At 37.0% G+C, this 72089-nt stretch overlaps 2 protein-coding genes across 7 annotated transcripts; both read right to left on the bottom strand.

Moving 5' to 3' along the window:
• Nucleotides 1-3520: 3520 nt before the first annotated feature.
• On the bottom strand, nucleotides 3521-6086 carry LOC145954926 (putative disease resistance protein At4g19050). Its single transcript, XM_083069619.1, has 2 exons — nucleotides 4954-6086; nucleotides 3521-4241 (listed from the first exon to the last, which is right to left on the bottom strand). The coding sequence occupies exons 1-2, from the start codon at nucleotides 6084-6086 to the stop codon at nucleotides 3521-3523; spliced, it is 1854 nt and encodes a 617-aa protein (XP_082925745.1).
• Nucleotides 6087-27843: 21757 nt separating this feature from the next.
• On the bottom strand, nucleotides 27844-35528 carry LOC114915205 (putative disease resistance protein At4g19050). 6 transcript variants are annotated; one of them, XM_083068237.1, is made up of 7 exons: nucleotides 34781-34900; nucleotides 34560-34637; nucleotides 32382-34126; nucleotides 31445-31733; nucleotides 29655-30932; nucleotides 28408-29158; nucleotides 27844-28184 (listed from the first exon to the last, which is right to left on the bottom strand). In XM_083068237.1, the coding sequence occupies exons 4-7, from the start codon at nucleotides 31547-31549 to the stop codon at nucleotides 28165-28167; spliced, it is 2154 nt and encodes a 717-aa protein (XP_082924363.1). In that variant the 5' UTR covers nucleotides 31550-31733; nucleotides 32382-34126; nucleotides 34560-34637; nucleotides 34781-34900; the 3' UTR covers nucleotides 27844-28164. The 6 variants fall into 6 exon arrangements, with proteins under 6 accessions (XP_082924363.1, XP_082924364.1, XP_082924366.1 ...); XM_083068238.1 differs by lacking the exon at nucleotides 32382-34126; XM_083068240.1 differs by lacking the exons at nucleotides 32382-34126; nucleotides 34560-34637 and having other exon boundaries at nucleotides 28691-29158; nucleotides 34781-34914.
• Nucleotides 35529-72089: the final 36561 nt, after the last annotated feature.

Raw genomic sequence — 72089 nt, forward strand, 5'->3', positions numbered from 1 at the left:
AACCTTAATAACCTTATCCGAGGTCGAGTTCGAACCTCCATGAAAAATTCACTCAACAAAAAACTAAAGTCGAGTTCGAACCTGTCCATAAATACAATAGACACCAAGCGTATCTCTCAAAACAAGAAAAAATCAAGCGTAGACGCAACGGCAATAAAAAGTGCAGCAACAAGCAGACAACAAAAATACAAACATACATAACCATGTTTTACTGAGTTCAATACATAAATTCAAACAAAGAAAAATAAAAGAAAAACAGGCCTAGGCGGAAGCATTGTCACTAGAGCTATCGTCGACGTCATCCTCCTTGACCAGCTTCCCGAAGCGGATGACCTTCTCCACATGCATGGCAAAAAGGTCAGAACCTGGTGCGAGGAGCCTGGCCTGGCGGGCAGCCTTGAGGAAACCCTTATGCTCAATCAACACCGAGCGCTCGGTCTCCTCAAGCTTCTTCTCCAGCGCCACCTTCTCCACCTCCAGCTTTGAAAGATCTGTTCTCAAGGCGGCAATCTCCTCTTCTCGGCCACCGAGAATGACCTCATCACGGAGACGCTCCTCAGCCGCCACTACGAGATCGTCCCTCAGAAAAGACACTTTGTCCTCCAAAGAGCGAACTCGGTCTCGGGAAGATGCCACCTCATCTTCCAAGCTCCGCACCCGGCCTCGGGACGACGCAACGAGCCCCTACAACTCTCCCACCTGGGAAGCATAATTCTCGTTAGAGTGCAAGGAAATCTCCAGCGACTTCTGAACCCTGGCGAGGTCTGCCTTTGCCGCTTGAAGCTCGGTGCCCTGCATCTTCGCCTCGCCAAGGGCGGTGCTCAGCACCTTATTCTCCTCCTTGAGGACCTTGTTCTCGTCCTTTAAGGGCCTAACTCGTCCCCTTAGCCTATCCAGATCCTCCTGCTGTTTGGACCCCTTACGTTTCCAATGGTCCACAATCGCCATGGTCCTCTACAGGGAGACCTGGGCGGCATCAAAACTCTCCAGGCCCCTCTCCTTATATGCTGAGTTCGCAAGCGATAGAACGAGCTTGCAATCCAGCGAACGAGGAAGCGTTGTGAGATTCTCGACGGCGGCCGCCTCCGAAGCCGTCAGCTTCAATTGGCCCACCCCATGAAACCTAGACGCTTTGGGGCACCAATAGAAGGGGAACTTCGGCAACGCGTCGAAGTAAAATGCCCCATCCTCCAAGGGGTCGACGTCCATAAGGGCGACCCGGAAGAACTCTTGTTTGTAATTTTTATATGACTGAGAGTAGAGAGTAAACAAACCCCCATCCCTACTCCCACTCAAAGATAGCCCGCCATACGGCGGAACGCCTATCTTCAGTTGATAAAAATGAAGAAAGACGGGAAGAGACACCTCTATCCCTAAAACTATACACAGGACTTGGAAAGCCCTCAAAAAACCCCAACTGTTGGGGTGCAACTGGCAAGGAGCCAAGTTGACAAAATTCATAAAATCAAACTCAAATTGTGTGAAAGGAAGGCAAACGCCCAAATCCCGGAAGAAACACTGGTAAACGTAGAAATGGGGAGGGTCAGTAGATTTCCCCATATACACGCCCTCACCGGCCTCGCAAGGCTCAAGCCAGATCATCCAGGAAATAGAAGGGTCACAAACCCTATACGATCTCAAGATCGCATTAACCTCGAGGAAGGACCGAAAAACACTTTGGGCCTCCGCCATCTCGGGCCGAACCCAGTCGTACCCAGGAACACTTGGGACGAGGTCCACCGGTGGTGCCACTTCCTTCTTTTTTCCAGCGACGGCCGTTTCGGCAGCCGCCGCCTTGCCCCGCACCTTGCCTTTACCCTAGGCAGGCGTGGAGGAACCGACACCACTACCTCCATCCATTAAAGAAACAGGAGGACTCGAAGAAGGTTTGGAAAGAAAAAGAAGGAGATTTAGGAAGAAGAAGAAAGAAAACTGTAGAAAGGAAGTATCTGGTATTCCTCCTCAAAAAACAACCCTAGTAATGATGGGGTTACCGGAAACAGAGACGGAGGACAAATGGAAATGAGAAGGCAAGGAACGAGAAGGCAAAGAGGACTATGGTACTCGAGAAGCCAAAGAGTGGAAGAAAGCAAAGTGAATGGGAAGAGACGCGGGAGAGAAAAAGAAAAGGGGTTTTTCCCCAAATTTCAAAACAGTCGAGACACGTGTCAGCCAGGGGGTGCGTCTGACAACACATTAATTGCAAAACCATCATTGCATAACCGTCATTTCCCTTAACGCGCCCCTTGCACGTTTCCAGAAAATGAACAGTTGTGACACATGACACCTCAACAAGCAAACGTACGCGAAAGGTCACTTCCCCCAACGAACTCGGTCTTAACTCCTCGACCTACGGTCTTCGGAGCTCGGGGGGCTAGTGTACTATCCGTACCGCAAAACCGAGCTTCGAACTCGGCATCATAGTGCAAGATGACCTCGGGCATGCGCCACGCGACGTCAGCTTGGCATTTAACTAGATCATAACTGATCTCAGGGGATCTTGCTCCAGACAAGATCCGTTATCTAATCATATCCTATCTTATATCAGGCCCAAGGCCTAAGACAACCCTAATTCACACTAAGGTACGTGCATTACTTATACGAGACTCATATTCATACAAACCCTAACTTTAGCATCGGAGTCTCTTTGGCAGGTACCACCCCCATCTTGGAGCACCAGCGTACCAGTGAAGGAGGCTCACCGATCTTACCTGGCAGATCAGCTCTACAGCAGATTTCCGGTAAGAACACAAATCATTAGATCTATAAAAGAAGAGAAGAAGATAAAAAATTTGTATAGAAAAATTAAATCAAAATTAAAATCAAAATTTTATCAAAAACCTTAAAGCCTTAAATTGATTAAGTAGATTAGATAAGTATTTCCATCAAAGTATTGTAGCAAAATCAAAAAATAAAAATATAAGAGAAATTTGCAAAAGAGATAGGGAGAGAGAAAGAAAGAAAATTAAGAGAAACTTGCAAGAGAAATAAGTGTAAAATCTAAAAAATGAGAATTATGTCTACAACTCAAGCTACTAACACTTATTTATAGGCATTGAAGTTATTGGGCCTAAATCCAATTAATTACAAGCCCAACCCACTAATTACATGTTTAAACTTCTAAGTTTTACTCTTAATGAGAATTCCCACTCAAGTGTAGAGGCAGAAACTTGAAATGCATTTTGGGGCCTTAAACCTTTAGAACTAGCTTTGGCTTGTGAGTGACACTTTTGTAGATCTCTATCTTATCCTTCCAAGGACAGTAAGAGCATCAAATTTCAAATTTAGAGGCTCAAGATATGATCTGTGAAAGACAATTTGTCAAGGTGGGGAAAATTATGAAAATTAACTAGAAATTAGAATTTAAAACATTCAAGGCCACTAAAGTTAATCACAAACAAATTACCAATTTAAGACACTCATAAGAGCCAAATGAGAACAAAATAATGCAAAAAATGATGTACAAATATGACCCCATCAATGTGTTTTATAGGAGATATTTTTTAAATATTGTTAGAATTTACATACCTGGATTGTTGTGCATATATGATATGGTATTATACAAACTTCCAAGCCAAATTTTCTTAGCAAATGTTACATGAATTGATCTCAACAATGGCGTGTTGAGATTACCACTTGAAAATTTTTCCATACTTGGAATATTTATTATCCTCACTATTTGTAATTTAGGCCAATTCAGAGTTTCATTTTGCTGACAAAAGTTGACTAACTTTGGAAGATCTTTGAGCATAAGACATTCCATTAAAGGGAAAATGATAGACACATTTTCATTGTTTTCATTGGATATTACCTCTTCAATTTTCTCACAGCTGTGCAATTTGAGTAATTTGAGTTTTCCAAGATTTTTGACAGAAGAAAGTGAGAATAAACTTTTGAGAATACCACAGACTAAATTGGAGAAAAATGGAACTTGAGGTTCCTTGTTCCATAAACATTTCAATCTGCTTAAGTTACTCAATGTTAATGCCTTAAGTTGAGGAAGCACTTTTTGGATATTATAATTTGGTTTGTCATCTTCGAGGCTAAATACCTCAATCAATAACTCACATTTGTCTAAAGTCAGTTTTTTCAGGTTGATGAATTGCTTGATCATGCTGGAAGAGATGGAACTCAACACTTTGTTGTTGCTCAATGTCAAATTTTCCAATTCACAAAATGACTTGGAAGGGCAATTATAGTGCAAGAGCTTCTCAACATCCTTATTTATTATATAAAGTTCCCTTAATTTATCCAATGACAACGGCAAGAAACAAATAATAATTTCAATACTTAAGAACAAATATGAATACAATACTTAAAAATATGGATTGCGTGTATAATCATGGCAAAAGTAGACAATACTAAACATAATCATGGCATGCGAATATATTAATCTAACTCCATAATTCTAATCCATCATTTGTACAAATAATAAATAAAACTAATATAAATATTATATATATATATAGATAGATATAGATACAAATGTGTGTTAAGGAGATTTATCAAGTGAGAAAGTCATTTTTATAAGTGAATGACAAAGTATATTTAAGTTATATAATCATGTGTGAAAGATCAAGCAGGTCACTTAAAAACATCATGTGACTTTTAAAAAACTCATATGACTTATTTAGTTGTTTAAATCTTGACTATTCATAATAAGATTTAATGACTAATGTTCATTTTTTTATGTAAAATGTTATTTTCACTATATACCTATATATTTAACGTATACACACATGCTTATAAGTATAAAAGAATTTAAAACTTACAGAATTTGGAAAGAAATAGTTTGAAGCACGAGATTCTTGAAGATCTTTCAGTTCATTGGACATTTCAACAAAAGTCATTAGAGTGGGGCAATTTTTTATTTTTAATTTTTTTAAGGATGGAAATTCATATGCAAAAGGAAAGACAATCGAGAGATTTATTAGGTTTTCAAGGAAAACAAACTTCAATTGAGAAAATGTAGCTTTTCCTTCTTCTTTATCAAACATCAAGATTCTTTCCAAGGCCCCACAGTTAGAAATTTCCATATGTCTTAGCATTAGAGACATTGGTAACCAATCAATGGACTCACATTGGCTCACTCGTAGGATTTGCATCTTTTGACAGAACCTAACAACTTTCTTGTTGATGATGTGAGTTAATTTGGGTAGATTAGTCAAAATCAATTCATCAAGATGTTGCAAAAGCACTGTATTGGAATAAGATATTTCTCCATGAATGTTGAATACCATTTTCAATGCATTACAATGACTAACAATGAGTTTCTTCAAATTCCCTAACTCTTGTAATGTCCTAGAAGAGACAACACAAATCAACTTGCCACAACTATCTATCTTGACTTCATTCAACTCAGAGAAAGAATCCCCTTCAATTGTGAATGATTCATTTGTTGTTGCAAAACCATATGTGAATTCTTCCAACATAGGACATTTTTCTATCATTAGAGTTTTCAACCTTGGGAATTCTACATGGTGGTAAAACCTGATCAAGCTTGAGAGGGACTTGAACTCCACCTTGCTCAATGTTGGGAACTTAATTGTTTTAGTGATACCATTATCAACAACGGTCTCTAACATTTCACACCCCTCTAACTTTAATTCATTTAATTGGGAAAGTTTCTCAGCTGCAGAAGGAGTGAATAGGTATTTCAGAGAGGAGCAACTTTTGATGTGTATAATTTGAAGATTTTCAAGGACAAAAATTCCTGTTGGATCTTTGTTCCATATGTGTGCTAGCTGATGTAGTTCTATTAATACCATCGTCTTCATTTGTGTGAAATATTTACCAAATCCATTCTCATCGGGCATAAGTTCCTCGAGGTCAAACAAATGTTCCAATGTTTTGCATTGCTCAATGATGATAACTTGAAGCTTTTTTGATCTCTTAATCAAAAGTGAGAGAAATTTATTTATCCTTTCATCGCAACTTTTTGCTGAGAATGATATCAAGTTGGTGAAATGTGAAGGTTGAATATTATCTGTTACCTTGCTTAATTCCTCAGAATCATCAATATTGTACTCGATAATTGTTGAGAAGAAATCCTGTAAGATTGTGCATGCTCTTGTTATAATCTTCATTCAACTTTTATATTTTTTTTAATTCATATATAGTTTCACCAAAATATAGATATTAATAATATTTATTATTTTGACTTAATTACACCTTTTTTTTTGCCTTTTACTCTAAAATATTTGTGATTATAATCATTTAAGTTTTTTTTAAGTTATGTCTCTAATTTTAAGATCAAGTAAATTCAATCTTTATGTCAATTTTCATATTTTTTTTTATAAATACTTAAAATTTTATTAGATTTAGGATATAAAATAATGTTAAAAGTTTAGAAAGAAAACATTAGTGTAAAATGAACTAATTTCGACTGATTTTTTAGATTGTAAAAACATATTCCAATAGAAGAATCACTTCGAACTAATTTTTTTTTAGTTTGGGTTAAATTTGATGTTCTAAGGTTGGTAAATTTTAAGTAAAAGGATTTCAATATTTTGAAAGAAAAGCGGAATTTGAGTATTTTAATTAAGTAGAAGAAAATTAATCAAAATCAAAATTTCTTAATGTTAAATACAAAGGAGCATATATTTAATTCACTGAAAAAAGTTATTTAATCAAAATTATACATAATTCAGACTAAAAGCAACGAAATTTATAATTAAGTGTGAATTCTTTTTTGTGTACTTATAACTAAATTTGTATTTTTCATTACTTAACAAGTAGTGTTTTAGGAGAGGAAAACTAACTAAGAATTCAAAAATATGGGCAACCTTTGTATCAATGTCGTCTTCAACTTGAACTTAACCGTCTAAGATGAGTGACTTTAACTGTGAGTGTTTTATTGTTCCCATACCAAACTTCTTTAAGATGGGGCAACGGTTCACAATCACATGCTCCAAAGATGGCAATTCCACAGTGTCACCAGAAGATATACTCCTTAAGTTTGGCAAGTCCTCAAAATGAAGGTTATTTATTTCAGAAAATTTGATTGGAATTGTGGCTTCTTTCACTTCTTTAAGTGGCGACAATCGCACCCTGGGCAATGTCTAATAAGTTTTAGGACTAAGACATATTTTTTTAAAATATTTTATAATATGGTATGAATATAATAAAATAAATTAATTTAATATTTATACAAAGTAATTAAAACTATATACTTTTTTAGAGGAACCAAATTAACAAGATGTTCTTACGATTTTATCTCAATTATTTTTATTAATTTTTTGGTATATAAATTATACTATTTTTATAGAAACCAATCCTTATATTTATTTCGGTACCATTTTTTAATTGAAATTCAAAAAAATGTAAAATAACTTTTAAATAATAATAATAAAGTTACAAATTAATATGTTGGGCCAACATGAAAGAAACATACCTTTGTTGGAAGTTAAGAGATAAAAGTCTCCAGTGGTGTTGGTCACGAAGATACTGATGTAGCAGTGATGGATCTAGAAATTTTAAGTAGTGGGAGCAATATTTAAATATATAAATTTATCAAAGTATAAAATAAAATTTTTATAAAGATAAATACATATCATAATTGTTCTCTACAAATTTTTATAGTTTGAAAACATTGAATGATTTGCTCATTTTCAATACTATCAAAAACCTCTCTATATAAGTAACTAAAAAATCATTTAACCATTCATCTCCCATACAATTTTGCATCCGATCCTTGATGATATTCATAGCAGAAAAAAGTTCTTTTAACTGATGCAATTGTCACTGGTAGTATCAAAGCTAGTTCTAAAAGCAAATACATCAATGAATATACAACATATTTTCTTGTCTGCACAAGCTTCATAGAAAGATACCAATGCCTTCGAATTTTGAAAAAGCACTGTCAAAATATACATCTATGAAATAATTTTTAAGTTGGTTATCTAATATAATATTCATAACATACAGTATTTCTTCTAAACATAAAAATATAATGAGTAAAAATTAAAATACTAAATTTCTCATTAAAAATAAATAAAAAATTCAAATAAAGTAATATAAAAATAATAACTTTAAATACACTAACCTCAAAGATCACTTTAAATATATAGTTTAGCTATTCAAACAGGAAGGAGTAGAGATGGAAGAATTTTGTCTTTTTTTTTTTTCAATTTCACTCTTCTACACTTTAAAATATGTTAAATATAGAGGGGAACCTCAAAATTTGAAAAGAATTGGAAAAGGTAAAATAAAATAGAAAAAAAGATATAAAATATTCAAAAAAGAGGTTAATAACAACTTATGATTTTTTTTACTTGAAATACATACATTATTAATTTATAAATTTTTTTTATCTTGATTTACAATTTAAATGCATAACAACTTTTTTTCTTCTTCTAAAACATGTAATTTTTTGTTAATTTTTATAATATATTAATTTTTTTTAAATCTTTCTTCTCGATAACTGCAACAAGACTTAAATTCAGATTTAATTTTGAAACTTTTTTTTTCTATTTTTAGATTTTAAATAAAGACAATATAATATTATATATATTATTAATAAAAAAAACTTGAAAATTTAGTGGGGGCAACTCTCAACTACCCCACAAGTCAATACGTGCATCCATGTTGCCTTTTAGAATAGAAGCCAACCATCTAAGACTAGTCAAATTTATTTGTGAATATAGGGATGCTAAAATGAATATTAACTCATGTTCTTATTATAAGAGACTTATAATTAAATTATAAATAATAAAATAAAATAAATAAAATAAAATACAAGAAAGAAAAGAAAAAAAGCATCACCGTCAAGTGTATATATTTGTGTTGAAAAATATTATTACTCATATAAAAATCCTTTTTATGACTAATGCACTTTTATTCTAAACTTTTGTTTGCCGTGTTGTCTTATTTGCTCTATATTGTGTGTCTTGGTACGTGTTTGTGGATGCTGAGATCGCACTAGGGTCGTGGTTATGACAAGGCTAATGAGACTATTGCCTTAGGTCCTGCTCCAAGTTCTTTATATAATTTTAACACATATTATATAAATAATTTCTATATATATAATTTTAACAAAATTATAAAGTAATATATTTTCATATTTTATTATAATTGATTTGTTAACACGTAAATTATACAATTATATAAAATTTATACATACACACATAATATTATCATAAAATTATTAATTTGAAATTTTTTATTAATTTTAAATTTATTTTACATTTATTTTGAATTTCAATAAAAAAAATGGTATCAAAATGAATATAAAGATTAATTACTATAAAAATAATTTGATTTATATATAAAAAAAATGATAATGATAAGATTGTAAAAACATCATATTAATTTTGTTTTTCTAAAAATATATTTTATAATTTTAAGTATTTAAATTTTCATAAATAAGATTTTGAAAAAAAAAACAATATTGTCTTAATTTTATATTAGTGATCATAAATTTCTTTCTCTATTTTAAAAATTACTAATAAAATAAATTAATGTTACATTAGATATATTAAATATATTTAAAAAAATTCATTTGTTAAATGTGTGCAATGTATGTTTTAGAATACGTCACAAAATAGTCAATGAATGAATAAATGAATAAATAAATATATATATATATATATAAATAAATGTGTGTTTATGTGTATGTGATTTTTCAGTTAAACTGAAAAAATATTTATCAAAACTTACTTGTAATTAGTTTGGCTCATTTTTGAGCAGTAGAATGCATATTAATAGATTTAGTCAATAAATATTCTAAAAGAACATAGTGATTGAAGAATTCTGACCTCTTTCTAGAATTGACAACACATGGGCTGTGTCTTCAGAATTTAGACTTCTTACTAGAATTGACAACACATGGGCTCTGCTTTCAGAATCTTGACTTCTTTCTAGAATTGACAAGAGAGTGACTATGTCTGCAAAATTACCTCTTACTCTTTGTATTCTCCGAGGTATAAAGACAGGTTCCATAAGTTTTGAATGTAACTGCAAAACAATGTATCAATGTCGTTGCTATATATATTTCTGAATCTTTGCTTCAAATCCAAGAAACTTCTCTCCTCTAAAACAAACTTCTACTTACTTTATTTTATGTGATTTTATAAAATATATAGAATTAATTTTTTATTTTTGAATTTGGGATTCTTCATTTTTAATCATTGTTATTCATTTTTCATATTTTATGACTAACTTTATATAAACTAAAATTAGGTGAATTATAACTAATGATTTATTATTATTATTTTAATCTTATTGCGATGTGTAATGTTATTTTTATAAATTATTTAACACCTTTATATTATTTTTACTAAAAAACGTTGTTAATCTTTGTAGAATTAGGAGTTTTAATTTTCATAATTGTAAAAATAAATTTATTTTTATCTTTCTAAAATTTGTAAATATATTTTTGCCCTCATAAAATAAATAAATTTTTATTTTATCACTATAAAATATTTTTCTTTAATTTTTATTGCTATAAAATTTAAAGTTGGTTTCTTTGGTCCATAATAGTTAGTTTAAGACAAGTGATTAACAGTTATTTTAAGGATCTAAATGAAATTTTAGATGTGTCAAACACTAACATGATATCATTAATAGTCATATGTAACACATAATAAGATGTTCAGTTAATCTTTAATAGAAAAAAGTAGTTAAAAATGATCACACAAAAATAGAGATAAAAACAATAATTTCAATTTTAGAGGGATAAAAAAAATCAAAGTAAGGTAATATTGTAGTGATAACATTTAAAGCCTTTTTATTTAATTTTTAGTCAAAATTTTGATTTATAATTTTTAAATTTTTAAAATAAAATAACATCTTATAAATGCTTAAATAATAATATATCTAAACATTTTAAAATTGTATAAGTATTTGTTAATATATGTATCTAAATATAACAACTTATTAAATTTTAAGTACTTATAACATAATAAAATTTTTATTATATACAAGAAATTATTAAATAAAATCTTAAATAAATGATTTGTCCAAATGAATCCTTAATAAGGATCTTATCAATAAGTAACATAAAAGCATTTATTAATCTATTAGTATCATGTTTATTAAAATTATATTTAAAATCACAATAAAATTAAAATATTGGAAACTCTGTTTATATTTTTTTTTATTCTTTAGTTAATGTCCTTCAATTACTTAAAAAAAAAAAAACAATTCAATGCCTTTAGAATTGTACTTTTTCCATTTATCATTAATCAGTAATAAAGTGACTTTTATGACAATAATCCTATCCTAAGTTCTAGGTTTAGGCTTTGTATTACATTTTTTAGTTTCGTTACATTTTTTTTTATATTACTACTTTAAAGTTCTATTTTATTTGATCCCTTTAGTTTTTTCTTTCACGAAATTCATCCCTACTATCTTTCAAATTCAAATCAATTTGATGTTTTTCTTGGCTGTTTTATAATGCCCAGAAATTATCTCAAGGCAAGCACATGATATCTTTCTTCATCGGGACTTGAACGTTTAATTAAAAAAAATTAAATGGATCCGGTTACTTGCTTCTTAACATAAACCTGATGTCAAAAACAAAACATAAGAAAAACCTTGGCGTAAAAAAACATAAGAAAACCCCACTGTCAAAAAAATATTTGAAAAATCTTGCTGTTAATAAAGAAGAAGAAAATCTCTACTTTTAAGATATTGTAGTTCCAATTAATACGTACCCGTTTTCATTAAAATAAAAAAAAAAAGCTGAAATTTTAATTTCTATAGATTAAAAAAAAGGGTTTAGTCTTGTTTTATATTTTGTAGCTTAATTACTATTTTTGTCATTGTTTCTTGGTTCAAGACTTAGATTTGTGTTTTAATTTTATTGAGTTTTATTGGGAATATATAAATGACAAAGAAATTCTTTTATTTATATATATATATATATATATATATATATATATATATATATATATATATATATATATCGATTGGATTGATCTAAGCCAAAAAATACTACTAATGCCAAGCAGATTTAGAAGATAGGAGTCTGCAGATAGTAAATACATTTAAAACCAGTTATTTCTAATTTGATTTATTTTAAAGAAGTTAATTGTTAAATGCATGGTTTGCTTACTTTGCAATTTGCAAAAGAATATGATGATACATTATGGCACCCTTGCGTCAAAGACATGAATTTGCAAAAATTGATTCCTTAAGTAATTTAATCAGCCTTACTTTAATTAAAAAAATTAATGGATCCGATTACTTTAATTCTTTTATCTTTGTTGTTTTATAATATCAAGAAATCATGTCGAGGCAAGCACATGATGTCTTTCTTGATCGGGACTCGGACGTTTTAAATAAAAAATTAAATGGATCCAATTACTTTAATTAAAAAAATTAATGGATCCGATTACTTACTTTTTAACTTAAAAAATAACTTTTGCTAAAAGAAAACGTAAAACGCCCTGCTGTAAAGAAAATAACAAAAGCTCTACTTTATTGTAGGTTCAATTAATAAACCCACTTGGTTGAAAGACTTCATTCAAAATCCTACCAATGCTAAGCTGATTTAGATGATTGTACGTAGTCATGATATATCTATCGTTGGCAAATAAAATACTTTTAAAACCATTTTATTTCTGAAATTCTTATATTAAATATCTAGTTGTTGGCTTTCAAGTCTAAATGTCTTATGGCGATGTTTCATCAGTATCCCGTATACTCCAACCTTCCCTGAGAACAAAATGACAATGACTAGAGTTTTTATAGCAATATTATTAATTGAAGATAGATTTTGTTAAATAAAAAATATATATATGGTTTTGTGGTGAAAATTGGAATAAAATAAATAAGAAATTCAATCAAATTATTAAAGTTAATCCGAAAAAAGATTTATTAATTTTCTTAGGTAGGTAGTTTAAGAATCCATATTGGTTCCACAAATGATATATACGATAAACATTATAGTACTTACCACATTTCAATGCATAGTCAGGTAGCAAAATGCATGGTTTGTTGGTTTGTTACTTTGCATAGTGTCCCGTGCGAGAATACTTATTTGTTCTCTGCCGATGCCTTTAGTTTTTTTTTTTTCTCTTCAAACTGATCATCTTGATGCGTCATAAATTAGGATTACAGGTAATATGTCTATAATTGATTTTACACACATGATATTAAGTCCTAATAATCTTGGTTAAAATAACTGATTGTCTATGTTCATTAACCCTTCGGCCTTATCGGCTTTCGAAAGGTCGGTTCATTCTTAATCTTTTTGATTGTTGAGGGTGCTAAGAGGCACTCTGATCCTTACGACGACCAAAAGTTTCGATAGGTGATGTGATCTTTTTGATTACCGAGGTGCTAAAGGATCCTAATCTAGTTGGTTTCTGATGGCCAAATGGTCTATTCGATATTCATGCCTCCTAGCCTTAGAGAGAGAAATCGAACCAAGAACAAAATTGAGAAGTAAGGGATCTCAAGAGGCGCATCATTAGTAACCATTGCACTAGTTTACACTTATCGAGGCAGTTGAATTGAAGAGTTACGTAATAATACACAGTTAGATCTCCAACATGTAATGGTTACACCTATGGGATCTCACCTTCCACTTTTGTCAAAGTGCCATATATACGTGCATGGTGGAGTCCACCTTGTCATTTTATCTGAATTTGAGCAAGTGCGTTGTGATAGCCAAGTGAGTGCGTTGTGGTATCCAACCAACTGTATTGGATAGTCAAGTAACGTTAGCTTATAACCGGTACTTACATTCTCTTTTCATGGCTGTAGACCCCTAAAATTGTCCGGGTCGGAAATAAAGCTTGAAGACTCTCGAAGACTGAAGGAAGATCAGCCAGAAGGACTCCTGGAAGGCCCTAGGAGGGTTCTCTGTAGGTCTAGAGGTCTTAGAATAGCTTAAAATAAGGAAGTGGAGGGAATGAAGCCCAATACGGCCGTACTAAACTTAATACGGCCGTATTGAAGCTTCAATATGGCCGCAGTGAACTCAATACGGCGTATTGAAGTTTCTGAACTTCAATACGGCCGTACTGAAATCAATACGGCCGTATTGAAGCTTCAATACAGCCGCAGTGAACTCAATACGGCCGTATTGAAATTTTTGAGCTTCAATACGGCCGTATTGAACTCAATACGGCCGTATTGAAGTTCAAAAATTTCAATACGGCCGTATTGATTCTGTAGCCCGTATTGGGCCTGTTCCCTATAAATATGACGTCAATTGGACGTCATTCCACACTTTCAAACATAGTTTTAACCCTCTCCTTGAGTATTCTGGGGTTTTTGAGCAGTGTTCTGCCCTAGAAATCACTCGGAGAGTTGATCCGACAAAGTTCTTGAGCCCCGAGCCATTTTGCTTGAGGATCGAACCTAGTCGAAGGGAAATCCTCCGGATTTCCATAGTTAAAAGTTTTTAGGAAGGAGCGAGCGAGCTTGTAGAGCGAGGGAATGCCAAAAAGCTTCCCAGTTTTACGAAATATATAAAAGCACGCTTCAAAGGTTTCTTCTTAAATCCTTCCTTTTACTGCTTTCTGTGTGCATATTTAAACTGTCATCATGTAGATAGTTAATTTATAATTGCTTAGAATAAATAGGGGTAATTTAGTAATTTTGTACTATTATTTTTAGAAATAATCTGTCATAGGGAACCCGAAAGGGGCGCTGTGGGGTGCTAACACCTTCCCCACGCGTAACCGGCTCCCTTACCCGACTCTGGTTGTAATGGCCGAAGTCGATTTTTGAATCGATTGCCTTATCCCTTTTTCCAATGTTTTGAGTAAAACATTGGTGGCGACTCCAAAGAACCCTCCTTTTGCGAAAACCACTAATCCATGGAGGGTCCCGCTTGGGATTAATATGGATTGGTGAACCATTTTAATAAAATTGCTCGTTTGACGAGGTCTCAGTTTGAGAATAAGTCATTCTAGCAATCCATATTTTAAACAAATAAAAGAGTCCAACCATCCTTCGCGAATCCCGAAAGCCCGTTTCGGGCCGGTGGCGACAGATGGCGACTCCACTGGGGATGCCTCGAGAGTCAGTCCCATTTAGTGACAGATTATTTTTAACAAATAATAGTTAAAATTACTTTATTACCCCTCACTTGTATGATAACATGTTTATCTATTTGGCTTTAATAACTGTTGTATTTTTAAATTTACGCAATTGTTTGAAATAAAAACTGCACACAAACCTTTGCACACAACAGTTCCCTCTATACCCGGGGGCATGAGTGATTAACCATAGGGAGTGGATGTTAGTACGGCCGGTTGTCGAATGGGTCGATAGGTGCCCGTAGACCGTTGTCGGAAAACATCACTCAAGGTGATAACCATGAACTTGAGTCCGACGGTGCGTTGGAGCTTTCCATCGACCTACGATGAGAGGAATTGGGTCCCTATAATGGGGGCACCTTGGGGGCCTTGGACTGGTGAGAACAGTTAGAACCTACCTTGAATATGCACCTTTCTGCAGGATACCCCTACCTCGTGATTCGCTCGTGACTGTTCGTGGATGAGTGAATTGTTTGTGCATTGTTTATGTGAAATTGTTTGAGCATACATTGCATTTCTTTAAACATACAACATTCCTTTTTTTAAAAAAAAATAATAATAAGAATAAATAGGAATAAGAATCTTCCATTGCATGGTGTTAACATCTACCTTCATCACATTCATATAGGTAGTTTCCCTTTTCACCCAAAAAAATACAAAAAGATACAAAATACCCAAAGAAATAAAGAAAAAGGGTTATTTATCCAAACCAAGCAATATCATGCATCATCTTAGGGACATCCCGAAAACATGATAATGCTTAGTTGAATAAACACTATGCATGCATATTCACCACCATCATCTCATATCATGCATATAGATCATGGAGGAATCTAGGAGTCATTCATACATCTCTCCTAGTAATCCATTAATAAACATTAATAAAAAGAAAGGATTAGTCGATGCGTATGTTCAAAGAATGGATCGCACGCCGTTCGTTATCAAGTGTAAGCCAACAACCGTGCCAATCGAGCGCACATCAACTCCGTTGTTGGTAATCAAGACGAATAAAGGGGAAGGTCCGACACCATTAAGGATCACTGTTCCAAGGTCTTTCCCTTATGAATCAAATAAGGTTGTGCCGTGGATATACGACATCCATTCTTCTGCCGACAGCGATATCTCCAACATCGCTGGACTTGGGGGCATGACTAGGAGTGGCAGGATCTACACTCCCAATGATCTTCATGACAAAACTCCCAAGAATAAAGGGAAAGAAAAAGAAGAAAAAACCGAGGAAAATAAAGAATCCGAGGAGGAGACAGACGAACTGTTAAAGTATATTCGACAGAGCGAGTACTCCATCGTGGATCAACTTCATAAGACGCCAGCAAAGATTACGCTGTTGTCGTTGATCCTATGCTCCGAACCGCATCGGCAAGCTCTGTTGAAAGTCTTGAACGAGGCATACGTGTCGCACACTATCTCCCAAGACGAGTTTGAGGGGATTGTTAGTCACATCAAGGCTAATGATCACCTCACCTTCATCGATGAAGAAATCCCCGCCGAGGGATCAAACCACAACAAGCCCTTGCACATCTCTATAAAGTGCAAGGAGTATCACATCGCTAAAGTCTTGGTAGATAATGGATCTTCCTTGAACGTAATGCCAAAAAGAGCGCTCGAGCAAGTGACAATCAAGGGAATCCAAATGCGCCCGAGCAACATGATCGTTCGAGCCTTCGATGGATCTAAAAGAGAAGTGGTGGGAGAGATCAATCTTCCGATCCAAATTGGACCCACTATCTTCAACGTCGAATTTCAAGTGATGGACATCACTCCCGCATACAGCTGTCTCCTCGGCCGACCTTGGATTCATGATGCGAAAGCTGTTCCTTCTACGCTCCACCAGAAAGTCAAGTTCATAATGGGTGACAAGCTGGTGACCGTGCAAGCTGAAGATGACATACTCATCAGCAAGCCATCCACCATACCTTATGTGGATGCAGCAGAGGAAGCTTTGGAAACCGCCTTCCAAGCATTGGAAATTGCCAATGTTGAAACGTTTCCCCGAGAAATGAAAAAGGTAGCCCATATGCTCATCAAGAACGGATACCTGCCAGGACAAGGATTAGGCAAGTACTCCCAAGGAATCCCGGAGCTACCCATTATCAAGGACAATCCGGGGAAACAAGGGTTAGGATACAACCCTAATAAAGATCAAAGGACGAAGAGGAACCAAGATCCTTCTCGACGTTCTTTAAGCCAGATCTTTAGGAAGGCCGGTTCACAAGCGTCAAGACCGGTTGTCGTCATCAAGTGCTCTTCTCCTTCTGATAGGGATGTATAGACCCGATGACTATTAGAGATTACTCCTCGGGGACAGCCCGACCCCCGAGCCTCGATAGGGCACATGTTTCCATTATGATTATAATAAAATCATTCTTCATTATTTCTTTATTGCTTCTTTTCTTGCTTGCAATAAAATTCTAGACCACATTATTTTAACCCTGTTTGAATAAGCATAAATGAGGTTAAAATCATCTTGATAACAATAAACCCGCATCATTTTTATGTGGAAATGTGCATGACAGCTTGGAGCACCTTTTCTTGGCATCAATAAGTGCCATCATGGATAAAAGAAATCCTAAAGATAATAAGCTCGGCAGGAAACCCAAAAAGGGGACTGCGCAAAAATAAGAGCAAAAGACCCGCTAGGAATCCCACAAAAGGGTGACCTAGGCAAAAGTTAGGGTTACAAAATGAAGACAAAAACCCGCTAGGAATCCCACGAAAAGGGTGACCTAGGCAAAAGTTAGGGTTACAAAATCAATACAAAAGCCCGCTAAGACATCACAAATGGGTGTTTTAGGCAAAAGTTAGGGCCGTCAAAAAAGAAAAACAAAATAAATCCATGATGGTACCATCAATTGAATTCAACAAGGGGCTCAAGAAAAGCTATCCAAGTTGTCAAAGCACAATCATTAATAACAAAGATGTGCTTAACCTCATAAGTGTTTAATCGAACAAACCTAAACATTTAAAGCCTACCATTGGCCAGCCATTCTTACAAAATCCATTTTTCAAAAAATAAAATAATCCCCTCTAAAACACAAACTTTTGAAAAATATACCCTTTCCTTCTTTTCTCTCTTGTCCCAACGATTTTTGAATAATCTAGTGGAAACATGGAGATATAGTGGTCAATAGGAGGGTTGACACGTCTTCTAAAGGAAAGGAGGATCACTGGGTTGATGACGCCCATCTCAATATAACACGCATCATTCCTCGGTTACAGAAATCGGCAGCGCACAGCCCGTCTAAGAGGAATGGCAAAATCCAAAAACGCATCGGTTAATTCTTTTGAAAAATGAATCAAATAGAATTAGGTGCATCATACCGCATACATGCATACAGATGATAGGTGTACTGGAAGATCACTTATTCTCTGTTTATTGAAAAAACAAACAAAAAAAACAAAAAATATATAAACTTCAGAAAAAACAATGCGCCCGTACCATGTTCAGTACACCCGTACTAAAATTGGGGTTATGAACAAATTTTTAACTCAAACATGGGCGTACTGAAATGGATGCGGCCGTATTGGCCATAAAGAAATTTTCAAAGACCTCGTCATGAGGCAATTGCATAAAATAGAAAAAATAGAAAAAATTGCTTGTGTATGACAGCAGCAAACAAAATGCAAAGATTCAGAAAATCAACAGCGTCATACAGAATAACTGAGCCTGGAGAGGCTTGCCGAAAGAATACTCTCAGAATAACTGAGCCTGGAGAGGCTTGCCGAAACAATACTCCCACAGAATAACTGAGCCTGGAGAGGCTTGTCGAAATAATACTCTCTCAAAATAACTGAGCCTGGAGAGGCTTGCCGAAATAATACTCTTTCAGAATAATTGAGCCTGGAGAGGCTTGCTGAAATAATACTCTTTCAGAATAATTGAGCCTGGAGAGGCTTGCAGAAATAATACATCCTCAGAATAACTAAAGCCTGGAGAGGCTTGCAGAAATAATACTCCCCCAACTGTACAGAATAATTGAGCCTGGAGAGGCTTGCTGAAATAATACTCTCATCAGAATAACTGAGCCTGGAGAGGCTTACTGAAATAATACTCTCAGAATAATTGAGCCTGGAGAGGCTTGCTGAAATAATACTCTTTCAGAATAATTGAGCCTGGAGAGGCTCGCAGAAATAATACTCCCCAGAGAAACCTCAACTCAAGCTCACGGAACAAATCCCCAGCAAGAGCTATCAAAGCAAAATCGTCAAAATCCCCAATGGAAGTACGATCTCCCAAGCAGAATATCCAAGTCAAAGGACTTAAACTTCCTCAGTGAAGATAGCTCTCCAACTCAAGTGTTGAGTGAGGCTAAGCCTGTAGAGGCTTCCTAAATAATACTCTGGGATACATAAGATCCCTCATTCCCCAATCGCCTACTCAGAGGCATCCCTGCAAAAAAAAGAAAAATCAAAAATATCAATAAGTATTCCCCAAGCGGAATCTGGCACTCAGCCGAACACTGAACTTCAAATCCCCACTCGCCTACTCAGAGGCACCCCCTCAAGAAAAAATCACAAAAGACAAATAATCATTCCCCAAGCGGAATCCGGCACTCAGCCGAACACCAAACATCAAGATAATTCGCCTACTCAAGAGGCACTCCTTCAAAAAGAGGAAAAATAAAAAAATCATCAATAACAATTCCCCAAGCGGAATTTGGCTTTTCAGCCAATCATTGAACGTCAAGCTGATACGCCTAACAGAAGAGGCTAATCAAAATCAACGACAGAATCCCCAGCGGATAACAGCCTACACAGAGGCGACAAAAATCAGAAAACCCAAAAGAGATACCCGAATAAAGATAACCGGGATACTCCACCAACGTCAAAGGACGTCAGCCAAACATAAGGCATCGCTCAATTCAAGAAGAGCATCTGTGTCTACACCCCAAGGAAACAGAAATTCCTCAATGGGTACCAACACTGTGGAGACAAAATCATCTCAAAGCCTAAAAGGCAATACTCAGCTACCCAGTTGTCGAGAGCACCGAGGTATGCACCAGCCTGGAGAGGCAATACTCAGCTGCCCAGTTGTCGAGAGCACCGAGGTATGCACCAGCCTGGAGAGGCAATACTCAGCTACCCAGTTGTCGAGAGCACCGAGGTATGCACCAGCCTGGAGAGGCAATACTCAGCTGCCCAGTTGTCGAGAGCACCGAGGTATGCACCAGCCTGGAGAGGCAATACTCAGCTGCCCAGTTGTCGAGAGCACCGAGGTATGCACAAGCCTGGAGAGGCAATACTCAGCTACCCAGTTGTCGAGAGCACCGAGGTATGCACCAGCCTGGAGAGGCAATACTCAGCTGCCCAGTTGTCGAGAGCACCGAGGTATGCACAAGCCTGAGAGGCAATACCCAGCTACCCAGTTGTCGAGAGCACCGAGGTATGCACAAGCCTGAGAGGCAATACTCAGATACCCAGTTGTCGAGAGCACCGAGGTATACACAAGCCTGAGAGGCAATACTCTGCTACCCAGTTGTCGAGAGCACCGAGGTATGCATAAGCCTGGAGAGGCAATACTCAGCTGCCCAGTTGTCGAGAGCACCGAGGTATGCACAAGCCTGGAGAGGCAATACTCAGCTGCCTAGTTGTCGAGAGCACCGAGGTATGCACAGGCCTGGAGAGGTAGTACTCAGCTACCCAGTTGTCGAGAGCACCGAGGTATGCATGAGCCTGGAGAGGTGACGACTAATACTCAACCTGGAGAGGCTACTCAACAATTTTCCACCGGAAGACACTACAAGTCAGAAGGTCGGCACATCACCCGGACAATTGGGTCAACTCCTTTACTTGTCAGCCGGTACACCAAAAGGCCGTCCGACTAAGTAAAGGGGGGGCAGCTGTAGACCCCTAAAATTGTCCGGGTCGGAAATAAAGCTTGAAGACTCTCGAAGACTGAAGGAAGATCAGCCAGAAGGACTCCTGGAAGGCCCTAGGAGGGTTCTCTGTAGGTCTAGAGGTCTTAGAATAGCTTAAAATAAGGAAGTGGAGGGAATGAAGCCCAATACGGCCGTACTAAACTTAATACGGCCGTATTGAAGCTTCAATATGGCCGCAGTGAACTCAATACGGCGTATTGAAGTTTCTGAACTTCAATACGGCCGTACTGAAATCAATACGGCCGTATTGAAGCTTCAATACAGCCGCAGTGAACTCAATACGGCCGTATTGAAATTTTTGAGCTTCAATACGGCCGTATTGAACTCAATACGGCCGTATTGAAGTTCAAAAATTTCAATACGGCCGTATTGATTCTGTAGCCCGTATTGGGCCTGTTCCCTATAAATATGACGTCAATTGGACGTCATTCCACACTTTCAAACATAGTTTTAACCCTCTCCTTGAGTATTCTGGGGTTTTTGAGCAGTGTTCTGCCCTAGAAATCACTCGGAGAGTTGATCCGACAAAGTTCTTGAGCCCCGAGCCATTTTGCTTGAGGATCGAACCTAGTCGAAGGGAAATCCTCCGGATTTCCATAGTTAAAAGTTTTTAGGAAGGAGCGAGCGAGCTTGTAGAGCGAGGGAATGCCAAAAAGCTTCCCAGTTTTACGAAATATATAAAAGCACGCTTCAAAGGTTTCTTCTTAAATCCTTCCTTTTACTGCTTTCTGTGTGCATATTTAAACTGTCATCATGTAGATAGTTAATTTATAATTGCTTAGAATAAATAGGGGTAATTTAGTAATTTTGTACTATTATTTTTAGAAATAATCTGTCATAGGGAACCCGAAAGGGGCGCTGTGGGGTGCTAACACCTTCCCCACGCGTAACCGGCTCCCTTACCCGACTCTGGTTGTAATGGCCGAAGTCGATTTTTGAATCGATTGCCTTATCCCTTTTTCCAATGTTTTGAGTAAAACATTGGTGGCGACTCCAAAGAACCCTCCTTTTGCGAAAACCACTAATCCATGGAGGGTCCCGCTTGGGATTAATATGGATTGGTGAACCATTTTAATAAAATTGCTCGTTTGACGAGGTCTCAGTTTGAGAATAAGTCATTCTAGCAATCCATATTTTAAACAAATAAAAGAGTCCAACCATCCTTCGCGAATCCCGAAAGCCCGTTTCGGGCCGGTGGCGACAATGGCTATACGGTCCAATTGCACTTCGGTCGAAGAATCTTCAGTAGGGTCATCTATCTTGGGGTCGTTGTCTGATTCCTCTTCATCATTGTCATTATCATCATCTGCATTGTCGAGTGGCCCCATGAGTGTGGATGTGAAGTTCGTTGGGGGTGATCCTAAGGTGGTGCCAATTGACGACGAGGTTAAAGGACAACAAGAGAATGAGGAAAGGAGCCATGAAGAAGTCTCTATTAGCGCTAGTTTGGTAGCTCGGGTTGCACTCAAGCCAGTGTTTAGCTGAAAAAGGTATGGTCCATCCGAAGTGTCGGGGTTTACTTGGGTGAATGGAGAGGTGGCAACTTACTTTTCTCGATATTAGAATGTTCGAATGATTGCCAAATTCCCTAGAGTACACAAGTGCTTAACGTTCAACGTTGTAGAGGATATGTATCCAATAGATACCATTGCATACCGTAATGGTGTGTCCCCTAATCCCAATTACGTCTTCTTAGGCAAGCTTGCGTTGAACATGGATTCATTCTATCTGTATGATTTCTTGTTTTAAGATTTGAAAGTGAAGTTTTTGTTTGACGAATTCACCATGGGGTTCTTAATTAGGACTCTAAATGTGGCGCCAAACTAGTTACTTCCTAATAGTTGGGCACAAATGCAAGTGTTCAACCATCTTTGCCGATGCTTAAACATAGTACTATCGCCTTCATTATTCCTTCATTTCTGTTACACCCAATCGACCAACTTGACTAAGTGGTTGTCGCTAATTAGGGTGTCAAAGCGGAAACTACTTGATAGTTTTACTTCATAAAATAATTTTAAAGTCAAATTCTTTAGAATAACCATTAGGCTAACTAGAAGACAGTTCTTTTGTGATGAGAGCGATAATGAATTGTTTCCATTTTATTAGACATGTGTCCCTTGGCGTTACGACACCCTACCAATGGAATATCTATCGGCCAAAGAACAAGTTGACCTAAACTTGTTGTTGAAGCTTGCAGGCACTTTCCTATGAGGTGGTTGATAGGTTGACAAAGTGTGTGCACTTTCTTCCTGTCAAGAGGTGGTCCTTGGAGAGGCTTGCACAGTTGTATATTAGAGAGATAGTACGGTTGCATGGAGTGCCTTCCAGTATTATTTTTGACAGAGATCCAAGGTTTACTTCCAGGTTGGCAAGCTCTGCATCAGGCTTTGGGGACGAGGTTGAGGTTGAGCTCCGCTGATGGTCAGTCGGAGAGGACAATTCAGTCATTGGAGAATCTCTTGAGAGCTTGTGTGTTGGATCATCTGGGTAGTTGGGAGGAGGTGTTACCATTGGTAGAGTTCACTTATAATAACAGTTATCACTCGAGTATTGGCATGGCATCTTTTGAGGCTTTGTATGGCAGGAGGTGTAAGACTCCATTATGTTGGTACTAGGAGGGTGAGTCAGTAGTGGTTGGTCCAGAGTTAGTTCTTTAGACTACTGAGATGGTGAGATAGATTAAGGAAAGGTTGAGGGCTACCCAGAGTTGATAAAAGTCCTATGCTGATAGGAGGAGGAGACCTCTAGAATTTGAAGAGGGAGAGCTTGTGTTTCACTTTTCACAGTTGAGGAACCACATCAGAAACCCGAGTTAAGTGGTAGAGATGGATGGGTGCAAGTTAGAGAGAACTTGACCTATGAAAAGAGACTAGTAGTTGTGATTAATCACAAGTTGAAGAAGCTTCGTGGCAAGTCCATTAGCTTGGTAAGGATCATTTGGGATGCAGCTACTGGTGAGGTTACATGTGAGGTGCAGAGTCAGTTCAAGGAACAGTATCCATCCCTCTTTTCAGGTAGACCTATTTTCGGGGAAGAAAATTCCTGTTTGTTGGGGAGTATTGTAACGTAAAAAAAATTTCAGTAGGCAGAACGGGCCGTTCCAAACTACTGATTGGGAATGGGCCGTTCCAGAAGGAGAACGGGTCGTTCCGGAAGGAGAACAGGCCATTCTGGAGGGAGAACGGGCCATTCCGGGTGAGTCCCGAAATGAGCCATTCTGATTTCAGAACAGGCTGTTATGGGTGTGGGTTTTGTGCGTGATTTGGGAGTTCCGAACGGGCAGTTCTGAACTCGGTACGGGCCGTTCTGGGCAGTCCAAAAAATCTATAAATAGGGGTTAGGGGCCTTCAAGAAAATGTGAGTTTTTAGAGAGAAGTTTTAGAGAGAAGGTCTCTAGGTCAGTGAGCTCCTTTCTCTCCCAAATTTCTCTGTTTAACTCTTTTTTTCCTCTAGATCACTCACTCCTTCTTTCTTTTCTTGAAATTCAGATTAGAAAGCTTGCTTTGGGAGGATTAAAGTTCCGGGTTGAGCCTTGGAAGGGAATTCTATTTCGCCACAGTTGTTGACTATTTTTGAGCACATTTTCAGGTGAGGGGAGCTAGAATTGTTTGTTGTTAGGTTGCGTGTGAGTTTAGAAACTCAATTGATGTATGAATGTTAAGAATTCATAGATGGATTGAAGAAAATCTTATTTTTGGGGTTTTGAGAAAAAGGAGGATTTTGATGATTGTGATGCATAGGTTGGATGCATGTAAGATTTAAATTTGTTTTAAGTTGTATGGAGTCTATGCATTATGTTTTGTGTTTGCATGTGGCTGAATTTGTTAGTTTGGATGAGAGTTTTGAACTCTCTGACTAAGATTTAGGTCGGGCCTAGGTTGAGCGCGCCAGGCATGGAAGAGCTTAGGGCTCTCGGGTTGGATGTTGGGTCAGGCGTGGAGACTCTTAGGAGTCTTTGTCTCAAGGACACCGAGCGTGAGTTGAAAGCGTCGGGTGTGGATGAGTTTTAGGACTCTCAGGTTGGGATTAGGCTCGGCGAGCTCAGGTTGCGCCGAGCGTGAACATGTTTATGAATAAAATGATGCTTATGCATGTTTAAAGTCGAAGTTTTAGATCATGTATGTATGATATATGATGTATGGTGAGGTATGATTCATATGTATGCTTTGTGATGATACGTATGAATGTTTGAATATGATATGACATGTGTATATGTGTTCATATAAGTATGTTTATTGATCATACTAATGGGTAGATCATTTATGATGTATGATGCATTATTGCATGTGATGTTTTATGACATGTGTATGATTGTTGATCATGATGGTGGGCAGACCATTATGATGTATGATGCATGATTGCATGTGATGCCTATGGCATGAGTCTAGCCTAGGACTTGAGGAGAGGAAAAATATTTTCGAACTGGAAGAGCTCACATAGAGTCTCTTGAGAGTGATGCTTGGATAGGCCACTAATATGAGAGTGGTGCTCAGGGAGCCCACTGGATTTGGGAGAGTGGTGCTCAGATAGGCCACTGGGTTGGGTGAGTCTCCTCTAAGTCCTTAGCTAGTGTTGGAGCAAGGTATGAGGTCGAGGGTTATTCCCTTAACCAAGTACTCGGGAAGGTGCGTGGATCCTTGCGGATAGTCGGTGGGCGAACTCCACTATTGACTTGGTTATGCATGCCAAGGTCGTGGTAAGCCCGTACCCAGTTGTGCTATACCTGACGGTGGATCTGGACTTCCAATTGTGTAAGTGACATCATCCGAGTAAACTTGAGTGAGGATTATATCTTGTTTAGCTGTGACCGAGCGGGCGCATTGGGCATGAAAACAGTTGGGGTGATTTCGGTAGGATGGAATGTCACTTATACAACTCTATTGTTATGGAGATCTCCTAGGTGTATGCGTGACGATGCATTAGATGATTTATATGCATTGATATCTGTCATGAGATGCATTTATTGCATGATTATTAATATGAGGAAGTGTGGCGTTTGACTTCATGATTGGTGGATTGTATTTTATGCATGAGTAGTATTGGATAGAGTGTATGGTGTGACTCTATGAATACGATTGTGTAGTATAGATTATTGTTCAATACTTGTATAATTGATTTGTGAATTCTAGCTTACCCTCCTGTTTCCATATGGTGGAACTGCGATGATCATACTTGGTATGGGAGCAGGTTAGGGCTAGCTTAGAGTTGAGGTGACCGCTGCGAGACGGGGAGTTTGATCCTCGTGTTAGGGTTACCATTTTGGGTAACGATTTTGTCTGCTTGACCGACACTAGGAAATATTATTTTTTGGATGACTGTACATATATAGCATTTTATTTTGTATTTAAGGAATTTAGTTAGTTTTATTCTTATCTATACCTATATGTATGAATTATCCAACTTAATATTTCTCTTAGTTCATTAGTATTAGTGCGATTCCACTAAGTGTAAAGACCATGGCGGGTCGTTACATTAGGTGTTGTCATGTGCCTACAACTGAAAAATGTGTAATTGATTAATTAATGAGATTATCCTTGATTAATAAAACATGTGAATTAATTGATTGAGATAAGCAAATTATATGTATAGTGTGGAAAATTGAGAAAGTATGTGATGCCAACATAAGTCCCAAAAATTGTGAAATATGTGATATGTGACAAAAGTGTAAGTGATTGTGTGACTATGCCTAAGTATATTTTAGTAGTGTGAAAGTATAGGTGAATGGTCTAGTAGTGATGTGGCTCATGTAATCTAAAACTGTATAAATGTGAATTATGTGACCTATATAGAGTCTGTATGACATACATCATTTGCATCATGTGTTTTGTGATGGGTGTGAAATATGCTACTAGGGAAGATCGCCTTGTGTAAAAGCTTCAGGATTCATGACCTTGGAGATAGTTAGGCTTGGGAGCTCCAATCTTGCCACATTATGTGTGGGGGGTGAAACTTGGCCAATCTAGTTATTCTAACATGACACTAGTGTATTATCACCTAGTGTATAGTGTTGTGATGGCTTGGCCCAACATAATCTCCTAGGCTATTTAAACTTCAATCAAGGATAAAGTGATTTTACCGATGCCACACACATATAGTTCTAGGAGAGTCTTGTCCATTGCATGATCATAGCATATTCATTGCTTTTTAATTATGAATTGGATGGATATTGAGATGAGTGGAACAAACCTTGTTTCATGTGATTAAGTATGTTGTTTAGTGTGCCTAGATTATTAAGAATTAGAAATATGATAAATGATATTTGTGGTTGTTTTATATGCATAGTTATATATGTGTGACTATTTCATCATTTCCTACACTAGTAGCTAGAGTAATTCTCACTCTTCTTTTCTTTCGATGTTTTGTTTTGTTGTGTATGTATAGGTGAGTTTAATTATGGATTAGTTTAAGTTTTATGCTTGAAATGCTATGATAGGAAATAACATTAGGGCATTAGTTAAGAACTATTTTTCCATTCTTATTGTGTTTTGAACTTAAGTTTCTTTCCTTAGAAGATGTTTCTATATTAGTTGATATTCTATGTAATTTACTTTAGTTTTAGTCTTGTTATTTTGGAGGTTTGAATGTGATACCTTTATCCTTAAGTTTCCATTTAAAAACAAAGTATTTAAGAAAACTAGTATTATATTCTTGAATTTATATATGAGGGGTAGAGAGTGTCACATAATTGACATCAATCTACTTGAAATCTAGATCAAAAAATGTAATTCATAATTACAAATCATGAGATTAGATCTATAAAAGAAGAGAAAAAGATAACGAATTTGTATAGAAAAATTAAATCATAATTAAAATGAAAATTTTATCAAAAACCTTGAAGCCTTGAATTGATTAAGTAGATTAGCTAAGTATTTCCATCAAAGTATTGCAGCAAAATCAAAAAGAAAATATGAGAGAAATTTGAAAAAGAGATAGGGAGAGAGAAAGAAAGAGAATTGAGAGAAACTTACACGAGAAACAAGTGTAAAATCTAAAAAATGAGGATTAAGTCTACAACTCAAGCTATTAACACTTATTTATAGACATTGAAGTTATTGAACCTAAATCCAGTTAATTACAAACCCAACCCACTAATTACATATGTTTAAACTTCTAAGTTTTACTCTTAATGAGAATTCCCACTCAAGTGTAGAGGTAGAAACTTGAAATGCATTTTGGGGCCTTAAACCGTTAGAACTAGCTTTGGCTTGTGAGTGACACTTTTGTAGATCTTTATCTTAGCCTTCCAATGACAGCAAGATTATCAAATTTCAACTTTAGAGGCTCAACATATGATCTGTGAAAGACAATTTGTCAAGGAGGGGAAAATTATGAAAATTAACTAGAAATTAGAATTTAAAACATTTAAAGCCACTAAAGTGAATCACAACCAAATTACCAATTTAAAACACTCATAAAAGCCAATGAGAACAAAACAATGCAAAAAATGATGTACAAATATGCCCCCATCAATGTGTTTTATAGGAGATATTTTTTAAATATTATTAGAATTTACATACCTGGATTGTTGTACATATATGATATGGTATTATTCAAACTTCCAAGCCAAATTTTCTTAGTAAATGTTATATGAACTGATCTCAACAATGGCGTGTTGAGATTACCAGTTGAAAATGTTTCCATACTTGGAATATTTATTGCCCTCACTATTTGTAAGTTAGGCCAATTCAGAGTTTCATTTTGCTGATAAAAGTTAACTAACTTTGGAAGATCTTTGAGTACAAGACATTCCATTGAAGGGAAAATGGTAGACACATTTTCATGTTTTGCATTGGATATTACCTCTTCAATTTTCTCACAGCTCTGCAATTTGAGTAATTTGAGGTTTCCAAGATTTTTAACAGAAGAAAGTGAGAATAAACTTTTGAGAATACCACAGTAGACAATGTAAAGAGACACCAAATTGGTGAAAAATGGAACTTCAGGTTCCTTGTTCCATAAACATTTCAATCTGCTTAAGTTACTCAATGTTAATGCCTTGAGTTGAGGAAGCATTTCTTGGATATTATAATCTAGTTTGTCATCTTCGAGGTTAAATACCTCAATCAATAACTCACATTTGTCTAAAGTCAATTTTTTCAAGTTGATGAATTGCCTGATCATGCTAGAAGAGATGGAGCTCAACACTTTGTTGTTGCTCAATGTCAAATTTTCCAATTCACAAAATGATTTGGAAGGGCTATTGTAGTGCAAGAGCTTCTCAACATCCTTATTTATTATATAAAGTTCCTTTAATTTATCCAATGACAACTGCAAGAAACAAATAATTATTTCAATGCTTAAGAACAAATATGAATACAATACTTTAAAATATAGTTTGTGTATATAATAAAACTAATAAAAGTGGACAATATTGCACTATTTCATGCCATTGAAATATATCACTCAAATTCATACTTCCAATCCATCATTTGTACAAATATTAAATAAAACTAATATAAATAATATATATATATAGAGAGAGACAAACACATATTCACATAGGTGTGTGTTGGGGAGATTTATCAACTGAGAAAGTATATTTTAGTTATATAATCACGTGCGAAAAATCAAGATGGTCACTTAAAAACATCACATGACTTATTTGTTTTTTTTAAATCTTGGCTATTCATGATAAAATTGAATGATTAATGTTATTTTCTTTTTATTTTGATGTAGAATTTATTTTCACTATATATATTCCCTACATATTTATCATATACAAACACATGCTTATAAATATCAAAAATTTTAAATCGAAACTTACAGAATTTGGAAAGAAATAGCTTGACACACAAGATTCTTGAAGATCTTTCAGCTCATTGGACACTTCAACAAAAGTCATTAGAGTGGGGCAATTTTTTATTTTCAATATTTCTAAGGATGGAAATTCAGATGCAAAATGAAAGACAATCGAGAGGTTTATTAGGTTTTCAATGAAAATAAACTTCAATTGAGAAAATGTAGCCTTTCCTTCTTCTTTATCGAACATCAAGATTTTTTCCAAGGCCTCACAATTAGAGATTTCCATATGTCTTAGCATTAGAGATATTGGTAACCAATCAATGGACTCACATTGGCTCACTCGTAAGATTTGCATCTTTTGACAGAACCTAACAACTTTCTTGTTGATGATGTGAGTTAATTTGGGTAGATTAGTCAAAATCAATTCATCAAGATGTTGTAGCAGCTCTGTATTGGAATAAGATATTTCTCCATGAATGTTGAATATCATTTTCAATGCATTACAATGACTAATAATGAGTTTCTTCAAATTCCCCAACTCTTGTAATGTCCTAGAAGAAACAACACAAATCAACTTGCCACAACTATCTATCTTGACTTCATTCAACTCAGAGAAAGACTCCCCTTCAATTGTGAATGATTCATCTGTTGTTGCAAAACCAGATGTGAATTCTTCCAACATAGGGCATTTTTCTATCATTAGAGTTTTCAACCTTGGGAATTCTACATGGTGGTAAAACCTGATCAAGCTTGAGAGGGACTTGAACTCCACCTTGCTCAATGTTGGGAACTTAATTGTTTTAGTGCTACCATTGTCAACAACGGTCTCTAACATTTGACACCCCTCTAACTTTAATTCATTTAATTGGGAAAGTTTCTCAGCTGCAGAAGGAGTGAATAAATATTTCAGAGAGGAGCAACTTTTGATGTGTATAATTTGAAGATTTTCTAGGCCAAAAATTCCAGTTGGATCTTTGTTCCATATGCGTGCTAGCTGATGTAGTTCTATTAATTCCAACTTCTTTATTTGTGTGAAGTATTTACCAAATCCATTCTCATTGGGCATAAGTTCCTCGAGGTCAAACAAATGTTTCAATGTTTTGCATTGCTCAATGATGATAACTTGAAGCTTTTTTGATCTCTTAATCAAAAGAGATAGAAATTTATTTATCCTTTCATCGCAACTTTTTGCTGAGAATGATATCAAGTTGGTGAAATGTGAAGGTTGAATATTATCTATTACCTTGCTTAATTCCTCAAAATCACCAATATTGTACTCGATAATTGTTGAGAATAAATCCTGTAAGATTGTGCATGTTCTTGTTATAATCTTCACTTAACTTTTATATTTTTTAATTCATATATAGTTTCATCAAAATATAGATATTAATAATATTTATTATTTTTACTTAATTACACTTTTTTTTTGCCTTTTACTCTAAAATATTTGTAGATTGTAAAAACATATTCCAAGAAGAATCACTTCGAACTATTTTTTTTATTAATTTGGGTTAAATTTGATGTTCTAAGGTTGATAAATTTTAAGTAAAAGGATTTCAATATTTTGAAAGAAAAGCGGAATTTGAGTATTTAATTAAGTAGAAGAAAAATAATTAAAATCAAATTTTCTTAATGTTAAATACAAAGGAGCATATTTAATTCACTAAAAAAATTATTTAATCAAAATTATACATAATTCAGACTAAAAGCAACGAAATTTATAATTAAGTGTGAATTCTATTTTGTGTACTTATGACTAAATTTGTGTTTTTCATTACTTAACAAATAGTGTTTTAGGAGAGGAAAACTAACCAAGAATTCAAAAATATGGGCAATCTTTGTATCAATGTCGTCTTCAACTTGAACTTGAGCGTCTAAGATGAGTGACTTTAACTGTGAGTGTTTTATTGTTCCCATACCAAACTTCTTTAAGATGGGGCAATGGTTCACAATCACATGCTCCAAAGATGGCAATTCCACAGTGTCACCAGAAGATATACTCCTTAAGTTTGGCAAGTCCTCAAAATGCAGGTTATTTATTTCAGAAAATTTGATAGGAATTGTGGCTTCTTTCACTTCTTTAAGTGGCGACAATCGCACCCTGGACAATGTCTAATAAATTTTAGGACTAAGACATATTTTTTTTTTGTTTTATTTTTATTTATTTAAATATTAATAATTAAGAATTTTCATCATCTAATGATAACTAATCCAATCACTATTTTGCAGTGTACTTTATAAATATATATTATATAAATTTAATAAATTAATTTTTAATATATTTAATATTTCTAATGAGACACTATTTTTTTTTTAGTAATTTCTAAAATTTTTAAATTAGAGAAAAAATTCATCATCGATCACTATTATAAAATTAAGACAATATTTTTTTTTTCAAAATCTTATTTATTGAAATTCAAATAATTTTCTTAAAGTGATTTCATATTTTAAAATATTTTATAATATGATATGAATATAATAAAATAAATTAATTTAATATTTATACAAAATAATTAAAACTATAAAATATTTTTTTTAGAGGAACCAAATTAACATGATATTCTTACGATCTTATCTCAATTATTTTTTTCAATTTATATATAAATTATACTACTTTTATAGAAATTAATCCTTATATTCATTTTAGTACCATTTTTTAATTGAAATTCAAAAAAAATGTAAAATAGCTTTTAAATAATGATAAAAAAATTACTTATTAACATGTTGGGCCGAGCTTGAAGAAACATACCTTCGTTGGAACTTATGAATTAAAGATCTCAATAATCTGTGACTAAGACCCGCTTCAAGAATAGGAGTCAATTCCAAGATTAGTCAAATTTATTTGTGAATGTAGGAATGCTAAAATTAATATTAACTCATGTTCTTATTATAAGACACTTATAATTAAATTATGCATACTAATATAGGTAGTTATTATTTTAGTTGGTTTTATAAAAATATATAATGATGTATTCCCTCCATCCACAATAACTATAATTTTAGCATTTGAAAATATCTCAAAATGAGTGATATTCTCACTTTCTAATGTAATATTAATATATTTTTCTTAATTTGTAATCTCATATATTATTCAACAACCACAACTAAAAAAATTAGAGCATAGACTATTTTGGTAAAAAAAATATATCAAAAAGTGATACCTTTATTATAGAGATAATAATAAGGGTTGAAACTGGTAGGTCGATCTGCTTATTTTTGTGGGTTGGGTTGAGAAAATAAATCTACCAACTCACCCAATCCATCAAGGTAATATGTCAACTCGTAAATCCACGTTATTTTATCTTGTGTTTTTAAAAGATAAATTTATAGTGAATTTATGTTGGATTAGTGTTTTTATTTTATAGCATAAACTTCTCTTTCTATGTAATTATTCTCATTTTATATGAAATAGAAATAATTATTTTAATCACATGTATTTTACTAGTACATTTTCATGTATAGTGTCTGATTTTAATAGAAATATATATTATTATTTTTTTGTATGAAAAAGTATAACCTTGCTAATTAATTTCACAAATAATAATAAAATTATAGGTTGAACTCATAATGCATACTGAAAAACTTTAATTGAGATTTATTTTTAAATTGAGGTATGTTAAAGGTGGATCAACCTATCAACTCATCAATTCTAACTAACCAACTCACTAAATTAAGTTAACCTGCCAACTCATTGTTAAATGGGTTGGAATACATTTTTTAACTTGTTTTCTTTGATAGGCCAACCTAGCTCACCCTATTTTAGGTGAATTGACCCTTTTTGTCACTCGTAATATATTATTGTCTTTAATATATGTGTAGAAACTTTAAACTATATATAGTCGTGGTAAGATGAATAAATATTAATTTGATCCTTCTTACTTATTATTAATTATCACAAGAAACATAATGATATTACCCTATAATCTATATCAAAGTTATTTCACCATTATCAATAAAATTATCACATAATAATATTACCCTATAATTATATCAAAGTTACTTCACTATTATCAATAAAATTATCGATAATCACAGAATTCAAAATGTCAGAAATAGCAATTTTTTAACTTCTCTTCTCATTATTCAATAATAATAAACACATATACCCACAATCTTTAATAAGGAAAAAATATTAAAAAAATAATTTATAGAAATTGTAAAATAAATTTTCTTTTTAAATTTTACATCATAATAACTAGAAAAATATAATTTAAAAAAGAGACATAATCAAGCAAAAGAAAAAATAGAAAAAAAAATACAAGAAAGAAAGGAAAAAAAAAATCACCGTTAAGGAATCAAATGTGTAAATATTTTTATTGAAAAATATTATTACTCATATAAAAATCCTTTTTGTGACTAAAGCACTTTTATTCTAAACTTTTGTTTGCAGGATTGTCTTCTTTGTTCTGTATTGTGTGTCTTGGTGCTTGTGGATGCTCACATCGCATTAGGGTTGTGATTAAGACAAGACTAATGAGACTATCGCCTTAGGCCCTGCTCCAAGTTATATATATATATATATATATATATATATAATTTTTAAAAACAATTATAAAGTAATATATTTTAATATTTTATTATAATTGTTTTGTTAACACATAAATTATACAATAATATAAAATTTATACATACACACACATAATATTATCATAAATAAAAAATTTCTTACATATTAAATTTAATTAACAATTTTACTAATAAAAATAAAAATAAAAATTATTTAATTAAACAAGAGTAAATTAATTTTAAATAAAAAATTTGGCTTAAATTTAAAGTTTGTTAGAAACAGTCCTCGATCACACCAAGCATGAATCGACAGAGAAAGGAGGGAGGCTACCAAAGTATCTTTGAGCGGCAGAATGCATATTAATTAATAGATTTAGTCAATAAATATTCTAAAACAACATACTGGTTCAAGAATTCTCACCTCTTTCTAGAAATGGTTCGGAAGGGAAAGGGTTTACGACGACTCCAGTATAATGAGGTATTATTAGACGTGTTTTTTCTATAAATGACAAGAAAGCTCTGTCTTCAGAATTTTGTATTTCACTCGGAGGTGAAAAGACAGGTGCCATAAGTGTTGAATGCATATTAATAGATTTAGTCAATAAATATTCTAAAACAACATACTGGTTCAAGAATTCTCACCTCGGAAAACCGGGAAAGGGTCACTGTCTTCAGAATTTCGCATTCTTAGATATGCTCTTTCTATATATGACGACGCCAAAGCGTCTATGCCTTCAGATCGAAGAGGTGCCATAAGTGTTGAATGTAAACTGCAAAACAATGTATCAATGTATGCTATATATTTCTGAATCTTTGCTTCAAATCCAAGAAACTTCTCTCTCCTAAAACAAACTTCTACTTACTTTATTTTATGTGATTTTATAAAATATATAGACTTAAATTTTTATTTTTGAATTTGGAATTCTTCATTTTTAATCATTGTTATTCATTTTTCATATTTTTTGACTAACTTTATATAAACTAAAATTAGGTGAATTATAACTAATGATTTTTATTATTATTTTAATATTATTGTGATGTGTAATGTTATTTTTATAAATTATTTAACACCTTTATATTTTTTTTACTAAAAAACGTTGTTAATCTTTGTAGAATTAGGAGTTTTAATTTTCATAATTGTAAAAATAAATTTATTTTTCATCTTTCTAAAATTTTTAAATATTTTTTTACCCTAATAAATAAATAAATTTTTATTTTATCACTATAAAATATTTTTCTTTAATTTTTATTGCTATAAAATTTAAAGTTGCTTTTTTGGGTCCATAATAGTTAGTTTAAGACAAATGATTAAAAATTATTTTAAGGATCTAAATGAAATTTTAGATGTGTCAAACACTAACATGATATCATTAATAGTCATATGTAACACATAATAAGATGTTCAATTAATCTTTAATAGAAAAAAATGGTTAAAAATGATCACACAAAAATAGAGATAAAAACAATAGTTTCAATTTTAGAGGGATAAAAAAATTCAAAATAAGGTAATATTGTAGTGATAACATTTAAAGCCTTTTTATGTAATTTTTAGTCAAAATTTTGGTTTATAATTTTTAAATTTTTAAAATAAAATAACATCTTATAAATGCTTAAATAATAATATATCTAAACACTTTAAAATTGTATAAGTGTTTGTTAATATATGTATCTAAATATAACAACTTATTAAATTTTAATTACTTATAACAATAAATTTTTTATTATATATAAGAGATTATTAAATAAAATCTTAAATAAGTGATTTGTCCAAATGAATCCTTAATAAGGATCTTATCAATGAGTAACATAAAAGCATTTATTAATCTATTAGTATCATGTTTATTAAAATTATATTTAAAATCACAATAAAATTAAAATATTGGAAACACTGTTTATACTTTTTTTTTTATTCTTTAGTTAATGTCCTTCAATTACTTAAAAAAAACAATTCAATGCCTTTAGAATTGTACTTTTTCCATTTATCATTAATCAGTAATAAAGTGACTTTTATGACAATAGTCCTATTCTAAGTTCTAGGTTTAGGCTTGTATTACATTTTTTTAGTTTCGTTACATTTTTTTTATATTACTACTTTAAAGTTCTATTTTATTTGATCCCTTTAGTTTTTTCTTTCACGAAATTCATCCCTACTATCTTTAAAATTCAAATCAATTTGATGTCTTTCTTGGCTGTTTTATAATGCCCAGAAATTATCTCAAGGCAAGCACATGATATCTTTCTTCATCGGGACTTGAACGTTTAATTAAAAAAAATTAAATGGATCCGGTTACTTGCTTCTTAACATAAACCTGATGTCAAAAACAAAACATATAAGAAAAACCTTGGCGTAAAAAAACATAAGAAAACCCCACTGTCAAAAAAATATATGAAAAATCTTGCTGTCAATAAAGAAGAAGAAGAAAATCTCTACTTTTAAGATATTGTAGTTCCAATTAATACGTACTCGTTTTCATTAAAATCAAAAACAAAAAAAAAAAGCTGAAAATTTAATTTCTATAGATTAAAAAAAAAGGTTTAGTCTTGTTTTATATTTTGTAGCTTAATTACTATTTTTGTCATTGTTTCTTGGTTCAAGACTTAGATTTGTGTTTTAATTTTATTGAGTTTTATTGGGAATATATAAATGACAAAGAAATTCTTTTATTTATATATATATATATATATATATATATATATATATATATATATATATATATCGATTGGATTGATCTAAGCCAAAAAATACTACTAATGCCAAGCAGATTTAGAAGATAGGAGTCTGCAGATAGTAAATACATTTAAAACCAGTTATTTCTAATTTGATTTATTTTAAAGAAGTTAATTGTTAAATGCATGGTTTGCTTACTTTGCAATTTGCAAAAGAATATGATGATACATTATGGCACCCTTGCGTCAAAGACATGAATTTGCAAAAATTGATTCCTTAAGTAATTTAATCAGCCTTACTTTAATTAAAAAAATTAATGGATCCGATTACTTTAATTCTTTTATCTTTGTTGTTTTATAATATCAAGAAATCATGTCGAGGCAAGCACATGATGTCTTTCTTGATCGGGACTCGGACGTTTTAAATAAAAAATTAAATGGATCCAATTACTTTAATTAAAAAAATTAATGGATCCGATTACTTACTTTTTAACTTAAAAAATAACTTTTGCTAAAAGAAAACGTAAAACGCCCTGCTGTAAAGAAAATAACAAAAGCTCTACTTTATTGTAGGTTCAATTAATAAACCCACTTGGTTGAAAGACTTCATTCAAAATCCTACCAATGCTAAGCTGATTTAGATGATTGTACGTAGTCATGATATATCTATCGTTGGCAAATAAAATACTTTTAAAACCATTTTATTTCTGAAATTCTTATATTAAATATCTAGTTGTTGGCTTTCAAGTCTAAATGTCTTATGGCGATGTTTCATCAGTATCCCGTATACTCCAACCTAGAACAAAATGACAATGACTAGAGTTTTTATAGCAATATTATTAATTGAAGATAGATTTTGTTAAATAAAAAATATATATATGGTTTTGTGGTGAAAATTGGAATAAAATAAATAAGAAATTCAATCAAATTATAAAAGTTAATCCGAATAAAGATTAATTTATTCATTTTCTTAGGTAGGTAGTTTAAGAATCCATATTGGTTCCACAAATGATATATACGATAAACATTATAGTACTTACCACATTTCAATGCATAGTCAGGTAGCAAAATGCAAGGTTTGTTGGTTTGTAACTTTGCACAGTGTCCCGTGCGAGAATACTTATTTGTTCTCTGCCGATGTCTTTAATTTTTATTTTTTTTTCTCTTCAAAACCGATCATCTTGATGGGTCATAAGTTAGGATTACCAACTAGGTAATATGTCGATAATTGATTTTACACACACGATATTAAGCTCTAATAATCTTGGTTAAAATAATTGATTGCCTATGTTCATTAACCCTTCGGCCGTATCGACTTCCGAAAGGTTGGTTCATTCTTAATCTTTTCGATTGTTGGGGGTGCTAAGAGGCACCCTGATTCTTACGACGACCAAAGGTTTCGATAGGTGATGTGATCTTTTCGATTACCGAGGTGCTAAAGGATCCTAATCTAGTTGGTTTCTGATGGCCAAATGGTCTATTCAATATTCATGCCTCCTAGCCTTAGAGAGAGAAATCGAACCAAGAACAAAATTGAGAAGTAAGGGATCTCAAGAAGCGCATCATTAGTAACCATTGCACTGGTTTACACTTATCGAGGCAGTTGAATTGAAGAGTTATGTAATTATACACCGTTAGATCTCCAAGATGTAATGGTTACACCTATGGGATCTCACCTTCCACTTCTGTCAAAGTGCCATATATACGTGCATGGTGGAGTCCACCTTGTCATTTTATCTGAATTTGAGCAAGTGCGTTGTGATAGTCAAGTGAGTGCATTGTGGTATCCAACCAACTGTATTGGATAGTCAAGTAACGTTAGCTTATAACCGGTACTTACTTTCTATACAGTCCAGTTGCACTTCGGTCGAAGAATCTTCGGTAGGGTCATCTATCTTGGGGTCGTTGTCTGATTCCTATTCATCATCGTCATTATCATCATCTGCATTGTCGAGTGGCCCCATGAGTGTGGATGTGAAGTTCGTTGGGGGTGATCCTAAGGTGGTGCCAATTGACGACGGGGTTAAAGGACAACAAGAGAATGAGGAAATGAGCCAAGAAGAAGTCTCTATTAGCGCCAGTTTGGTAGGTCGGCTTGAACTCAAGCAAGTATTTAGCTGAAAAAGTTATGGTCCATCCGAAGTGTCAGGGTTTACTTTGGGTGAATGGAGAGGTGGCAACTTATTTTTCTCGATATTAGAATGTTCGAATCATTGCCAATTCGCTAGAGTAAACCAAGTGCTTAACGTTTGACGTTGTAGAGGATATGTATCCAATGGATACCATTGCATGCCGTAATGATGTGTCCCCTAATCCCAATTACGTCTTCTTAGGCAAGCTTGTGCTGAACATGGATTCATTCTATCTGTATGATTGCCTGTTTTGAGATTTGAAAGTGAAGTTTTTGTTTGACGACTTCACCATGGGGTTCTTAATTAGGACTCTAAATGTGGCGCCAAACTAGTTACTTCCTAATAGTTGGGCACAAATGCAAGCATTCAACCATCTTTGCAAATGCTTAAACATAGTACCATCGCCTTCATTATTCCTACATTTCTGTTGCACCCAATCGACCGACTTGGCTAAGTGGTTGTTGCTAATTAGGGTGTCGAAGCGGCAACTACTTGATAGTTTTACTTCATAAAATAATTTTAAAGTCAAATTCTTTAGAATAACCATTAGGCCAACTAGAAGACGGTTCTTTTGTGATGAGAACGATAATGAATTGTTTCCATTTTATTAGACATGTGTCCCTTGGCGCTATGACACCCTACCAATGGAATATCTATCAGCCAAAGAACAAGTTGACCTAAACTTGTTGTTAAAGCTTCTAGGCGCTTTCCTATGAGGTGGTTGATCAACATGATCAAATCTCTCGAGTTAGAAAATGACCTGCTAGGTAAAATGTTGTTCTTGTTGTGGCATGAGGGTAAAAATCCTATTGATGCTAACTTGACTGTTTATGTAGGGATAATGGTGATAGATAGACTTGGCAAGCCTCTAAAATCAACACCCAATACTTAATCACATAAGGATCAAAAGGTCTTTTCAGGGCTGTAATGAGGCCAAGGACAGGGTAGAGAATAATATATGGGATAAGTAACTACAAACTAGAGGGACTATAGGAGCAATGGAGAATAAGTCAAAGATAAGCATAAGAAGCAAACCTAGAAACCTCTAATAACCTTTACAATTAATCTTCTTTCTCTTGCCTCAAACAACTTCTTCTTCATTTTTTTAAGGGTGAACAGGAACAACATGAAAAACTAACATATGATAAGATATAAGATACTGAGATAACAAGATGCAGAGAAGTAAAATGTACAGCAAAAAGAACCAACTAGCCAATATACATCATCCAATGAAACACACAGCCCCACACTTATTCAATAACTTATTCCTAAAACAATTCCAAAGCTCCAAAACTCCCAAAGGTTAAGTTAATCATGGTTTTTCACTTAAGGCTTGGAATGAGCTTCAAACAAAGAAAGGGAAATAGACTCAGCAGGGGTTATTAGAGGAGTTAATTCAAGGTAGGCTTATTTGGCTAGAGGTTTATCAGAATCAAAATGCCTTAATCCTTTCTAAACATGCATGTGGACCAAGAAATATCAAACAGAGTCAAGCCAAGGATATTGTGCAAGCAATCAAGAGGCAAAACACACAAGAAAGAACAGAGAGTGGCTCGAAACCTCACACAAGGGTAAATCTGTCACATTCAAATCAACCTCTCAAACCTCATAATCAACTTGTAAACACTACAAGAAAAACTATTATTATCTACGAAATATTACCGATGAAATTTTTTTCGTAGGTAATTTTTTGTTATCTATGGAATATTACCTACGGAATTTTTTTCGTAGTTAATGTTTAGTTATCTACAGAATATTACCTACGGAATTAGTTTTCTACGAAATATTATCTACGGAATTAGTTATCTACGAAATATTACTTACGGAATTTTTTCCATAGATAATTTTTAGTTACCTACAAAATTTTTTCCGTAGGTAATGTTTAGTTATCTATGAAATATTACCTACGATATTTTTTCCATAGGTAATATTTAAGATTTTCTTTTTCTCACTTTTTTTATTATATCTTTTTTCTTTTAATACAATGTAGAAACGAAATGCGTACATTATTTTTCTTTTAATATTTTAAAGTTTAATATTAGTAATAATTTATTTTCTTTTTAAAAAAATTGTTATAAAGTATGTAAATAGAACATGAATTTATCTTTCAACAAACTTATAAATTTCACTTTATTATATAAATCAACAAGTTTAATATTTAAAAAGATAAATAAGAGTATATATAATTTCAATATATTATAGTAAATTTAATATAATAATAATAATAATAATAATTATTATTATTATTATTGTTACTCATTTTTATTCAAACTTGTCTTGGGAGATAGTGTGCGATACGTACGCCTCGTTCAAGACTTTCAACAGAGCTTGCCGATGCGGTTCGGAGCTTAGGATCAACGACAATAGGGTAATCTTTGCTGGCGTCCTATGAAGTTGATCCACGATGGAGTACTCGCTCTGTCGGATATATTTTAACAGCTCGTCAGTCTCCTCCTCGGATTCTTTATTTTCCTCGGTTTTCTCTTTTTCTTTTTCTCTTCCTTTATTCTTGGGAGCTTTATCTTGAATATCTTCGGGAGTGTAGATCCTGCCAGAAGAATGGATGTCATATATCCATGGCACAGCCTTATTCGATTCGTAGGGAAAAGGTCTTGGAGCAGTGATCTTCAACGGTGTCGGACCTTCCCCTTTATTCGTCTTGATTACCAACAACGGAGTTGATGTGCGTTCGCTTGGCGCGGTTGTTGGCTTACACTTAATGACAAACGGCGTGCGATCCATTCTGAACATACGCATCGATTAATCCTTTCTTTTTATTAATGTTATTAATGAATTACTAGGAGAGATATATGCAAATGAATGACTATGAAATGAAAAGGCAATTGAAAGATTTCATAGATCTCAAAAATTTGATTTATTAATCAAAGAAAGTGTACAACTCATTATACAATGCTTCGAAACAAATTTTTACAAAATGAGAAAAGCCGATAGAAACCCACAGGCGGGTTCATGTTTCTTCTCCATTCATCTTCGGCTTCCTCTACATGTCGGGCCATTGCTTCGGCTTGCGTATGGACTGCTTGGCTCATATTATCACTAATCTTTTGAGCGTCCTTCGCCTTTTGAATATAGTAGTTGATCATGGCTTGCAGCTCATTAAGCTCGTCTTCGGCTCGATCCTTCTCCTCTCGGAGTTTAGCCATATGTGCTAATCCTTCCCTTTCCTTCTTGCGAAAATCGGAAAGGCTTGCGGTTTGTTGTTGAGCAACTTCCCGCCATTGCTGCGCATCGGATCGAGTCAAGAGTAGATCATCTTGCATATCCTTGATCAACTGTGCCTGCCTTGCGTACTCGGCTTCAAGGCGTGCTATCTTTGCGTCGACATCTCGGAGTTGACTACTCGGTTCGACCTTTGGCATTTTGGATGCCCGAATAGCCTTCTCATTAAGGTTAGCACACTCGTCCTTGAGCCGCTCTATCTCATGGTCTTTTTTCTTGCACTGCCTTTGTAGACCGTCAATGGCAAAACTGGATTCTTCGTTTTTCTCCTCAAGAACTCTCATCTGAGCTCCCATGATTTCCAGCTTCTTGGTCAAGGCATCGACTTGTTCTTGCAGCAACCTCCTCGTGACTGCGGTTGCGCAAGAGGTGGATGGTTGGGGCACTCCCCTCTCGCTCCTCCACGTCTCGTAGTCGGTGGAGACGGATACCCGAGGCTTTCCAAGCTCTCGATCTCCCTCGTAGATTGGTCTCTCCCATGCTCTAACGACAGCGTGCATGTCCCTTTGATGCTCGGAATCAAAGGAGAAACACAATCCTCCAAGCTCCTCTTTAGTAGGAACAATCTGAGTCCTCATAAGTTGCCTCATAGCCAATCTAGGTGAATAAGCTATGCAACCTCTGAGACCCATCAAAGGTACGCTTGGGTAACTGCCGCATCTCATCAATACGTTGCTCGGACGGAACCAAGGACAAACCCATGTGAAGTGCTCAATGTTCCACTGTTCCATCTCTTCCTTCCATTCGGAAGCATAACGGCGGCATACGGGAATCTTCGAAAAGCCCCTCAACGGATCGGGCAAAGTCCCCATGTGACTAGAGGCGTAGAAGTGTGTGATGCTCCACACATATAACAAGGAGGTGCAGCATCGAATAATCTTCCCTTGCTTCTGCTGAGATAGGTTGACAGAAAGCAAGGTGTCGGCAAGAATGGCAGGCACGGGACTCTTCATGTGCACGTCCCATGCGAAGAAAGCATCCATAGCGGCATGGTCCACTGTGTTAGCATGAAAGGGGAATAGGACTGTCCCAAACACGGCTAACGCTAGAGTCTTGTTGAAAGCTAACCAATCTCCCTCACCAGCTAAGGAAGAAAGGTGATCCTCAATCATAGCGAGCTTCCAACCTTTGATACTGCCGTTCCCCACTAAGGCAGATGATCGTGATGGTAGTTTGACTTGAGTAGCGACCCTCTCCACGACCACATAATTACCATAAAAAACATAGACCCCTGCTGATTTGGACCATCGCAGCATGAGCTCGTACTCCTCGAGAGTAGAAACTAAGTCAAACTGGGGGAACTCGAAGCAATGCAGATCGAGACTCCAAAAGTGAACCAATGCTCTCAGAAAGGTCGGATCCACACATATCTTCATCAAATCGAGGACTCGTCCATATGATTTCTCGAACTCAACACGAGCCTCACGTGGCATCAAAGAACAGAGGTGGTCCAACCTCTCGGCACGGTATAACAAGAAGTCCACTTTCTTCAACTGCCCTTGAACTCCCCTAGATCCCTCCATGATCTACGATAAGAATGCATGATATGAGATGACGGCGTTGAATATGCATGCATTGTGTTTATTCAACTAAGCATTATCATGTTTTCAGGATGTTCCTAAGATGATGCATGATATTGCTTGGTTTTGGATAAATAACCTCTTTTTGGGTATTTTTATTTTTTGTATTATTTTGGGTGAAAAAGGAAACTACCTACATGAATGTGATGAGGGTAGATGTTAACACCATGTAATGGAAGATTCTTATTCCTATTTATTTTTATTCTAAAAGGGGAATGTTGTATGTTTAAAGAATGCAATGTATGCTCAAACAATGTCACATAAACAATGCACAAACAATTCACTCATCCACGAACAGTCACGAGCGAATCACGAGGTAGGGGTATCCTGCAGACAAGTGCATATTCAAGGAGGTTCTAACTGTTCTCACCGGTCTAAGGCCCCCAAGGTGCCCCCATTATAGGGACCCAATCCCTCTCGTCGTAAGATGGAAAGCTCCAACGCACTGTCGGACTTGAGTTCATGGTTTTCACCTTGAGTGATGCTTTCCGACAACGGTCTACGGGCACCTATAGACCCATTCGACAACCGGCCGTACTAGCATCCACTCCCTATGGCTTTCCACTCATGCCCCCGGGTATAGAGGGAACTGTTGTGTGCAAAGGTTCGTGTGCAGTTTATATTTCAAACAATTGCGAAAATTTAAACACCCAATAGTTATTAAAGCCAATTAGGTAAAACATATTATCATACAAGCGAGGGGTAATGAAGTAAGTTTAAACTATCATTTTAGAAATAATCCATCACTAAATGGGACTGACTCTCGAGGCTTCCCCAGTGCAGTCGCCATCTGTCGCCACCCGCCGAAACGGACATTGGCATTCGCGACGATGGTTGGACTCTTTTTAGTTTTGAAAAATGATGGATTGTTAGAACGACTTATTCTCAAACTGAGACCTCATCGAACTAACAATTTTGTTAAGTGATTCTCACCAATCCGTGTTAATCCCAAACGAGACCCTCCATGGATTAGTGGTTTTCGCAAAAAGGGGTTCTTGGAGTCGCCACCAATGTTTTACTCAAAACATTGGAAAAAGATATAAGGCAATTGATTTTCGCAAATCAACTTTGGCCATTACAACCAGAGTCGGGTAAGGGAGTCGATTACGTGTGAGGAAGGTGTTAGCACCCCACAACGCCCCTTTCGGGTTCCCTATGGGATTATTTCATAAATAATAGCGTAAAATTACTAAACTACCCCTATTTATTAGAACGATTATAAGTAAACTATCTACATGATGAAAGCTTTAAACGTGCAATGCAGCAATCAAAAAGCCATAAATGAAAGCGGTAAAAGAAAGGATTTGGAAAGAAACCTTCGAAGCGGGCTTTTATATTCAAAAAGGCGTTAGGAGGCTTTTTGGCGCTCCTTCCCACTACACGTTCGCTCGCTCCTTTCCCTAAAAATTAATTTTTACTATGGAAATCAAAGAGATTTCCCTTCGACTTGTTCGAGTCTCAAGCTAAAGGCTCATGACTCAAGAACTTAGTCGGATCAGCTCTTGGAGAGATTTCTAGGGCAGAGAATAGCTCAAAAACCCAAGAATACTCAGCACGAGGGTCCAAAAGTGTCCAAATTATATGGAAGGACGAGCTAATGACGTCCTATTTATAGGATTGAGGCGCAGTACGGCCTAAGGGGTCAATACGGCCCGTACTGAGTTTTTGAACTACAGTACGGCCGTATTAAATTCAGTACGGCCGTATTGAAGTTCAAAAACTTCAGTACGGCCGTATTGATTTCATTATGGCCGTATTGTAGTTCAAATAGCCCAGTACGGCCGTAATGAACCTCTGGGAGGGCGTATTGAGCTCCAATCCTCACACACCCTTATTCTAAGCTACTCTAAGACTTCTAGACCTACAAAGAATCATCCTAGGGTCTTCCAGGAGTCCTTCCGGCTGACTTTCCTTCGGTCTTCGAGAGTCTTTGAGTCTTATTTCCGACCCGGACAATTTTAGGGGTCTACACTCAGATATGGCCTGAGAGTAGAAACGAGCCAAATGCTCAAACCTCATAGCATACTTTGATACAGACATGCTCCCCTGCTGCAATCTCATGAACACCGCCTCCTTAGCATATCTACGCTGTCCAGAAAGTACTTCTCCAAGAAAAGTCTCTTGAAGAAATCCCAATCTACAACAACACCTCTGCTCTCCATCATCTGCCTGGTTGATGGAGATGGTAAGGAGGAGTGATGAATGTTCTTCTCCTTAGCTCTCCTTATGCACGGATCTTCTTCAAGGAGATGGAAACCACAAAGATGAAAACTAGATGGAGGAAGAATCTCAGATATAGAAGAGGCTTAAGCCTTGGATGGAAGCATCCAAGCTTAAGGTGCAAGGGAAAGCTCACTTCAAAGAGGAGGAAATCCTAGAAGGGTTCCTAAGGTGAAGCTTTCTCTCATGGTGACTCTTGAACGAAATTTGGCTGAATAAGCTCTCAAATTTCATTATTCTCAAAAGTGAATACAAAGAGTGGAAGAATCACTTAAGTAGGGTTCCAAGTGTGCAACTTTGGGCGCCTAAATCCAAGGCTACATGTGGCGCCCAAAATTTGAATTCAAACTTGAAATTTGAATTCAAATTTTGGCTCCCATGTGCTAGTCCGAAAATTTAGGTGCCTAGATGCATTTAGGTTTGATTTGAGAGTTATTTAGGGTTAATTTGAGTGGCACATGTTCAGCCACCCATGGTGCTAAACATGTGACTCAAATGTAACTTAAATGACTTCCAAATTAAACCTAGTTTAACCTATTTTACCTATTTAAGTAATTCTTGTATATTCCTAATCTAATGACCTAAATACAATGGTCAAACAAATACAATGGAAAGGAAAAATTACAAGAATGAAAATGAGCCCAATATTGGGTACCAAAAGCCCAAAGGCCCATGAAGCCCAAAACTAGGCCCAACAAGCCTAAAACCTAAAATGCTACTCTATGTGGTCCAAAATACAAGACCAAAATATATGATACCTATACTAACATGATGTATACAAAACATATGAAAATAGCTATAACAAAATATGGCCCATGAAAAGTTCAACTTGGGCCTTCCCAGGCCCATCAGGCCCATTGGGCCCTGACTGGCCCAAACCTTCATGTCTAGCCAACTCCTCTTGGCTCCTTCAATATGTCACCTCTTGCCTTCCTAGGCATGATTCCATCATCCCCTCCCTCTTGAAAAGGATTTGTCCTCAAATCACGAGGATGCATGGAATAAGAAACATCACCTACATACACAACAAACCATGTATAAGAGGTGACATGTTTATGATGAGAAAATGGATTATGGATCCTAAGAGGAGTCCTTATATCTAGCCTAAGAAAAAATAAACCATCAAAATTAGACTCCCTAAAAGTAGAAATAGGCTCCTCTCCTAAGCATAACCTAGAAGTAAAACCTAAGAATGTAATAACACTATGACTAAGACAATGAAAAGAATGATTTTTAAACACTACAATATCTTGCCTAAAATACCCTAAATGGTACCCTAGGCTTTTCCTAAAATATAAAGAAAAGAATACTAGAAAACGTCCTAAACAATTTTGAATCATATTGTTTGGTAGATAAAATGTCTTGGAAAATCTTGAAAACTCATATAAACTATTTTTGTTTTGTAGGGAAGGGTGCAAATTAAGTTCAAATAAAGATGAACTTCCCATAAGATCAAAAATAGAATATGAAATATGACAAGATGTATCTATCAAACAATATATTCCAAAATTTGGGTGCTTTATTAGAAAAACTATGGTAGAAGGATTCCTAAAGAGAGGAAGGCTATCTTCCTTGGGCACCTCCAAGGAAGTAGCACAAGAAGTGGAACTAAATGTAGTCCACTCCTTCTTCACTACATCTTGAAGTTGAGATTCATTTTTCTTTAGAATGATTTGTTCTTGAATCTCTACTTCATGACTAGTGGTAAGATTAGGGTAAGAGTTAAGGTCTTTATTTATGAAGAGAGTATTTTGTAAATGATTTTTAGTGGTAGAACAACTCTCTTCACTCACAAGTCCTTTAGAGGAATTATTTTCCTCCTTACTCTTCCCTAAGAGCAATGCCTTTTTTTCTTTCTTTTTCTCTTGTTTTTCTCAATTTTTCTTTTGCTAAAAGTTTTTCTCTCTTTTGTTTAATAATGTGAATTTCTTCCTCTAAAATTGCAATTTGTGCTTTTTTTTCAAGTTTTTATTTTTATTTTTTTAAAGCTTCTTGCTTTGTCCAAGGTGTTAGTGATTTAAGCCTTTGAGTAGAATGTGAAAAACCTTTTGGAGAGCTTAATTCACTACCACTTGAGAAATATTTTCTCATGATTAAACAAAAGAATTTTTTTTTTTGTATATGCTATGCAAAAAGTTATAAAATGTTTTTGGTATTTTCTAGGAATGAAAATAGCACTTGGAAGTCTGTCGCCACCGGCCCGAAACGGGCTTTCGGCACTCGCGAAGGATGGTTGGACTCTTTTATTTGTTTAAAAATATGGATTGCTAGAATGACTTATTCTCAAACTGAGATCTCGTCAAACGAGCAACTTTATTAAAAGGCTCACCAATCCATGTTAATCCCAAGCGGGACCCTCCATGGATTAGCGGTTTTCATAAAAAGGAAGGGTTGATGGAGTCGCCACCAATGTTTTACTCAAAACATTGGAAAAAGAAGCTTAAGGCAATCGATTCAAAAATCGACTTCGGCCATTACAACCAGAGTCGGGTAAGGGAGTCGGTTACGTGTGGGGAAGGTGTTAGCACCCCACAACGCCCCTTTCGGGTTCCCTATGACAGATTATTTCTAAAAATAATAGTGCAAAATTACTAAATTACCCCTATTTATTCTAAGCAATTATAAATTAACTATCTACATGATGACAGTTTAATATGCACACAGAAAGCAGTAAAAGAAGGGATTTTTAGAAAAGAAACCTCTTGAAGCGTGCTTTTTATATATCAAGTAAAACTGGGAAGCTTTTTGGCGTTCCCTCGCTCTACAAGCCCGCTCACTCCTTCCTAAAAATAATTTTTGACTTGGAAATCCGGAGGATTTCCCTTCGACTAAGTTCGAATCTCCAAGCTAAATGCTCGGAATTCCAGAACTTCGTCGGATCGACTCCCAGAGAGATTTCTAGGGCAGAACACTGCTCAAAAACCCCAGAATACTCAAGGAGGGAGTCAAAACTGTGTGGAAAAGTGTGAAATGACGTCCCATTGACGTCATATTTATAGGGAAGAGGCTCAATACGATTTATGAGGGTCAATACGGTCAACATTGAAATTTTGAACTAATACGGCCGTATTGAATTCAATACAGCCGTATTGAAGTTCAGTGCAGCCGTATTGAATTCAATGCAGCCGTATTGAAGTCCAGAAACTTCAATACGGCCGTATTGAGTTCAGTGCGGCTGTATTGAAGTTCAAAATGTTCAATACGGCCGTACTGAACCTCTGGGAGGCCGTATTGGGCTTCATTCCTCCCACTTTTCTTATTTTAGCTATCCTAAGACCTCTAGACCTATAGAGAACCCTCCTTGGGCCTTCTGGAAGTCCTTCTGGCTGATCTTCCTTCAGTCTTCGAGAGTCTTCAAGCTTTATTTCCGACCCGGACAATTTTAGGGGTCTACAGCTGCCCCCCCTTTACTTAGTCAAACGGCCTTTTAGTTGTACCGGTTGATAAGTAAAGGAGTTGACCCAATTGTCCGGGGAATAAGGCCATCCTTCCGACTTGTAGTGTCTTCAGGTGGGAAAATTGTTGAGTAGCCTCTCCAGGTTGAGTTTGCCCTCTCCAGGGTGAGTATTAGTCGTCGCCTCTCCAGGCTCATTGCATACCTCGGTGCTCTCGACAACTGGGTAGCTGAGTACCGCCTCTCCAGGCTATACCAACGTGTTCTTGACAACCTCGTGGTAGTTGCATACCTCCGTGTTCTTGACAACCTCGGGGGTAGCGTGAGTTTTCCCTCTCCAGGGTTGTGCATACCTCGGTGCTCTCGACAACTGGGTAGCTGAGTAGCGCCTCTTAGGCTTGTGCATACCTCGGTGCTCTCGACAACTGGGTAGCTGAGTATTGCCTCTCCAGGCTTGTGCATACCTCGGTGCTCTCGACAACTGGGTAGCTGAGTAGCGCCTCTTAGGCTTGTGCATACCTCGGTGCTCTCGACAACTGGGTAGCTGAGTAGCGCCTCTTAGGCTTGTGCATACCTCGGTGCTCTCGACAACTGGGTAGCTGAGTAGCGCCTCTTAGGCTTGTGCATACCTCGGTGCTCTCGACAACTGGGTAGCTGAGTATTGCCTCTTAGGCTTTGAGATGATTTTGTCTCCACAGTCCACGATGCTGCTTCGACGGTTTGATTTTGATTTTGGTGCCGCTGAGGGCTGGATAACGCAGGGATCCGTCTAGGGGATGTGCAGTTACTCATAGGTTCTTGTGTCCCAACTTTCCATTGTGTAGTTGGTACCCATTGAGGAATTTCTGTTTCCTTGGGGTGTAGACACGAAGATGCTCTTTCTGATGTGAGCGGTGCCTTATGATTGGCTGTCATCCTTTCGACGTTGTGGAGTATCCCGGTTATCCTTATTCGGGTGACTCTTTTTTGATGATTTTTTTGATTTTTGTTGCCTCTGTGTAGGCTGTTATCCACTGGGGGATTTTGTCGTTGATTTTGATTAGCCTCTTCTGTTAGGCAGATCATCTTGATGTTCAATGATTGGCTAAGAGCCGGATTCCACTTGGGGAATGATTATTGATCTTTTTGATCTTTTCCTTTTTGTAGGAATGCCTCTTGAGTAGGCGACTGGGGATTTGGGGATCTTATGTATCCCAGAGTATTTATTTAGGAAGCCTCTACAGGCTTAGACTCACTCAACGCCTGAGTTGGAGAGCTATCTTCCACTGAGGAAGTTTTAAGTCCTTTGACTAGATATACTGCTTGGGCGATCGTGCTTCCATTGGGAATTTTGTCGATCTTGCTTTGATAGCTCTCGCTGGGGATTTGTTCCGTGAGCTTGAGTTGAGATATCTCTGGGGAGTATTATTTCTGCGAGCCTCTCCAAGCTCAATTATTCTGTATGATGAATTGGTTTTTTGTTCAGCCCGAGAATGCGAGCTGAGACGTCTTTTGGAGAGTATTATTTCGGCAAGCCTCTCCAGGCTTAATTATTCTGTGGGAGTATTATTTCAGCAAGCCTCTCCAGGCTCAATTATTTTGTGAGAGTATTATTTTGGCAAGCCTCTCCAGGCTCAGGTATTCTGTATGGTGAGAGAGTATTGTTTCGGCGAGCCTCTCCAGGCTCAGTTATTCTGAGAGTATTATTTCGGCAAGCCTCTCCAGGCTCAGTTATTCTGTACGAGGCGATCGATTTTCTAAATCTTTTGCCCCCCTTTTTTGTCGTTTTTGGCTATTTCTGTATTTTTTGCCTTTTTTGATTTTGGCTTTTTTCTGTATTTTGCCTTTTTTGTCATTTTTTTGCTTTTTCTGTATTTTTGCCTTTTCTTGTTGATTTGCGGCTTTTTCTGTTGACCGCTGCCATACACAAGCAATTTTTCCTATTTTCTATTTTATGCAATTGCCTCATGATACGGTCTTTGAATGTGCAACTAAATGTGTGTGATGCACAAATGCAAGTTTTATTATTTAATGTTTTTAGAAAAATGAATGGCTCTCCCTATCCTCCTTTTCTTGGAGGAATTTCTGTCATCGACGCGAGGGAATATTTTTGTGAGCCTTTTATGCAGGAGGTTATGGATTTTATAGGAACCCCTCCAATTTTCTTTATTGACCGATTATTAAGAGAGTCTCGTACAATTTTTAAAACATCAATTTAGAGGCATAATCACATGGTCAAGAGAGAAAAGAAACAAATGGATATTTTATTTGATATTCAAAAATGTTTTTACAGAAAGATTTGCAAAGGGAATTTCTGAAGAATGGCTGGCCAAGGTGGGCTATTTATACATTTGGTCTTAAACAATCATATCTGTAATTGTCGCTCTTCCCGTTCCCCTAGCTGCTTCGGGTGAGATGCCTGAGCCAGGAGTGTAGATGCTGCAAGACGCTTGCTTCTAGAAGATTATCACTTGAACCGCCTTTCGGTTTTCGATTCAAGTGATCGTTGCTTGCTTTGTTTTTTTATCTTATTCTTTTGCCCCTAATTTTTGCCTAGGACATATCCTAGCGGGGATAAATTCGCCTTTATTTTGCCTAGTACCCTTGTACTGGCGGGCTTTTTATTTTGCCCTAACTTTTGCCTAGGACGCCCTTTTTGGGTTTTCATCCTAGCGGGCCTATGCAAGCAACGTCTTCAAGCATAGTACTTCTTTACCACGTCAGCGTTGACTGGGTATCGAAGTTCTTTTCCATCCATGTCTGTGAGGATCAGTGCTCCTCTTGAGAAGGCTCGTTTTACTACGTATGGTCCTCCGTGATTTGGGGCACACTTTCCGATTTTGTCCTTTTGAGTCGGTAGCAATTCCTTCATTACCAACTCTCCCTCATGGTAGACTCGAGGGTGGACTTTCTTGTCAAAAGCCTTTTTTGATCTTCCTCTGATAGGCTTGACCATGGCATATGGCGTTCAGCCGTTTTTCTTCAATGAGGTTCAACTGGTCATACCGGCTTTGAACCCATTCTGCTTCGGAAAGTTTTGCTTCCATGATTACCCTTAGGGAAGGTATTTCGACTTCGACGGGTAGCACTGCCTCCATCCCATAGACGAGGGAGAATGGAGTAGCTCTTGTAGATGTGCGTACAGAAGTCCTATAACCATGGAAAGCGAAGGGTAACATCTCGTGCCAGTCCTTAAATAAGACAACCATCTTTTGCACTATTTTCTTGATGCTCTTATTGGTTGCCTCGACTGCCCCATTCATCTTTGGCCGATATGGGGAAGAGTTATGGTGTTGGATCTTGAATTCTTGGCACAGTTCTTCCACCATTTTGTTGTTCAGATTAGATCCATTATCAGTGATGATTTATTTCTCCGTGCTTCCACTAGATTATCCTAAAATCTTTTGGGACAAGAGAGAAAAGAAAAGAAAGATATTTTTGTTCTGAAGTTTGTGTTTTAGAGGGGATTTATTTTTCAAAAATGGTTTTTGTAAGAATGGATGGCCAAGGTAGGCTTATGTGTTTAGGCTTGTTTGATTAAACACTTATGAAGTTAAAAAAGTCGTGTTGTGATTCGACAACTTGGATAGCTTCCCTTGAACCTTTCTTTTTGAATTCGGTTCATGGTACCATCATGGATTTATTCTGTTTTTCGATTGCCCTAATTTTTGCCTAAAACACCCATTTGTGGAGTTTTAGCGGGCTTTTGTTTTTGTTTATTTTTGTAACCCTAACTTTTGCCTAGGTCACCCTTTCGTGGGATTCCTAGCGGGTCTTTTGCTCTTATTTTTGCGCAGTCCCCTCTTTGAGTTTCCTGCCGAGCTTCTTTTATTTTGAAAGATTTCTTTTTACCCATGATGGCACTTGTCAAGGCCAAGGGAAGGTGCTCCAAGTTGTCACACACACCTCCACATAAAAATGATGTGGGTTTATTATTATTAAGATGATTTTAACCTCATTCATGTTTATTCAAACAGGGTTAAAAAATAATGTGGTTTAGAATTTTATTATAAGCAAGAAAAGAAGCAATGAAGAATGATTTTATTATAATCATAGCGGAAACATGTGTCCTTATTTCATCACTGATATGGGTCCCAATGTTGACCTCTTATATCTCTCGGCCATGCCCCAAATTCACAGTCTCCAATTTCTCTTGACGAGTTGGAGTAAGCGAGCTTCTCGTTCTAGTAGTCTTTGCAGATCCGGAGAGATGGTCTCCTCATCACTCTCCAACTCAACCCATTCACTTTTGGATCCCGGTCAGAGCGAACAATTACAGACATAATTATTTTATTGGTTCTGTTTAGGTTTAGAATTTATTAATGTTAATGGGGAAAGAGAGAAAAGAACAAAAGAGAGAATGATACGTGAAAAATGCCTCTTTATTGATATGTATTAAAACTGTAAAACCCTTATTTACATGAAAAGGTTCTCATGATCTCGGGTACTGATCATGAGTCCCTAAAAGAAGAAAAATATGAAGGGGCCCTATCGTGACTTGCCATTCTCTACTCCTGCTTTGGTAGAGGATTCTTGCTCACGTCGGGCGCTGTCGAATCGAAGGTGACCCACCCAACATCAATAAGGTCTTGGACCTTATATTTGAGAACTTTACAGTCCTCCGTTGAATGCCCCGATGCCCCCGAATGGTATAGACATTTGTCTTGTGGTTTGTACCAATCAGGGTATGGTGGATCAAATTTCCTTGGTGGAACATAAGCTAGAAGATGCGCCTCCACTAGCTTCGGCAGGAGGTCGCTATATGTGGTCGGAAGTTTATCAAACTTCCTCACAGGCTTGTATTGCGACTTTCCCGACTTCGAAGTGGAAGAAGATGGAGAAATGGTTACAGCGTTGACTCCTCCTTCTTTCTTCTTCCAGTAGGTCTTCTTGGCTTCAAATGATTGGGGAAGCCCAGCTAGCTTCCCACTTTTCAGCCCTTGTTCCACTCTTTCGCCAATGGTGATGATGTCCGAGAAGAGTGTTGTCGTGTTCCCTATCATCTTGTCATAATAGGGACCGGTCAACGAGTTTATGAACAAGGACACCGTCTCCTTATCCGACAACGGGGGCTCTATTTGTGCCGCCAACTCCCTCCATCGTTGGGCGTACGCTTTGAAAGATTCATCATTATTCTTGCTCAAGGCTTGAAGATCGGACCTATCGGGTGTTAGGTCGATGTTATACTTATAGCGCTTGAGAAAGGCGTCGGCCAACTGCCTCCATGTACACACTTGATTTCCATCCAGCTGCATATACCAATTGGGTGCGGTTTCAGCCAAGCTCTCTTGAAAGCAATGAATTAAGAGCTTTTCATTGGTAGCATATGCAGCCATTTTTCGGCAATACATGGTGAGATGACTTTTGGGGCAAGTCGATCCCACATATTTTGGGAAATCTGGCACTTTAAATTTGGGAGGGAATTGGATATCCCTCACTAAGCACATGTCGGCGACGTCTTTAATATCGAAATCATGCCCCTCCATAGCCCTTAGCCGATCCTCTAGGGCGTGGAATTGTTCCTTTGAAACTTCGGGCTCTTTAATCATAATTCCAGCCCCAATAGGTATGGCGTGCGGAGGGTCTTCTTCATGCACCTCCTCTTCCTCATGATGATGGGACTCATGGTCACTGTGGTGAGACCCATGTACATTATGGTGACGCATGAGTTCCATCATTTGCGCCATTTGTTCTTTGAGCTGTGAGAGCTCGGCTGTAAGCTTCTTATTTTGGTCCTCCAGCGCTTCCATCTTCTTGATTTTCTGTGCGCGTGTGAGGACAGAGAGATGACCAGCCACTTTCTAAAAATGAATATTTAATTTAATTAATTTATGGAATGAATACGCTCTTGACATGAGTTTGATAACCCTCCATTTTTAAGGCGCTGCCTTTTTAAAACAGAGTGTTACCACCCTCCTTGACTTATGATCTCTCCTCAACGGAGAATCTCGATAATTATGGGTCTCTTTTACTCATGTCAAGAGGTATTGGTGAACCTAGAATGCATGGTTTATGAGGATGCATGATATCTTATTGGTAATGATGCTCATGCTCCTCACTTTTATTATATTTTCACACATTGGTTTTTCCTCTCATGTCATGACATTTTCATGCATGGGGATTATTCTTTAGACCTTATCGCGAGGTTATTTATTAATGCACAAACAATTGCACATAAGCATTTACACAAACAATTCACTCATCCACGAACAGTCACGAGCGAATCACGAGGTAGGGGTTTCCTGCAGAAAGGTGCATATTCAAGGTGGTTCTAACTGTTCTCACCGGTCTGAGGCCCCCAAGGTGCCCCCATTATAGGGACCCAATTCCTCTCGTCGTAAGTCGATGGAAAGCTCCAACGCACTGTCGGACTCGAGTTCATGGTTATCACCTTGAGTGATGCTTTCCGACAACGGTCTACGGGCACCTATAGACCCATTCGACAACCGGCCGTACTAACATCCACTCCCTATGGCTTACCACTCATGCCCCCGGGTATAGAGGGAACTGTTGTGTGCAAAGGTTTGTGTGCAGTTTTTATTTCAAACATTTGCGAAAATTAAACAAACAACAGTTATTAAAAGCCAAATAGGTAAAACATGTTATTATACAAGCGAGGGGTAATGAAGTAATTTTAACTATTATTTGTTAAAAATAATCTGTCACTAAATGGGACTGACTCTCGAAGCTTCCCCAGCAGAGTCGCCATCTGTCGCCACCGGCCCGAAACGGGCTTTCGGCACTCGCGAAGGATGGTTGGACTCTTTTATTTGTTTAAAAATATGGATTGCTAGAATGACTTATTCTCAAACTGAGATCTCGTCAAACGAGCAACTTTATTAAAAGGCTCACCAATCCATGTTAATCCCAAGCGGGACCCTCCATGGATTAGCGGTTTTCATAAAAAGGAAGGGTTCATGGAGTCGCCACCAATGTTTTACTCAAAACATTGGAAAAAGAAGCTTAAGGCAATCGATTCAAAAATCGACTTCGGCCATTACAACCAGAGTCGGGTAGGGGAGTCGGTTACGTGTGGGGAAGGTGTTAGCACCCCACAACGCCCCTTTCGGGTTCCCTATGACAGATTATTTCTAAAAATAATAGTGCAAAATTACTAAATTACCCCTATTTATTCTAAGCAATTATAAATTAACTATCTACATGATGACAGTTTAATATGCACACAGAAAGCAGTAAAAGAAGGGATTTTTAGAAAAGAAACCTCTTGAAGCGTGCTTTTTATATATCAAGTAAAACTGGGAAGCTTTTTGGCGTTCCCTCGCTCTACAAGCCCGCTCACTCCTTCCTAAAAATAATTTTTGACTTGGAAATCCGGAGGATTTCCCTTCGACTAAGTTCGAATCTCCAAGCTAAATGCTCGGAATTCCAGAACTTCATCGGATCGACTCCCAGAGAGATTTCTAGGGCAGAACACTGCTCAAAAACCCCAGAATACTCAAGGAGGGAGTCAAAACTGTGTGGAAAAGTGTGAAATGACGTCCCATTGACGTCATATTTATAGGGAAGAGGCTCAATACGATTTATGAGGGTCAATACGGTCAACATTGAAATTTTGAACTAATACGGCCGTATTGAATTCAATACGGCCGTATTGAAGTTCAAAAAACCTCAATACGGCCGTATTGAAGTTCAGTGCGGCCGTATTGAAGTTCAGTGCAGCCGTATTGAATTCAATGCAGCCGTATTGAAGTCCAGAAACTTCAATACGGCCGTATTGAGTTCAGTGCGGCCGTATTGAAGTTCAAAATGTTCAATACGGCCATACTGAACCTCTGGGAGGCCGTATTGGGCTTCATTCCTCCCACTTTTCTTATTTTAGCTATCCTAAGACCTCTAGACCTATAGAGAACCCTCCTTGGGCCTTCTGGAAGTCCTTCTGGCTGATCTTCCTTCAGTCTTCGAGAGTCTTCAAGCTTTATTTCCGACCCGGACAATTTTAGGGGTCTACAAAGTCTAAGTGTACAAGTTGCACTATCAAGGGAGGTGAGCTACAAAGAGCCACTTAATAACCAAGCCTTTTCAAGTGGAAATCACTAAACTCCTTTGTGATACTTCCAATTCCCCAAAGCTTTTCACAAAAATTTTGAATGCTTTTTCACAATTTGTTTGTTTTTGAGACTAAACTAAACGTGAGCAAGTAAATCTACACAAGTCTAGACGTTTCAAGGCAGCAAAATAAAGCAATTAAAAGACAAAGAACTTAAAGGAAACAATGTAAGCAACTAGTCAGATATCCTAAGTGGAAGCTTGAAACATATGAAATTTCCAAGCCACTTCCACTAGCACTACACGTGAGGATGATAACAAGGAGTTAGATATACCTGACCAGCTTCTTAATACTCCCTCCAAGCTTTACAAATTGATTTTAAAATACAAGAGAGATTGCAAAATTTAAACTAGCCTAGAAAGCAATAAATGGCGGTTTTGGTGACCAATTTAGTGACGGATTGTTGTGCAAATTTTCCAACACTTAATCAAGTGTTTAATCCGCCACTAATCCTTCAATATGATGCTACTGAACCTGCAAAATAAACACAACAAAGAGGTTAATGGTGGCTGCCTCACAAGGTGAAAGGAATGGTCACTCAAGTGAAGGAAGTTTAGGAGAAGTTTTGGTCACTAAATTAGGTCAAATTTTTAGGTCTTAGTGTCCAAACTTTTCCTACTCTTTGTTGAGAAATGCTTGATCCTTGAGCAAGGATTTGAGGCCACTTCCAGCACAGGGAAATTATTGAAAGAAAACTAGACAAGCAATAAAGCACAATTTGGAAAGCTTATACCAAAAGTTAAGAGTAATATGTATATATGACAAGACTCAAAGAGGTTCAACAAGTAAAACTGGAAAATAAGACTCCAAATAAAGCTAGCACTCAGTTAGGAATGTTCCTAGATAGGTACTAGAGTAGATGAACAAAACAAAAAAAATTTGAAAGCAATTGGATAAGTATAGCACAAGTAGTAGTCAAAACAATAACAAGGAATCAAGTGATTTTTCACCAATGTACACCTCTCGGCTTTTTCACTTTAAAATGCTTTCTCTAATTTTTTTTTTAATTCTTTCTTTTTCTATATTCAAGTTAAGAGTCCAGAGAGTATATTTGCCTTTTGTTTCAAATTTTTCTAAGATTCCAAGCTATAGAAACCGTGACTACAAGTTAGACAAAAATTCAAGTGAAAACAAGGAAACTAGTGCACTAGTTTTTAGGTTTTGTCTTGGATTCTTTTGTACACTTTTCTTCTTTGAATCTTTGTACTTTTCTTTTGATTTAGGCTCTGTTTTTGTCTCTGTTTTCAGCCTATTTACTTTTTAAAATTTGAATCCAAAAGATAGTGCACTAGAAGTAAGATTAAGCACTTGAAATTTTGAGTCACAAAATTTTTTTTATAAGATTTTTCAATGGAAATGTGATTTGAAAACTTAAGACACAATGGAAACCTAACTCTAAAGAAACTTACTAGAACTAATAGCAAGTTATGAACACAATAAGGTAAAAGAGAAAGCACATATAGGAGGCAAGAACAATAAGCAACCCGAGAGCAACAAATTGATGAACTAGACACAAAGAAAATTTAGGTCAACATGCTATTCAAGGAATTTTAAGACATATAAAGACTACACAAACATACTAAGACAAAACATGGATTAAAAACCAAAATCTAAATGCAATGTATGCAGTCCAATCACGGACACATATTAGGAATGGAGAGACTCAAAATTAAAATCAAAAATAAGCACAAGCTAATAGGTCCTAAACAAGTTGATTGAGGAAGAAAATTCAAGAACAATCAACCAATGGATCTATGGAACAAAATATGATATAAAGCATGTAGATCCGAAAAGAAACTCAAACAAGACACTTAGAACACAAAGAACACAAAAATAATCGGACCAAAAACTCAAGAACTTATCTCCTTGAAGACCTTGCTCTTGATACCAAAAATGATGGAGATGGTAAGGAGGAGTGATGAATGTTCTTCTCCTTAGCTCTCCTTATGCACGGATCTTCTTCAAGGAGATGGAAACCACAAAGATGAACACTAGATGGAGGAAGAATCTCAGATATAGAAGAGGCTTAAGCCTTGGATGGAAGCATCCAAGCTTAAGGTGCAAGGGAAAGCTCACTTCAAAGAGGAGGAAATCCTAGAAGGGTTCCTAAGGTGAAGCTTTCTCTCATGGTGACTCTTGAACGAAATTTGGCTGAATAAGCTCTCAAATTTCATTATTCTCAAAAGTGAATACAAAGAGTGGAAGAATCACTTAAGTAGGGTTCCAAGTGTGCAACTTTGGGCGCCTAAATCCAAGGCTACATGTGGCGCCCAAAATTTGAATTCAAACTTGAAATTTGAATTCAAATTTTGGCTCCCATGTGCTAGTCCGAAAATTTAGGTGCCTAGATGCATTTAGGTTTGATTTGAGAGTTATTTAGGGTTAATTTGAGTGGCACATGTTCAGCCACCCATGGTGCTAAACATGTGACTCAAATGTAACTTAAATGACTTCCAAATTAAACCTAGTTTAACCTATTTTACCTATTTAAGTAATTCTTGTATATTCCTAATCTAATGACCTAAATACAATGGTCAAACAAATACAATGGAAAGGAAAAATTACAAGAATGAAAATGAGCCCAATATTGGGTACCAAAAGCCCAAAGGCCCATGAAGCCCAAAACTAGGCCCAACAAGCCTAAAACCTAAAATGCTACTCTATGTGGTCCAAAATACAAGACCAAAATATATGATACCTATACTAACATGATGTATACAAAACATATGAAAATAGCTATAACAAAATATGGCCCATGAAAAGTTCAACTTGGGCCTTCCCAGGCCCATCAGGCCCATTGGGCCCTGACTGGCCCAAACCTTCATGTCTAGCCAACTCCTCTTGGCTCCTTCAATATGTCACCTCTTGCCTTCCTAGGCATGATTCCATCACTGGTGCCTCTCCACCAGTACTCAGCCTCGCCTGCCAGCATGTAAACTACATAGGCCAACTTTCTCTCCTCAGAAGATCACAAAACACTGAAGATCTCCTCCATCTCACACAACCACTAATCTACCACATCAGGATCTGAATCCCCCCTTGAACTGAGGAGGCTAACATCTCCTGAACTCTACTAAATCTCTCCCATCTTGAGAGACCACCGGTCTAGCTGCCTCATCCATAGCTCTACCCGCCTCCATCTAAGCAAAGTGAGCACTCTACTGCTGCATCGCAATGGCCATCATCTCCATGGCTTTAGCGATCTGATCATATTGAGGCTTCATCATACTAAAAGAATTCAAACATTCTTTTACTAACACTTTACCACTACAACTCACCAAAATTAACACATATAAGAGATATGACACAACAGAAACCTAGAAGGATCACTCCCCACAGAGTATCCCAAAAGACTCGACCGGCTCTGATACCATAAAAGTGTAACGACCCGCCATGGTCTCTACACTTAGTGGAATCGCACTACTACTAGTGATCTAAGAGAAATATTAAGTTGGATAACTCATACATACATGTACAATTAAAAATGAAAATAACTAAGTTTTTGGTTATAAAATAAAACTCCATATATGTACAGTCATCCCAAAAGTAATATTCCCTAGTGCCGATCAAGTAAAGATAAAACCGTTACCCAAAATGGTAACTCTAACACGAGGATCAAAACTCCCCATCTCGCAGCGGACACCTCCACTCCAAGCTAGCCCTGACCTGCTTCCATACCAAGTATGATCATCGCAGTTCCACCACATGGAAATAGAAGGGTAAGATAGAGTTCAAAACCAATCATACAAGTACAGACAATAGTTTATACCACACAATCATCCAACTATCAATCATGTTCATAGAGTTACACCATACTCTATCCAATACTACTCATGTATAACATACAATCCCTCAATCATGGAGCTAAACACCATACTCTTCATCATATTAACAATCATGTAATAAATGTATCTCACGACAGATATTAATGCATATCAATCATCATCACAAACAACCATACAGCTCAACATGAAAACCCAACTTATTCATACAACTTAGAAACAACTTTAATACAACAACAACAATAATATAAAAATATTTAATGCATCGTCATGCATGTACAACTGGGAGATCACCAACAACTGAGGTTGAGCAGTCTAGGTGGCATAAACCCTACCGAATCCAGTGTTTAACCTATCTCAACCAGGTTAGGTATAGAACAACATTAGGAACTCCGAAGAGAACTAGGTATAGACAACAATAGTTGATTGCTCAGGTGTGCAACTTAGACTCGGAGGTTCAGTACTACTGTCTAGACAGAAGGGTTTGCGTATAAGCCTACCACGGCCTTGGCTAGCATCACCAATCCACATGTGGAGTTAGCCCACCCACTGTCCTCCAAGTACCACACACCCTCCAGTACCTAGTCAAAGACTACATCTCTAACTAGATACCTTACTCAAATTGGTCATTCAACCATAACATGGATCGACTATTTCCATGTCACCCACACAGTACTAAGGGATTCAACTTTAAAACAACTTTCAACTTTTCACCTTAGTACTATGTATCTCAGCATAGGACATATATCTTTACCATATGTCCCCAATTTTTCAACTTTACAACAATAGACACCATAACAACTTTACAACAATAAACATCTGGCCGCTTGTAATCGGTATAGCTCGGCCTGGCCCCTATACCGTGGTCGCTTTGTGCACGCGTGCCTCGACCTTGCCCGCACACGAGATCAACTAAGTCCTAGAGGAGAACAACACAACGTCAACTCCAAGGAACCCCCAAGGAGGGTTTTTTTTTATAACAAATTGGGCTCTCAGAGCACCACAACTATCTCAATCCACACAATGGGATGAGCAACTTCGAAAACATCTCCCCTAGTCCTAGTGATCAACAACTCATCATCACAACTTAATCAGCTTAACAACTTAAACAACATACAACTTTTCAGCAATAAACATCTTAACAACAATAGATAACTTACAACCATACAACAATAGGCATTATATACCAGCTTGACAACTTCTTATTTAATCATACAACTATGCAACTTTAATAATTTTAACAACATGCAAACAACTTAATTAAACAACTATAGTCATTACAATATCAACTTAATGCAGCTTAACAACTTTATAAATAACTTCAACAATATACAACATATTTAAAATTCATCTATCATGTCAACTTACACATAAATAGCATAAATCAACTTAAGCACCCAACAACTCAACTATTTCAACAAAAGAACATCATGCATAAAGTTTCTCTAACTCTCCTGAAATTAAACAACCTACATTTTAGCTTCCCTCACCTGAAGATTGGCTTAAAATAGCCAATAACTGAGAAGAAGTAGAATTCCCTTCAGAAGCTCAACCCGGAACTTCAATCCTCCCAAAGCAAGCTTCCTAATCTGATTTTCAAGAAAAGACAGAAGGCATTAGTGATCTAGAGAAGAAAAGAAATCATACAGAGAAATTTGGGAGAGAAAGGAGCTCACAGACCCAGAGTCCTTCTCTCTAAAACTTCTCTCTAAAAACTTTACTTTCTCCTCAACCACCAACCCCCTATTTATAGAAGTTCCGGAGTGGCCAGAACGACCTGTTCTGAATCCAGAACAGCCTGTTCTGCACCCCCTCATCACGTACAAAAATTACATGCAGAATGGCTCGTTCTGAAATCAGAACGGCCCGTTTTGGGACTCATCCAGAATGGCCCGTTCTCCATCCAGAACGGCCTGTACTCCCTCTGGAATGGCCCGTTTTGGGGTTTGGAATGGCCCGTTCTCCCTCCAAAATGGTCCGTTCTCAACTACGTTTCATAGGTCAATTCGGTAGTTTGGAATGGCCCATTCTAGTTTGGGAACGGCCCGTTCTGGGCTACTGAATCACCCATACTGGGCTTTTGGGCCTTCTCAAACAACTTGCTACGTTACATGTGACGACGCATTAGTTGATGTTGCATGTGTTGTTGTATTCAAGTTATATATAATGTTGTATGAATGAGTTGATAGTTGAGCTATTGTGATAAATATTATGTGATTGTGTTGTGATGAATTGTTGATCACTAGGACTAGAGGAGCAGTTTTCAAATTTGCTCATCCCATTGTGTAGATTGAGATAGTTGTGGTGCTTTGAGCGCACAATTTGTTTAAAAATCCTCCTTGGAAATTTGTTCCTTGGAGTGGATGATGTGTTGTTCTCCTCTAGGCTTGGTTGGTCCCGTGTGTGGGCAAGGTCGAGGCACACGTGTATGAAGCGACCACGGTATAGGGGACAGGCCGACCTATACCGATTACAAGCGGCAAATTTGAATAAAGTGTGATGTGTTGAAAATGTTGTTATTATTAGATGATATTGTGTACCTATTGTTGTAGGTGTTATGTTGCTTTATGTTGCAAGCTGAAAGTAGAATTCTATTGTTGTTTATTATATTTTGATGCTATTTTTTTATGTTTATTGTTGTGAGCTTACCCTAGCGTGTTTTCCCTATGTGGTTGGGACTGCAATGGCCATACCTTGGTATGCGAGCAGATCGGATAGGTGTTCTGCTGGACTGGGTGAGCTTCGAGACTCAGGAGGAGAGCTAACGTTGTAGTTAGTTGATTGGTAGCTTTTGACTACCTAGTTGTTGTATAGGGTATTATTTCCCTACTTTCAGTTGTATATATATTGAGACTTTTTAGTTGTGTATTCTCATTATATATTAAATGGTTTAGTGGTGAGATGTTATTTTTATGCTTGTATTTGGACGCTATAGACAGTGTGAGACCTGGCGGGTTGTTACACTTTTTTGGTATCAGAGCAGGTCGAGCCTAGTGGAAACTCTGTGGGGGTGATCTCATTAGGCTTCCGTTATGTAGTTCTTTGTGTTGTGTTGTTAAGTTGTGGAGTGATGCGTTGGTTGTTCATTGGAGTTGGGTGATAGGAAGTATAAGGTAAATTTGATATATTTACCTTTAGTCGATATTGTCATGATCTTAGGGATGGATTGATTGTCTGTCAATCAGATTCTTATAGATTGTGCCAATAGGGAGTTGGTATTTCCTCAGTTACAAGATGAGTTGTTGGTGAGAGCTAGCTAAGTTAAAGTTTTGTTGAAGGATGAAACAGAGTGTTGTATGTTGTTTATTGTTGTGAATGTGGAAAAGAGAAGATTATTGGTGAAATTGAAGTGGTAAGGAAAGCTAGATTGTATGTTGTTTGGTTATATGCGAGTTTAGGAACTCATATGGAGTAAGAATTTTTGAGAATCCATAGTTGGATTGGAGAAATTGTTCATTTGGAGTTTTGATGATTTCAATGCGTTTGAGGAATGGATGTTGAATTTGAGTTGTTTTTGAGTTGTAGAGAGCCTATGCAGTGTTTTCTTTGTTTGCATGTGGTTGGTTTTTCCTGATTTTCAGGATTGGAGCATGTCGGGCACAAGGTGGGTGCTCTGGGCATGGAGGCTCTTATGAGTTTCTATTCCAAGGTTGTCGAGCTCGAGCTGAGCGCGCCGAGCGTGAATGAGTTTTAGGCCACTAATATATGAGAGTGGTGCTCAGGTAGGCCACTGGATTTGGGAGAGTGGTGCTCAGGTAGGCCACTAGGTTGGGTGAGTCTCCTCTAAGTCCTTAGCTAGTGTTGGAGTGGAGTTTGATGTCGAGTGTATCTTCATGGGATGCTCCTGTGTTGTTGGTGAAAACAAAGATGGAGGTAGCTGGTTGTGTGTATATTGTAGACAGTTGAATAAATTGTCTATCAAGAACAAATATCCGCTTCCTAGGATAGATGACTTGATTGATCAGCTTAAAGGAGCATCGTTATTTTTGAAGATTGACTTAAGGTCAGGATATCACCATATCAGGGTGAAGGAGGGTGACATACCTAAGACTGCATTCAGGACTAGGTATGGTCATTATGAGTATGTTGTAATGCCGTTTAGGGTGACCAATGCCCGAACAGTGTTCATGGATTACATGAATAGAATCTTCCAACCTTTCTTGGATAAATTTGTGGTGGTGTTCATTGATGACATCCTTATTTATTCAAGAACCCCGAAGGAACATGGAGAACACTTGAGGTTGGTGTTGGAAATTTTGAAAGAAAAACAATTGTATGTGAAGTTGTCAAAATATGAATTCTAGTTGGAAGAGGTGAAGTTCTTGGGTCATGTTATTTTAGCAGAAGGAATTACAGTTGATCCGGCTAAGGTGGAGTCGGTGTTACAGTGGGAATGCTCAAGAACTGTCACGGATATTCGAAGCTTTGTGGGTTTAGCGGGTTACTATATGAAGTTCATTAAGGGATTCTCCAAAATAGTAATGCCTCTAACCCAGTTGGCTAGAAAGGACTATCCTTTCATTTGGACAGATGCATAGAGTTTTGAAGAATTAAAGAAGGGGTTGATTACTTCTCCTATGTTGGTGTTGCCTGATCCTAGTGAGTCATTTAAGGTGTGTTGTGATACTTTTCACCAGGGATTGGGATGTGTGTTGATGTAGAACCGGAGAGTAGTGGTGTCGCCACCGGCCCGAAACGGGCTTTCGGCATTCGCAAAGGATGGTTGGACTCTTTTATTTGTTTAAAAATATGGACTGCTAGAATGACTTATTCTCAAACTGAGACCTTGTCAAACGAGCAATTTTATTAAAAGGCTCACCAATCCATGTTAATCCCAAGCGGGACCCTCCATGGATTAGCGGTTTTCATAAAAAGGAAGGGTTCATGGAGTCGCCACAAATGTTTTACTCAAAACATTGGAAAAAGAGGTTTAAGGCAATCGATTCAAAAATTGACTTCGGCCATTACAACCAGAGTCGGGTAAGGGAGTCGGTTACGCGTGGGGAAGGTGTTAGCACCCCACAGCGCCCCTTTCGGGTTCCCTATGACAGATTATTTAAAAATAATAGTGCGAAATTACTAAATTACCCCTATTTATTCTAAGCAATTATAAATTAACTATCTACATGATGACAGTTTAAATATGTACACACAGAAAGCGGTAAAAGAAGGGACTTTAAAGAGATAAACCTTTGAAGCGTGCTTTCTTATATATTTTGACAGAAATTGGGAAGCGTTTTGGCGTTCCCTCCCTCTACAAGACCGCTCGCTCCCTCCTATAAAATTTTAACTATGGAAATCCGGAGGATTTCCCTTCGACTAGGTTCGAGACTCAAGCAAATGGCTCGTGACTCAAGAACTTCGTCGGATCAACTCTCCGAGTGATTTCTAGGCAGAGCACTACTCAAAAAAACCCAGAATACTCAAGAAGAGGGTTAAAACTGTGTGTGAAAGTGTGGAATGACGTCCAATTGACGTCATATTTATAGGGATGAGGCTCAATACGGTCTCTGGGGGTCAATACGGTCCATATTGAAGTTTTGAACTACAATACGGCCGTATTGAATTCAATACGGCCGTATTGAAGTTCAAAAAACCTCAATACGGCCGTATTGAAGTTCAGTGCAGCCGTATTGAAGTTCAGTGCAGCCGTATTTAATTCAATGCAGCCGTATTGAAGTTCAGAAACTTCAATACGGCCGTATTGAGTTCAGTGCGGCCGTATTGAAGTTCAAAATGTTCAATACGGCCGTACTGAACCTCTGGGAGGCCGTATTGGGCTTCATTCCTCCCACTTTTCTTATTTTAGCTATCCTAAGACCTCTAGACCTATAGAGAACCCTCCTTGGGCCTTCTGGAAGTCCTTCTGGCTGATCTTCCTTCAGTCTTCGAGAGTCTTCAAGCTTTATTTCTGACCCGGACAATTTTAGGGGTCTACAGCTGCCCCCCCTTTACTTAGTCGGACGGCCTTTTGGTGTACCGGCTGACAAGTAAAGGAGTTGACCCAATTGTCCGGGTGATGTGCCAACCTTCTGACTTGTAGCGTCTTCCGGTGGAAAATTGTTGAGTAGCCTCTCCAGGTTGTTGCATACCTCGGCGCTTCTGACAACCTCGGTAGCTAAGTTTACCCTCTCCAGGGTCAACTTCACTCGACGCCTGAGCTGGAAGTTGAACACCAATGTGCCTCTGACGACGCTGATGGTTGAGTACTGTCTCTCCAGACCTTGAGTACCGTCTCTCCAGACTTTGTTTGAGTACCGTCTCTCCAGACTTTGTTTGAGTACCGTCTCTCCAGACTTTGTTTGAGTACCGTCTCTCCAGACTTTGTTTGAGTACCGTCTCTCCAGACCTTGTTTGAGTACCGTCTCTCCAGACTTTGTTTGAGTACCGTCTCTCCAGACCTTGTTTGAGTACCGTCTCTCCAGACTTTGTTTGAGTACCGTCTCTCCAGACCTTGTTTGAGTACCATCTCTCCAGACTTTGTTTGAGTACCGTCTCTCCAGACCTTGTTTGAGTACCGTCTCTCCAGACCTTGTTTGAGTACCGTCTCTCCAGACCTTGTTTGAGTACCGTCTCTCCAGACTTTGTTTGAGTACCGTCTCTCCAGACCTTGTTTGAGTACCGTCTCTCCAGACCTTGTTTGAGTACCGTCTCTCCAGACCTTGTTTGAGTACCGTCTCTCCAGACTTTGTTTGAGTACCGTCTCTCCAGACCTTGTTTGAGTACCGTCTCTCCAGACCTTGTTTGAGTACCGTCTCTCCAGACCTTGTTTGAGTACCGTCTCTCAAGACTTTGTTTGAGTACCGTCTCTCCAGACCTTGTTTGAGTACCGTCTCTCCAGACTTTGTTTGAGTACCGTCTCTCCAGACTTTGTTTGAGTACCGTCTCTCCAGACTTTGTTTGAGTACCGTCTCTCCAGACTTTGTTTGGTCTCTGACGACCTAGGCAACTGAGTTTGCCCTCTCCAGGGTCTGCGTCCGTGTCTTCTGATCACTTCGGCAATGCGAGTTTACCCTCTCCAGGGATCTGAGATGATTTTTTTTTTGTCTCCACAGTCCACTATGCTGCTTCGACGTTTTTCTGATTTTGTGCCACTGAGGGCTGGATAACGCAGGGATCCGTCTAGGGGATGTGCATTCATTCATAGGTTCTTGTGCCCCAACTTGCATTTGCATAGTTGGTACCCCCGGGGAATTTCTGACTCCTTGGGGTGTAGACACAGATGCTCTTCTTGATTTGAGCGATGCCTTATGTTTGGCTGACGTCCTTTTGACGTAAGTGGAGTATCCCGGTTATCCTTATTCGGGTGTCTCTCTTTGATTTTTCTGATTTTTGTAGCCTCTGTGTAGGCTATTATCCACTGAGGGTTCTGGATGTTGATTTTGATTTTGTCTCCACAGTCCACGATGCTGCTTTGACGATTGTTTTTTGATTTTTGTGCCACTGAGGGCTGGATAACGCAGGGATCCGTCTAGGGGATGTGCAGTTACTCATAGGTTCTTGTGTCCCAACTTTCCTTTGCATAGTTGGTGCCCATTGAGGAATTTCTGTTTCCCTGGGGTGTAGACACGAAGATGCTCTTTCTGAGATGAGCGGTGCCTTATGATTGGCTGACGTCCTTTCGACGATGGTGGAGTATCCCGGTTATCCTTATTCGGGTGACTCTTTTTGATTTTCTGATTTTTGCTGCCTCTGTGTAGGCTGTTATCCGCTGGGGATTCTGGATGTTGATTTTTTTGATTGACCTCTTCTGTTAGGCAAATCATCTTGATGTTTGATTTTTGGCTAAGAGCCGGATTCCACTTGGGGAATGATTATTGATCTTTTGATTTTTTCTCTTTTTGTAGGAATGCCTCTGTGTAGGCGACTGGGGATTTGAAGTCCTTATGTATCCCAGAGTAATATTTAGAAAGCCTCTTCAGGCTTAGCTTCACTCTTCGTTTGAGTTGGAAAGCTATCTTCCACTGAGGAAGTCTAAGTCCTTTGACTTGGATATTTTGTTTGGATCATGCTTCCGTTGGGGAATTTTGCTGATCTCGCTTTGATAGCTTTCACTGGGGAATTTGGCCCGTGAGTGGAAGCTGAGATATCTCTGGGGAGTATTATTTCGGCGAGCCTCTCCAGGCTCAATTATTCTTATACGAGTATTATTTCGGCAAGCCTCTCCAGGCTCAATTATTCTGTATGATGAATTGGTTTTTTGTTCAGCCCAAGAATGCGAGCTGAGACGTCTTTTGGAGAGTATTATTTCGGCAAGCCTCTCCAGGCTTAATTATTTTGTGGGAGTATTTTTTCAGCAAGCCTCTCCAGGCTCAATTATTCTGTGGGAGTATTATTTCAGCAAGCCTCTCCAGGCTCAGTTATTCTGTGGGAGTATTGTTTCGGCAAGCCTCTCCAGGCTCAGTTATTCTGCATGAGTATTGTTTTTGCAAGCCTCTCCAGGCTCAGTTATTCTGCATGAGTATTGTTTCGGCAAGCCTCTCCAGGCTCAATTATTCTGAGAGAGTATTATTTCGGCAAGCCTCTCCAGGCTCAGTTATTCTGTACGAGGCGATTGATTTTCTAAATCTTTTGCCTTTTTTGTCGTTTTTGGCTTTTTCTGTATTTTTTGCCTTTTTTGTCATTTTTTTGGCTTTTTCTGTATTTTTGCCTTTTCTGTTGATTTGCGGCTTTTTCTGTTGACCGCTGCCATACACAAGCAATTTTTCCTATTTTCTATTTTATGCAATTGCCTCATGATAAGGTCTTTGAATGTGCAACTAATGTGTGTGATGCACAAATGCAAGTTTTATTTATTTAATGTTTTTAGAAAAATGAATGGCTCTCCCTATCCTCCTTTTCTTGGAGGAATTTCTGTCATCGACGTGAGGGAATATTTTTGTGAGCCTTTTATGCAGGAGATTATGGATTTTATAGGAACCCCTCCAATTTTCTTTATTGACCGATTATTAAGGAATTTCATACAATTTTAGAAATACCAATTTAGAGGCATAATCACATGGTCAAGAGAGAAAAGAAATGAATAGATATTTTATTGATATTCACAAGTGTTTTTTACAGAAAGATATACAGAAGGAATTTTCTGAAGAATGGCTGGCCAGGGTAGGCTATATACATTGGGCTTAACAATTATATCTGTAATTGTTGCTCTTTACATTCCCCTAATTTCTTTGGGTGAGATGACTGAGCCAGGAGCGTAGATGCTGCAAGACGCTTGCTTCTAGAAGATAATCACTTGAACCGCCTTTCGGTTTTCGATTCAAGTGACCGTTGCTTGCTTTGCTTTTACATCTTATTCTTTTGCCCCTAACTTTTGCCTAGGACGTATCCTAGCGGGGATAATTTTGCCTTTGTTTTGCCTAGTACCCTTGTACTGGCGGGCTTTTTATTTTGCCCTAACTTTTGCCTAGGACGCCCTTTTCGGGTTTTCATCCTAGCGGGCCTATGCAAGCAACGTCTTCAAGCATAGTACTTCTTTACCTCGTCAGCGTTGACTGGGTATCGAAGTTCTTTTTCCATCCATGTCTGTGAGGATCAATGCTCCTCCTGAGAAGGCTCGTTTTTCCACGTATGGTCCTCCGTGATTTGGGGCATACTTTCCGATTTTGTCCTTTTGAGTTGGTAGCAATTTCTTCATTACCAACTCTCCCTCATGGTAGACTCGAGGGTGGACTTTCTTGTCAAAAGCCTTTTTTGATCTTCCTCTGATAGGCTTGACCATGGCATATGGCGTTCAGCCGTTTTTCTTCAATGAGGTTCAACTGGTCGTATCGGCTTTGAACCCATTCTACCTCGGAAAGTTTTGTTTCCATGATTACCCTTAGAGAAGGTATCTCGACTTCGATGGGTAGAACTGCCTCCATCCCATAAACGAGGGAGAATGGAGTAGCTCCTATAGATGTATGTACTGAAGTCCTATAGCCATGAGGAGCGAAGGGTAACATCTCGTGCCAATCTTTAAATGAGACAACCATCTTTTGCACTATTTTCTTGATGTTCTTATTGGTTGCCTCGACTGCCCCATTCATCTTTGGCTGAAGAGTTATGGTGTTGGATCTTGAATTCTTGGCACAGTTCTTCCACCATTTTGTTGTTCAGATTAGATCCATTATCAGTGATGATTTATTTCTTCGTGCTTCCACTAGATTATCCTAAAATCTTTTGGGACAAGAGAGAAAAGAAAAGAAAGATATTTTTGTTCTGAAGTTTGTGTTTTAGAGGGGATTTATTTTTCAAAAATGGTTTTTGTAAGAATGGATGGCCAAGGTAGGCTTATGTGTTTAGGCTTGTTTGATTAAACACTTATGAAGTTAAAAAGTCGTGTTGTGATTCGACAACTTGGATAGCTTCCCTTGAACCTTTCTTTTTGAATTCGGTTCATGGTACCATCATGGATTTATTTTTGTTTTTTGATTGTCCTTATTTTTGCCTAAAACACCCTTTTGTGGCGTTTTAGCGGACCTTTGTTTTTGTTTATTTTTGTAACCCTAACTTTTGCCTAGGTCACCCTTTCGTGGGATTCCTAGCGGGTCTTTTGCTCTTATTTTTGCGCAGTCCCCTTTTTGAGTTTCCTGCCGAGCTTCTTTTATTTTGAAAAGTTTCTTTTTACCCATGATGGCATTTGTCAAGGCCAAGGGAAGGTGCTCGAAGTTGTCACACACACCTCCACATAAAAATGATGTGGGTTTATTATTAAGATGATTTTAACCTCATTCATGTTTATTCAAACAGGGTTAAAAATAATGTGGTTTAGAATTTTATTATAAGCAAGAAAAGAAGCAATGAAGAATGATTTTATTATAATCATAGCGGAAACATGTGTCCTTATTTCATCACTGATATGGGTCCCAATGTTGACCTCTTTTATCTCTCGGCCCTGCCCCAAATTC

Source organism: Cajanus cajan, chromosome 2 (genome assembly GCF_000230855.2).
Source record: "Cajanus cajan strain Asha chromosome 2, NIPB_CcT2T_4, whole genome shotgun sequence".
NCBI classification, from domain to species: Eukaryota; Viridiplantae; Streptophyta; class Magnoliopsida; order Fabales; family Fabaceae; genus Cajanus; species Cajanus cajan.

Bases quoted from the DNA above. Each gene is read 5' to 3' on its own strand.
- LOC114915205 (XM_083068236.1), bottom strand. From the start codon at position 31,549: ATGGGAACAATAAAACACTCACAGTTAAAGTCACTCATCTTAGACGCT. The intron at 30,933-31,444 runs GTTAGTTTTCCT...ACAATCTTACAG, and splicing joins CCCATATTTTTGAATTCTTG to GATTTATTCTCAACAATTAT. The intron at 28,185-28,407 runs GTATGTAAATTC...TGTCTTTCACAG, and splicing joins ATATATGTACAACAATCCAG to ATCATATGTTGAGCCTCTAA.
- LOC145954926 (XM_083069619.1), bottom strand. From the start codon at position 6,086: ATGAAGATTATAACAAGAGCATGCACAATCTTACAGGATTTCTTCTCA. The intron at 4,242-4,953 runs GTTTGTTTTCCT...GGATAAATTAAG, and splicing joins GCTACATTTTCTCAATTGAA to GGAACTTTATATAATAAATA.